This window comes from Diprion similis, chromosome 9, assembly GCF_021155765.1.
Source record: "Diprion similis isolate iyDipSimi1 chromosome 9, iyDipSimi1.1, whole genome shotgun sequence".
NCBI lineage: Eukaryota > Metazoa > Arthropoda > Insecta > Hymenoptera > Diprionidae > Diprion > Diprion similis.
The window spans coordinates 8,273,015-8,345,103 of NC_060113.1; the positions used below are offsets into that span (position 1 = coordinate 8,273,015).

Consider the following 72,089-nt stretch of genomic DNA (forward strand, 5'->3'; position numbering starts at 1 on the left):
TTTTGGTGGAAGTTAGGTTGGCATAGAAGAAAGACATGTCTTTAAAATAAATTTGAAACTTTATATTGATTTACAAGCAATTACGTCTGAAGATGACCTCTGATAGGTGGCAACTGATATCTTCCATATTTTCCGAGGAAACACTCAATAATGATTACGATATTTATTTTAATATATGTACAAAATCTTCTCAAAGTTTCAATAAAATATATAAATTCCTTTCTCGGCAAAAAAATTCATGAAAATCACTAAAAAACGTAATCCTAAACCTATTTCCCTCCTCCACGTGCCGTATCTTGTTCTATTCTAATGATGTAAGCGAAAGCCGACAATTTTCGAAAGAGACTTAATAGTTAGTTGATTATCGGCTAACAAAGAATTCATCAGACACATTACTCGTGCTCATAATACAAAACTCACGGGTATTGGTTGTTTTCTAACGAAAACTTATCTGTCGTCTAATTTGGAAAATACATAGTTCGATGTAAATAATTCTGAATTTTCAGAAAAAATCAAATTCGGGTAAAAGTCAGGTCCAAATGATGAAAAATGACTTTTTATACTCTGAAGTCAATTTTCCACGATTTCTCGACGTCGAACATTGAAAATAATATTGTTTTTTGAACCCCGAGTTTTTTTCATTAAAGGAAAATCACCACCCATAATTTTTTCACGAACGAAATCGAATTTGCTCTGATCCATTCATTTCCTTATTATTACAAAACGAAAAGTTTTATGTACTTACGAGTCTCATTACTGCTTTTAGAACGATTTTACGAACAAGAAATGCGTGGGGTTGTCAACGACCCCGCTCGTGCGTTAGAAGGTGGAAAAAAAGATGCACATATCTTAACGTTAATTCGCAAAAAGCGAAATCATTTTGGTTTATTTTCTTCTGCGTTTACCGCAGCGTTTTGGAAATCTTTTTGTTTTATCATTTTTCTACTGTGTATAGCCAATATTTACAAAATATATCAATTTTGTTTAATTTTGTTGAATTAGTGGGTCGTGTCGAGTGTCCCTTTCTCCCCTCAAATCACCCATCCCTCTGCAATACTGAGTAATTATTTGATTCGAAATCGGTGCAGCGATGCCCAACTAAAATAATTACGGTTCGAATATCTGGTCTGGGATCATCGCGGGTGCCAAATTATTCTAAATCTTGAATCGCGGTTGTCGGGTTCTCCGGAGTGGCAATCGCGTAGTAAAATCTAGGTTACAATATACACACCGGCGGGGAAGTCCGGGGTACGGTTGACCCCTCGGGCACGACTATACCCCAAAAAAGTTTGGTAAAAAAATTATTACTTTTTCAATATTGAGATATTATTGGAGGTTTGTTGAATATGTGTTGAATTGAAGTATGCAAAGTTTCTTTAAGATTTTTTACAACAATATTTTATATGAAGGCCATTTGCTTCGGAATATAATTTTTTTTTTGTTTGCCATATATATTGATAGATAACCAATGATTCATTCAATACAGGTAGAATAAAAGGATGCAGTTGGTTAAAAAAAAAAAAAAATTATAAAATTTTAGTGGTTGTCCGACGTGCCCTAGAAATTTGTTGAAAAAATAATTTGAAAAAAGATTTCTGATAATTTTTCGATTTATGCTAAAATAATGATGAATTTGTTCGAGTCATGAGGTCCGTCGTATCCGGTCTTCCCTATACACAAATAAATTAATTTTGTATGACGATGAAGAATAATTTTTTTATTGAAACTTGAAATTTTTTGTATAAAAATAAATAAGCATGACTCATGATTTTAAGATTTAAATTTTCAAAAAGTTATTGATAAAAAATTTAAAGTTACAAATTGAATTCAAAATTCTCACCATTTTTAAGAATCCCTTGGGTGAACTCCATGATATCTTTATGAATAGTTAGCATAGAACTGTCCATACCTATATGTATAACCTATGTCTATGGAAATCTTCATGTAGTATTATCATATTTAAGGTGACATTTTTGCCCAAGTCTTTTTATATTCGGTTGACATGGTCGATATGGGGGCCACCTCGTTGACTTCCAGAGATCATATCCAATGGTTCTTGGGAGTTCACAGAGATACACGTTGAGAGAGTTTCCGTATATTGCATACTTACACGTTGATAATAAGTGTGGATTCGCAGCCCTCGTTATAAATAGTCCGAATATGTTTTGATCCCATCAATAATTATTCCATTCGATAACGATAATTATTCTATACGAACAATTTACGGTGTAAAATTGGTGGATTCACGAATGAAAACAGCATTGGGTATTGGTTGAAATGAGTTGGAATTTGGAAGGATTTTTACAAAAAAAAAATTTCTTATCATTGAAGAAACTGCAGCTATGATTTTTGACATATAAAATCATTTATTCATATAAAAGGACACTTTATATACCAGCACGTGCCGCCCTAAACCTACCGTAGGCTCTTTCAATCGGTCTTCGTCTCCATGCCGCAATAATCTTATCACATACATAAACATGCAGTAACCGATAGGGACTCAATTAGAACCGTTATACGCTAGTTTTCGTTGAGTATAAAAATGTCCATTCCAAATCGCCGCTGCACTGGGGATAATCAGTCGCCGAAATATCGTAGCGTATTCATACATATTATTCAATTCGCACGAAGGTTTACATTGGTGTATAATTCAAATGGTATATATTTTGCGAAGTTTCAGCTGTTTTCTTTTCTTCTATCAAGTTTTTTTTTGTTTTTTTGTTTTGCCTTTATATAATTACACATATGTATACTGTACGTACCATTATATTATTGTTATAATTATAATTATAATCGTAATATCTAATATCAAATAATTTTAATTAATATTATTACTATCGCATAAATGGATATATAAAGATAAATTCCTTAGTTTGACTAATCTCTAGAGGTGGCGCTATGAGAATGACTCGATGTTGGGGGTAATTCTTTTTTATTTCTTGTATCCGCACATAAATGCTTAAGAAAAAATCTGATTGTGAGTGCGGAACACGTATTCGAAGGCATTCGGATTTTAACGCATGAAGGCCAACGATGATCCATTATTCGTATCCCGATTCGGAAATCACACCCTCACCTCGTGACGCCTAGTCATTTCCACAACGCAGGAAAGTTGTCTAGCTATGCGAAATATACACAGGGATTGCTAGTCCGAACGTTCAAGGGTTAGAAGCCATTCTTCACAATTAAACTATAATATATAATATCATGTATAAAAAATGTATACGGTAGTAAAAATGGCAAGCTTCTCTCGATCGAACGACCCGGATCGTAGCCGGACCGCACAGCTAGGCGGAATTCTGTGATATAATATAATATTGCATTTATATTGGTCACATACAAATATTAAAAAAGATTTCAAGATTTTTGAGGAAGGCCAAATTTTATCTTCGACTTCTAATATAAATACAGACATTAGATTTGTTAAGTCTCGTACGATAACATGGGCCTTTATTTGAATATTATAGAATATCACCTACATTCCTTTGTTCGATGGAGCTTCAAAGTGTGATGAAATCGCATGTTGACTAATTGTGCATTCAACTTCAATGACGAGGTAATTTAAAAAAATATGACCAAAACAATTCCTTTGCACGAAGTATTGTTACAAGAATTGACGTTTACTTGGTTAATAGTGGAGAAAAATTAATAAAAATAGAAAGATTATAAAGAAATTTTTCCATTTTTGCGACACTTTGAAGCTAGAGAACAAATAAGAATTTCATATACGGCTGTATTAATTTTAATTAATTATTATTGAGAGTATATTGTATAAGAATCATATAAATGTATTTTATATGATGCCAGCTCACCGGAGAAGCATTCTTGAATGAACTTTCGGTCCTCCGAGCGAGCTGCTGTTTGAGCTTTGAAGTTGTGTATACGTTTATCATATAACGAATGAGAGTTTAATGTTTCCTTTACTATTATTACTTTTAATCTTTTTAGCCACGATTTATAATAGCAATTACGGATAATTGGAGGTATGTATTTGAACATCGATTGCGAATGTCTTCGGTCGAGAGGTTCAGCAAAACCCCGAATCATGCGCACTCATTTTTTTAAATCTTTCAATTGATTTTTTCGAGTAGCTGTTATCTACCGTGGCTCAGCTATCTAATTTCTAACTATCTCATTTTATTCTGCCTCACCCATCCTCACTTTTTTCTCATTACTACATCCTTTCATAATCTCATTTTTACGCTCTCTTCTTATTATCATAATACGCCTAAGTTCATCTCGATGAAGTCGGTGACAGTGATATGGCTAAGTTGTTGTCGCTAAGCGAAAGCGCCAATTTTTTGGCACTGACGAAGGCACAGTCGTAAGTCTCGTTTGTTTCGCAGCTCCGATCGACATCGATGAAATATTTCGTACAGCACAATAGCAACATTACAATTAAGAATAGTTACTTATTATAATTGTTGGCGTTTACCTTAGTTTTTTTCATGCATCTTTTTTCTCTTACTTTGCTTTACATTTTGTCACCATGAATGTGCCTATTATGATTAGCTATTTTTCCCTTTGATATATGTATACTGTTACGCGCGTATATATGTATATGCATATGTCGGTACATACGTATATAGATATATAATATAAAAAGGTTACGTTTGGCTACTCAGTTCGTATTTGTCGAGCACATTATTGTCTGTGTTTCGCGCAATGGTTAGAATAATCTTAATTCACTTTTTTACAACACTGTTTTTAAAACTTCAGAGCTCATCTTCTCCTCTTGGCTGTTGCAGCGGCGATCATTTGCCTTAGCATAGGTTCTGGACTGCAGACTCGTGGTTCGCACTTCATATTACCGTCTCCGCCACATCTGTAAAGTAAACGAAATTTTTCAAATATCGATTGTTACCTTAAAGTTGAATATTCCCTTCCTTGTTGCGGAAAATAATGTTATTTTGTTACTTACGTGCACTCAAGGCAAGGACCTGACGCAGATGGAATGGATTCTCCAACTCGGTATGCCTGTCCGCGAATTTGGCAGCCACTTCTTCTCGCAGCGCCCTTATAAGCGTGTGACAAGAAGTGAGGCGGCAGAGTTGTCGTTGTCGTTGTGGTTGTGGTCGTCAAATTAAGCGAGGTTGCCATCGATACCGGACACTCGTACCTCGGGCAACAGAAGCCATTGATGGGCTCCTCGTGACAGCCGGGAATTGGTGGCGGGCAGCTTTGCTGAAGGCAGATAATATCGCTTCGGAAACAGAAGCAGAAGTCGCAAGGATCATCTCTCGGTATCTGTTGAGCAGACACGTAGACCTTTCCACCGTATCTGCAAGTGCCCGGTCCGTAAACGTCCAAATCATCTTCTTCGTAGTCATCGCTATCGCCAGTGTCGTCAGATTCTGGATTCAAATAAGTTCCGTTGTTTACTGGGAAGTGGCTGTTGTCTTCGCCGGAAACCGTTTGATCTGGATAGGCCAAGCTTCCTTGAGGAGCCAAGGTACTTGTGATTGGACGTCCGAAGTAACCAGGTTTCATCGCAGGTTTCGTTTCGTCAATCGAATCGTGCACTTGCGGTACCGGAGAATCTTGTGATCCAATAGTCAACTGTCCTTCCGTACTATCAACCGCAGGTTGTTCTGGGACTTCTTGCGTTTGATCTGGAGTTTGAACATGTTCTTGATCTTCATTAGTTGGTTCCGCGGGTGTTACAGGAGGTACGAATTCAACTGGAGCAGATATCTCAGTTACTTGATGTTCGGTGTCGTATTCTTTCTGCGGAACCTCCGGCTGCTCGTTCCTAGTTGGCTTTTGATCGTCTGGAATAGGAGAGCCTGCCGAGATTGGTTTCTCATTCTCACCTGCGGTGTTCTCAGCGTTACTTTCCATCGATTCGCCTTCAATCGGTGCCGGCTTTGTTGACTTAATTAGACTTTCTTCACCAACCGATGGTTTTTCTGTAGCAGGTTCATTGGAGACGTCTGTGGCAGGCTCATTACTTGGTTCAGAAGTCTTATTTGCTTCTTCTAGTTCAGGGGTAACTGGTTTTTCCTCTGGCTGCCCTTCGATCGGCGTAATGTCAACTGGCATTTGTTCCTGTTTTACTTGTTCGTCAATTGGTACTAACTCCGGTTTCACAGATTCGCTCATGGTCGACTGTGTTGGAACTTCTTCCGAGATAGATTGAGTAGTAGGTACTCCTTCTTTTGGATAAATAGTTGATTCTTCTGGAGTGAAACTGGTAGATGTACTTTGCTCAATGGATTTGGGCGGTTCAATGATCTTCTGTTCATCCGTAGCTGTGTCTTGATCTGGTTTCGTGCTAGGGATAGGTGTTTCAGCGTGTTCAAACAGTCCAGAATCCTCTGTGGGGTGTCCAGCAACCACAGCTTCCTCTTCGCTGACTTGAGACGGCCTTGTTTCTTTTACCGGAGTATTTTCATCAACCGAACTTTCTGTTGGCGCTGACGTTTCAATATGATCCTGATCAATCAGCCCAGCTGTGGATACCTCTGCGTTGCCATTTTCACCTTCTTCACTTGAAACAAACTCAGGTGTTTTGACGTGGTCAGTTGCAACAAGTTCGGTAGTGGGCGTCTCAGCTGTAACTGTTTGTTCAGGTGTGCCTGCTATTGGCGACTGTGGTTTAGTTTCGTCATGTGAGACAGCAGTTGGCACTTCTTGGTTATAGCTTGAATCTGGCTGAGGTGATTCAGTAGTAATTACTTTTTCATCTTCACTCGTATTTGGAACAGGTGTTTCAGCATCAGTGGAAATTGTCTCAGGAGTTTTTACTTCAATCTGTGTTGACGTTGGTGTTTCAGAGTTCTCTTCGGAGATCACTGGTCTAGCCGTTGAACCTATTTCTGGAGTAAGTTCATCATTTTCTTTTGTTGTTGGGGCAGAAGATTCCTCACTCTCGGCAGATGCAGTTGTAGTTGCTTCAACCGATACGCCATGGTCGTTAGGAGTTGCACTTGTGACAACCAGTTTGGTTTGAGCGTCAGATACAGGTATACTTATCGCTTCTCCTTCGACTGAAATACTCACAGCTTCCTCGGTGACAGTTGGCACAGGTGTCTCACCTTCGCTAGGTAAAGTGGGTTCTGAGGCTGTCTGGTCAGTAGGGATAATGTCTTTCTCTACGCCTCCTGTAGATGCGAGTTCCTCCGTATCTTCTTGTGATACTGACACGATTCCTGGTTGTGACGTAGGAACAGGTTCTTCAGGATGATCAGGTGAAGCAGGTTTGGACTCAAATTCATCAACTGAGATCACTTGCTCTTCAGCGTTTTCCGCGGGAATGGGACTTTTAGTATCAGGTGCCGAAGATTCAACCGCTGGGTGTTGTGCTGGGGTAGTTTCTTCTTCTCCACTTGCACCTGATGCAGCAGTTACGCCTTGATCAGGTGAAACAAATTCAGAATCTTCCATTGCAGGGGTCTGAACCTCGCTGCTAGAAGTCGATGGAGGTGTCTCAGCGCCAGATTGTGGAATTTCTTCTGCACTTGCGCCTTTAATTGTAACAGCTTCACTTTCTTCGCTCACAGATGATACCGTACTTACAGGACGAACTTCGGGTTCACCTATCCTCACATCTTGGTCTGGCAATGCTGTCTCAGATATTGGTTTCTTGTCTACATCAGGTTCACCCTCAGTATTTTCAGTTGCTTCAGAAGATTTGGCGGGTTTCTCAACATCAGATATAGTCTGGTCTTCTACGTTCGCGGTAGATGCAGGCTTCTCGGCATTTTCAATCAATACTGGGCTACTTGTGGAATGTTCTGCTGCTACAGTTTCATCTTCTTGGTTCATAGTTGGCGCAAGTGTTTCGGCTGTCTCAGGTGAACCCGGTTTAGTCGTGAACTCCAAAGTCGGTATTTTGTGGTCTTCACCGGTCATTTCGGGAAGAGTTGGCTTCGTACCCTCTTTGAATAAAGGTAGTCCAGTTGTTGGTATTTCTACACTAATACTCTCACCTTCAACACTAACTGGCGGTTCGGATGATTCACCTTGCTCGGCAATAACGCTTTCTTCAGATGTAGTTGTTTTAATGTCCCCTTCAGATGAAGTTGGTCGGGTTGTTGGTTCTTCTACACCGGTACGCTCAGTCTCAGTATTCGCTGTTGGTTCAGACGGTTGAGCACCTTGTGAATCAACGGGTTCACCGGTTTCTTTTACTTCAGTTACTTGGCCTTCAGTACTTTCAGTTGAAGCAGCAGGCTCGCCTACATCTTGTGATTCTGGCGCAGTATCCACTGATTCAGCACTTTCGATTACCGGTGTCGCTGGTGTTTCATGTGAAATTGGTTCAGCTTCGTTCTTGTCAACCGCAGTTATCTGTTCACCAGTGTTTCCGCTAGGTTCACTTGCCTTTGTGGTGACCGGTGGAGATGAAATGATTGAAGGCTCTGTTTCAACAATAACTTGGTCATGTTCCTCTACGGTGGAAATAGTTGTTTCAGAGTCAATCGTCAACTCTTGCCCAACCGTCGGTGGTGTTGTCGAGGCAGAAGCTTCTTGCGAAGCTTCTTGTGGATCAGATACGGGTGTCTGGGCTTCACCTTGCTTGCTGGCTTCAGTTGGCAAGATTTCATCTTCAGCGACTTCAGTACTTGAACTAAGAATAGGAAGTCCAACGTCAATATTTTTTATCGGAATTACTGTTGAACCTTCTATTTCATCTTCGACTTGACCAGTGGAAGTTGGTGTAGATGTTTCAGCGTTATTGGATAAATTAATTCCATCTGTAGGTACTAGAATCGAAACAGACTGATTTTCTGAGCTCTCAGTAGAAGCTGGTGCTCCAACCTCTGAATCACTTTCGATTGTTGAACTGTCAATAGGAACTTCTTGTTTCACGTTTTCAGGTTGCTGTTGCAAGTCTAATTGGTCTTTTGGGGGAGACGACTCATCGGTCGGCGTGCTCGGCTCAATTACCTGGCCATCGGATTCAGGTTGAGGTACATGTTCTTCTGGGTGCTGACTAATTAGAGTAGTGAGTTTATCTGTGCTCTCTACGATTGGCTGATCGGTTGGTGGCACAGGACTAGTTGCTGCAGATTCAGTGAGTCCAGGAGTCTGCTCATTAGCGCCTGTCACGGATGTTTCTGGATGTTCCGTGTTTTCAAAGTGCTCTTCAGATACACTTGTACTTGTATCCACGGGAACTACTGGTGCAGTGGGTTCCTTTTCAGTAGGCTGTGTAACGTCAACAACCTGCTCTCCTTCTTGTAATACCCCGACAGGTACTACAGTGTCGTTATCTATTGGTTTTTCAGAAGCTGCATGATGTTCTTCGGGTCCAGCATCTTCACCTGCAGGGACTGCTGATTGATCAGTCGCTGTTTCAATCTCTACCGCAGGTCTATGCTGCTTGGTAATATCGGTTGTTTGTTCTTCGCTTGAGGTGCCTGTTTCAACAGGGTGTGTCTCGCTGGTTGGAATTACTTCCGGGCTTTGTTCACTTACTGGAACGAGAGATACGAGTGGTGTGTCTTTATCGGATGTAGGCGTACCCTCGGATTGCTGATCGGCTGTTGTTTCACCTACAGTTGTGACGGGAATTATGTCTGGTTCGTTATTTGTTGTAACTGCTTCAACTGGGACTTCAGAGGGTGATTCTGGCTTCTGTTTTTCTTCACCAATCGGTTTTTGCTCTTCTGTCGGCATGATTGCTTCTTCAGTTTGTTGATCAACTACTTCCGGCTTAGGATTTTGTTCCGTTTGATCAATAATAGGCTGTTCGGGAATTTCATTCGTTTCAGAAACTCCAGATAGTTCTTGTACAGGGACGTTTGGCTCAGGAATTTCCTGTTCGATGGGTTCGACAATCTTTTGATCAAGGTCAGCTACTGATTCAATGCTTGGTGTGGTGTCTTCATGAACTGATACACTTGACTGCTCTTCGGAGCCTGGTGTTACTTCATCTGATGGCTCAGCTGGATATTTAATAATAGGTGTGCTTGATTCTTTAGAGTAATCATCTGTAGATGGAACATGGACACCTTCGTATCCAGGAGTGTGATTTTCAGCCATTTGACTGTCTGATTTCAAATCAACAGTCGGCGTAGAATCGCAGGAATAAATTGGGCAGCAGGAGTCCGTGTTGGTGTGGATGGGCATGCAGTTGGACAATTGGCTTGGTGGTGGTGAGCATTCAACAAGATCACAATGAACTATACTGCTAATGCAAAGACATCGAGTTTGACATAGATTTGCCGGTGGAATACGCGAATTATTGGCAAAAGATTGTCCATCTACAAGACAATTGCCTTCCCCGGGAATGCTCGAAGGGAAATTATCACCGAACACTTCCGGTCGTTCCTGTTCAATGGTAGTTTGATCTTCTTTCTCCATTTTACTTGGAATCTCAGAAGGTACTTGCTTGCTTGGTTCACTTGGCTGTTGTTGTTCGGGAGTAGCTGTAATTGCCGTCTGTTCTTCCACGGATGGTTTAATTGGCTGTTGTTCACCGATAGAGGGTTCAATTGGCTGTTGTTCCTCGACAGAGGGTTCAATTGGCTGCTGTTCTGCGATAGTCGGTTCAATTGGCTGTTTTTCTCCGACAGATGGTTCAATTGGCTGTTGTTCTCCGACAGACGGTTCAATTGGCTGTTGTTCTCCGACAGAGGGTTCAATTGGCTGTTTTTCCTCGACGGACGGTTCAATAGGCTGTTGTTCTCCGACAGATGGTTCAATTGGATGTTTTTCTCCGACAGACGGTTCAATTGGCTGTTGTTCTTCGACAGACGGTTCAATTGGCTGCTGTTCTTCGACAGACGGTTCAATTGGCTGCTGTTCTTCGACAGACGGTTCGATTGGCTGTTGTTCTTCGACAGATGGTTCGATTGGCTGTTGTTCTTCGACAGATGGTTCAATTGGCTGTTGTTCTTTGACAGACGGTTCAATTGTCTGTTTTTCTCCGACCGATGGTTCAATTGGCTGTTGTTCCTCGACAGACGGTTCAATTGGCTGTTTTTCTCCAACAGATGGTTCAATTGGCTGTCGTTCTTCTACAGGCGGTTCAATTGGTCGTTCTTCTCCGACAGAGGGTTCAATTGGCTGTTTTTCTCCAACAGACGGTTCAATTGGCTGTTGTTCCTCGACAGACGGTTCAATTGGCTGTTTTTCTCCAACAGACGGTTCAATTGGCTGTTGTTCCTCGACAGACGGTTCAATTGGCTGTTTTTCTCCAACGGGCGGTTCAATTGGCTGTTGTTCTTCGACAGACGGTTCAATTAGCTGTTTTTCTCCAACGGACGGTTCAGTTGGCTGTTGTTCTTCGACAGACGGTTCAATTAGCTGTTTTTCTCCAACGGACGGTTCAATTGGCTGTTGTTCTTCGACAGACGGTTCAATTGGCCGTTTTTCTCCAACGGACGGTTCAATTGGCTGTTGTTCTACGACAGACGGTTCAATTGGCTGTTGTTCTACGACAGACGGTTCAATTGGCTGTTTTTCTCCAACGGACGGCTCAATTGGTTGTTGTTCCTCGACAGACGGTTCAATTGGCTGTTTTTCTCCAACAGACGGTTCAATTGGCTGTTTTTCTCCAACGGACGGCTCAATTGGTTGTTGTTCCTCGACAGACGGTTCAATTGGCTGTTTTTCTCCAACAGACGGTTCAATTGGCTGTTGTTCTTCGACAGACGGTTCAATTGGCTGTTGTTCTCCGGCAGACGGTTCAATTGGCTGTTTATCTTCGACAGACGGTTCAATTGGCTGTTGTTCTCCGACAGACGGTTCAATTGGCTGTTGTTTTTCGACAGACGGTTCAATTGGCTGTTGTTTTTCGACAGACGGTTCAATTGGCTGTTGTTCTTCGACAGACGGTTCAATTGGCTGTTGTTCTCCGACAGACGGTTCAATTGGCTGTTGTTTTTCGACAGACGGTTCAATTGGCTGTTGTTCACCGACAGATGGTTCAATTGGCTGTTGTTCTTCGACAGACGGTTCAATTGGCTGTTGTTCACCGACAGACGGTTCAATTGGAAGTTTTTCCTTTTCTACCATCTTTGTTGGTTCTTCTGGGATGATGGACGTAACGGTCGGTTTTTCATCAGATGGAGGTTCTCCTGATGGACTTTCTTCGGAAGTAATAGGATTGACTGGTTTCTCTTCAACAATGGACGGCTTAGTTGATTCCTCTGTAACGATTCTGTTGTCAGACGGTTCTGTTGGATTTTCTTGTGATTCTGGAACTCCAGTAATCTCGCCTTTACCCATAGGAGTATCGGAATGTGCTGTGGGAGTTTTTTCAGAAGCAGAAGCTTCGATAGGTCCTTCTTCGGGTTTCGCGATCTCGGTTGGTTTAACCTCACTGAGCGGAACTTGCACTAGTTCGTCATCACTGGTAGAAACCTCGGTAGATTGGTCTTCGGGTACTGAAGACTGAGGAACGTTCTCAACAATTGGAGGTATTTGTGGAAGTTTGTTTTCAGATACCGAAGATATTGTCGACTTCTCATCAGCAATAGAAATTTTAGTAGGTTCTTTTTCTGGTATAGATGGTGCGGTTGGTTCTCCTGCGATATCAGTCGATTCTACCGGTCTTTCTTTGACAATTGAAGATTCCGTTAGGTTTTCCTCAATAATAGAATTTATCGTTGGCCTTTCTTCGGCTGTTGAAGATTCTGTTACTTCTCCTTCAGCAACAGTATTTTCAGCCGGATTTTCTGCTGCAATTGAGGGTTCTATTAGTTTTTCCTCACCAACAGAAGCTGGGGTAGAATTCTCTGCAATTACTGAAGGTTTAGGCAAATTTTCCTCACTTTTAGATGCCGTAGTTGGCCCTTCTTCGGCAGGTTCAGTTTCTTTTATGTTCGAAACTGGTGTATTAGTTGGTTGTTCTCCGGCTATAGAAGCATCACTAGGCTTTGTCTCGGTGACAGGTAGATCAGTTATTTTTTCGTCTGTAACTGAAATCTCTGTGGGCTTCTCTTCCATAAATACGGTACCAGTCGGTTTCTGTTCATTCGCTGTCGCGCCGGTGGGCTCTACTTCAATGATATTTTTATCGGTCACGGCCTCTTCTGAAACTGAAATATTTGTTTGCTCTTCTTCAACATTCGTTGCATCAGTTGGTTTATTTTCGCCTGCGAGGGCGTCCTGTTCTGTATCAGCTGGAGATTCTGAGAGGTGATTTTTACTGTCTGAACTCTTCGTGGGTCCTTCTTCAGGTATGATAGTTTCATCTTCTTTATTTGTAGGCGTCGATGACTCGATTGTTTTTTGATCGATGGTAGAAGTATCGACTGGTCCTTCCATGGAAACCAATGGGTTAACAGGTTCATTGTCTGCTGAAGTAGTTTCAACAGCTTTAGGTGTCGTAAGCTCAGTCTGGCTAACAGCGGTGCCAGAATCAGCTTCCGATTCCACTTCGGCAATGGGCGTGCCACTTGGTACACCTTCCTCAATGGAGCCACTAGTTGTTTCGTGTTCTGCAATAGGAGCTTCTGTTGGTTTTTCTTCAATGATGGAGCTATCGGTTACGCTTTGCTCCACTTCTGGAATCCCTGTCAAGTTTTCTGCTGTTACAGAGGCCACGGTATCTTGTCCTTCCTCATTCGAAATTGCTGTTACTTTTTCTTCACCAACAACGGCCACAGGTGTTTTCGTCTCAATGGCAGATTCTTCCGTGGGAATTTCACTGCCAGCAGGTACATTAGTTATTTTCTCTTCCTGGACAGTAGACTCCGTCGGTGTTGCCTGTGTAGCAGAGGTTTTGAATATCTTTTGTTCCGTTACAGGACTTTCTGTTAGTTCTTCAGTAACAGGGACGCTGGTTTCTTCTACGATGGTAACATCGGACTCTCCGGCGGAAGTGGATACACCTGTTATTTGTTGCTCCACAAATGAAGACTCTGTAGGGTTCTCATCAGTAACTAATGGAGGTTCTTGTTCAGATTTTGGAATGTCAGTTACAGTATTTTCCGTGATTGAAGCTTCGTTTGGTTTTTGACCAACATCCAAAGGCTCTTCTTCAGCAACAGACGTTTGTGTTGAAATTTCTCCAGTGATAGACGTCTCTGTTGGTTTTTCATTGGAAATAGATGTCACATTTGATTCGTCATCAACGATAGAGGTTTTCATTGGAGTTTCATCAGTGGCAGGAGTGTCAACTAGTTTCTCCTCGGTACTGGAAGGCTTAACTGGATTTTCTACATCGAAAGAAGCTTGTGTTGGCACTCTTTCAGAAGCGGGAGCTTCTGTCAGCTCCTGTTCCACAGCAGATTCTTCAGTTGGTTTTTGATCGATGATTGAGACTGTTGGCAGTTCTTCTTGAATGCTTGAGTCTTCTGTTGGCTTGTCTTCGGTAATACGTGTATCATCTGTCTTTTCTTGAGTATCGCTATTCACTTCGCTGGGTACTTCAGCATTGATGGGAGCTTCGGTTTCTTGTTCTTGGGAAATCGAAACTTCAGAAGGTTTGTCTTCAGCAGTAACACCAGCTTCAACGGGATTTTCGTTTGAAATAGGGCCTACAGTTTGTTGTTCTTGGGGAATGGTAGTTTCAGTTTGTTTTTCATCAGCTACGCCAGGTTCGGTTGGTCTTTCTTCTGTTATCGAAGGAGTCAAAGGTTCTTCTGCAGTAACAGGTGTGTTTGACTGTTCTTTTTCGGCAGTAGAAACTTCAGTAGGTTCACTTTCATTTTCAGAAGATTTAATTGGTTTCTCTTCCATAGCCGAACCCGTGACAGGCTTTTGTTCATCTCCGGAAGGCCCCGTGAGGTTTTCTTCGGGTAGCGAAACTTCAGGTGTCTCCTCATCATGAGTAGGAACCTCAAGTGGTTTTTCTTCAGCCACATTATCGGTTGGTAACTCGCCATTTAATACTGGTTTTTCCGTTTGTTGTTCCCCTTTAGCAATTTCATCCTCCGCAGGTACGTGGTGTTGTTTATTGTCAGCTGTCTTTTGGGGTTCAGTTGGCTTGGCATCCGGAAAACCTTCCAGTTCTACTCCTTGAACGTCTGTCGACACTTCAGGAGATTCTGAGGCGTTGACCTTGTTTTCCGTAGGCTCGTTGAAGATTTGCTTATCACCGTTTTCATCTTCGTGAGTACCGAGTTCCACAGGTAGTATTTCTGTATGAGTAGCTTCAGTTGGCAACTGACCGATTACCGTAGATTTTTCGTGTTCAAGTTCTTCCTGAGGAGTCGGTTTGTGTTCCTTTTCGGATGAAGGAGGAGTGACCGTTTCCTTAAAAATTTGTGGAGCTTGTTCCTCGTGTGGGACAATCTCCTGTACTACTCCAGTAGTAACCGGCTCCTGTCCTGGAGTGATTTCAGATTCAGCCGTTCCTCCAATTGGTGGGATGTAAGTTGCAGGAATTCCATCCTGCTTGTCAATTATCAAACTATCAGGAACATGAGTATGTTGAACTTCATCATATACTTCGGTAACATGCAGCTCATGAACGACACTCTCATCATCCGCTTTGACAACCGGAACTCGGTCAGAAATTGGAATGCCTGTTGGTCCTTGTTCAGGGATATCAATAGAGTCTTCCTGGTCGTGAGCCGCTGGTTGACTGGGATTTTCGACAGCAATTGGACCTTCAGGTTGTTTTTCTTCCGTAACCGTTGGCTCGATTGGATGCTCTTCATCAATCAACGTTTCTTCCGTCTGTGGTTTTGAACCTTCACCTTTACTTAGAACTTCCGATGTTACCTCATCCGGGCTAGGAACTTCGTTGGTTGGAACTTCGCTAGTAGGAACTTCGCCAGTTGGTAATTTGCTTATTGGAATTTCACCTGTTTGAATTTCACTGGTTGGAACTTCGTCAGTTGGAACTTCAGTGGCTGGAACTGCGCCTGCAATATTGGATTCATGTTGAGTTGGTTCTTTGGCCATACTAATGTCATCGATAGTATGCCCCTCGGTCGATCCAGATTTTTCTGTGGATTGGTCTTTAATAACTGATACTATCGTAGGTAATACAGTTGCAGAAACTGGAGTCTCCTCTGGTTCGTTCTGATGGCTTTCGGGAAATACGTTGCTTTCTTCAATAGAAGTAAGTGTCGTAGCTGTTTCCTTGATTGGTTGCTCAGGTGCTTCTAATTCAACTGTTTTTAAAGTAGAGGTCTCAGGGAAAATCGGTTCTTCTGAAGTTTCGGGTTTTGTAAGTTCAACTTCACCGGGGGAGATGGCAATATTGCTGTCTTCAGTTTTGGTACCCTCAATCGGCGTTAATTCGGTAACAAGTACTGCAGGCTCCTTCGTGACTTCTTCATCAGATTTTACTGCCTGGGTTGGCAGAGCGGTCGATTTTTCAACGGCAATCTCATCATTTCCAGGTAGAGGGTTGACTGGTTCTTGTGGTTCGCTGATAACTGGTACTTTGGACGAGTTTTGTTCTTCGGTGGTCACTTCTTCTGGCCCTTCTTGCTCGATTCCAGATTGCGTTGGTTCTTTTAAGACCTGCTCCTCTTCAGACCCTTCATTTGATTCATGCATATTACTCGTTACTTCAGTAGGTGTCGGACTTTCTGGTACGGTTTCTTCTGTTGGTAATTCATCGATGGCCTTGATTTCATCTTCAGAAACGATTCCGTGAGTCGGTAGATCTTCAGTTGTCTTGATTGCATCTTCGGAAACTGTTCGATCTGTAGATTCCACTGAGCTTATTGGTTTGCCTTCATCAATGTTCACTTCGGTTTGTGTTTCATCGGCAGTCGCGGTAGTTTGCACTGTATTATCGTGCTCAATTGAATCGTGGGGTGCATCTTTTTCTTCATCTGCAGTAGTTACTGGCTGTTCCGGTAAAACGACTTCAGTTGGATTCACATCTTCAGTTGATTTTATCGGTGTGTGTTCAGGCTCGACTACACTGGTACCGGTCGGATTCTCTGTCTTTACACCCTCTGGTAGCTCTATAGGCGTTTCCTCGAATGGTTTCACGGTCTCTTGTTGGATAGGACCTTCAGTCCCACTCTTATTTTCCCCAGATTTTTCGGGAATGGTATTGTCAGCACCAGGAAAAACGTCCACCATCTGCTGTGGTTGGTTGTTATCTTCATCCAGATATCCTAATCCCGGAATAGGTGATTCAGTAGCTTGCTCTTTATAGGGATGGTCGGGGATTGGAAGTTCGCCGCTTAACTGTGGCTCCTCCTCAACTTCTGTCGGACTACTTTCACCATCTGCAAAGGAAAAATATAATTTGGTATATACGGGATTGGATGAAATTTCTCATATCAAACAGTATATACTCATTACTCACCACATTGATAGGTAGTGGGACAACACTTGCCCTCTGGAGCAGGTTGAGGTGTGCAGTGCTTGCCGTGAATTTTCATTGGTATCTTGCAATCCTGAACGGCGCAAACAATGTCACCGCGGAAGCAGTAGCAGTGCTGGCATGCTCGTCCTGAGTCGATGAGTTCTCCGTCATTGTATGCATTTCCATCGCGGTAACACATCGGAGTGCTCTGCCCTGGAGCAACTGTTGTAGTCATGATGAGTCCAGGAGTGGTAGGACTAAGGGTAGTCGTTTGTTCTTCGTCATAATCTGAAATTACGATGCCCAAAATTGTAACACGAATATACAAAATCCAACCCAAATTACCTAGATTGCGATCAAGAAGGAAAGTGAGATATGAATTATAGAAACTTCAACTCACCACAATTATATTTGACTGGGCAGCAAACTCCGGGTAAATAGACGGGGTTGCAGCCTGCGACACGCAGGGTACATTCTTGCATAACACAAGTGGTTCTGTTTCTGATGCAGTAGCAAAGTTCGCAAGGATTTCTCGGGTCTACTGGAAGCTGAGCACCATCAGCGTAGAATTTCTCCTCAACTCGGCAGCCGTAGTTGTCATGTGCACCAATTTCGGTTGAGCCGATAATCGCTGGTGAATTTGGCGTAGAGGTCAGAAGTTGTACAGGGACTTCTGGGCAAGTGATGATCGGACAACATTGATCCGGTCGTTTTTCGACGGTGCAGTTTTGACCGATAGCTTTTGTAAATGGGCACACCCTGAGGTAGCACATCAACATTCGGTTGTGGCAAGTACAGTTTAAGCATGGTTCATTTGTTACTATTCTATCGCCTTCTTGATAGCGTTGGAAGTTGTAGTAGCAGCCAGATTCTACAAAAAAAACCAATGTAATAATTAGTTGATTCGTCGTCGATCGATTACAGAGTTATAATCTGAAGAACAGCCTTGAGAACTCACCTGTTTCATATTCTGCAATGTGAGTCGTATCGTGTTCACTTACAGGAGCTGCAATTATAAAAACACACACGTAATGCGAATGATATTTGTTTTAATTTCATATTGTAGAGGGAAAAAAATAATTCCTAACACGTAGCTTCATAGTGCTCGAATGATACCACGTAATTATAATCAACATCAACAAGGCTCTGAAATAGATTGCACTCAACCGATTACACAAAAACAGAAGAGAATTATGTGCGGAGTTGAAAAATGGAAGAAAGGTCCGCCTGTCATGCACGTTACCCTATACGTAGAAGGCATTCATCATCTGCTACTCCGAGGGGAGGCTGCGTTGGCCGGGAAGGCCGTTGAATGAGTCAACGCGTCAGATGTACCGCCGCGTGTGTGCGGGTGCAAATTCTCGTTACCAGCTAAAGCTTAGGGTCCTGAATGTTCCTCACCCTATTCCATTATTCTATGTCTTTCTAGCAACACTCCACGATAATTACTGGAGATTAAAGTGTCCGGAGCAGGGACTCGCAAGCAAAAACTTTGAGGGTGAAGCAATTTAAACCAACAGTATCAGGTAGGGGTTTTCACAGTTTTTCAATTCTTAGTTTTCTACGATAAATTTTTTCTAATTCTCCTTACATCATCGTTACAGTTCCGTTACCACGCTTTGCAAGTACCACTAGTTCTAATTTTTTTATTTATTGTCCTGCCCACGCGCATGCGAACAAGGGAATCAGCATTCCATACTGGACACGCGGACAATTTTTAATGAAATTATTTGTACCAAGAAGTTTGTCTCGGTAAATGACATCCGAGTGTATAAGAGGTTCGCTACAAAATACCTACACGTTATAAAATTGGGTACAACCTGATTTCAATACCTACTAGCACGTAAAGTTGGTTTAATCCGAAAGATTGTGGCGAATATGCCAGATTATGCATTTGTGAAAAAATCATTGAGGATTGACTGGTTTTGTAGTGCCGGAAGTCGAGCGTAGTAGTTCATGAATTTAGTAGTTGTCCAGGTACGTACAAGGACCTCTATTACTTGGCTAATCGATAGCCTGGTCCGAGAAATGAACAATTCAGTTTTTTTACGATATCAATACTTCTCAGAAGCCTTCGGAACTGTAAAAAATTTAATCTTTTTTTGGAATCAATAATGAGAGTCCTGACAACAATACTTGCAGTCGCTAACGGGTCACCATTGACAGCGAAGATTGAACCAGGCTAAAAAGTAGAATGCTTTCACTTTGTCAAGAGTGTGTAAAATCGCATGAAACGGCACTTTAGGACGACAGTTAAACAAGATTATCATTCTTGTTCGACTCTGTTGCAAGGTACAATAGGTGAAGACCGTACGACTACGATAGTCTGATGAAACCAATTTGGCAAAAGGATTCGTGACTGGACATACACGACCTCAGCCGGAAAAACTGTAATGAGTATCTTTGCCTTGAGGTGCCAACAGCACGTAACCATATCGTCTGAGGCCTAATACACTCAAGGCTAAGAAGACTCAGGTTGCAGAATACAAAGAGGCGTCATAATGATGGTGCACAAAAAATGGATATTAGATGTGCCAAAATGAATTTGACGGCGCTGTATAACTGAAGAGTGTTAACTAGCTGATTGGAGCTATTTAAAATAGTGACGGTCGTTCATCTGCGCTCACGATTAACACCGAAAACATCTGCGTTTGATTACGGAAGTAGGTTCACCTACGCCGATTCTCGGTGAGTAATAAATTACGTAAAACGTTGCGTGGGAAGTTGCGGCGTATCGAATATTTAGTTACAAGCAGCTTACGGTTTTCATTTCTACTACACGAAATATTTCTTCAGCGTAATAAAGTTGAAGTCGCCTGTGATAAACGCGCCCCTAATTGCCCACTCGCCATTTAATATCATAGCTTTTTGATGAATTACTATATCCTATCGGCTTATTCAAAATAATTCTATTTCACTAGTCACAAATTCATTACGTATTCCGAGTAAAAGCACCTATCCATAGTGCCAGAATGTGTTATCGTTGATTATCGGTCCTAGCCAAGAGTAATCGAAATTAGCCGGTGCGCAACACGCTAAAAATCAACTTGAAACGAGTTCTTTAGCAGCGCTAACCAGGTAGGTTTAGCCTCCTTCATTTTCGGAATATGTTACATAAGGTGTATAAGGTAATACCTTTTTCCGTCGGATGGATGATCTGCTTAACGCTGGTTGACGAGTGTGCAAAATGTATCTACGTAAGCTTGTACATACATATATGAGTAGGTGTAACTTGTACCTGCCTCAAGGTGATTTTGGCAATGTACATGTAAAACTTATGAAATCATACCGCGGCCTTGATGTGAAAGTTACCTTTGGAGCCGACCGGTCATGCGCGTGCACAGTTCAACGAGCAGATTCGTATAAAGCTGCCTCGGCGAGAATCGTCAACCACGATCTCGTAATGAACGTGAAACCCGCTGATTCGAAGTAGTGAATTATTTACGGCATACCATCAGAGAAAAAAAACCTGATTTAATAGCATGGTGATTACGAGTTTACGTCTATCGACGAGGCTTGTCGGTTCTCTCTGTGCTACTCCTATACCTTTACTGCGCCTCCTCAGCTCGCAGCAATGCCTATGCTGTAATAACTCGACAAGGTAACCGTTAAGAAGAATTTCTGTCCCTGAACCTCATGCGCAACTTGTGGATAGTAAAGTTTTTTCCGAAGATAGCCTGCTCGAAGTCGACTGGTAAGATTACTTAACCTCTGCGTTGCACTGACGCAGCACCCACACGTTCCGCTATGCCTTTCCCCGGATGGCCTCGGTTGACCTCTGCACGTTTCCGTTTTTCCCGTTTCTGCGCAGGACTGAGGCCTCTAGTCCCGTAGGAAAGATCTTTCCATTATGGAATGCCACGGAAAAAGATGCTCGTATCTCTTGTCTGAATGGTCATTGGACAATTCGTTATAACTGTTAAACTGTACCAACTACAGTATAACGCCTTGCATATGATTAATACGTCACCCTGTAATGCTCAAGGGTCGTAGCACGGGTTTAGGTAGTTATAATCACTGCTTTGTTGCCAGCGGTCAAGCTTTTTCTAAGAGACAGACTACAGGTTTGACTAGAACTCACAGCCTGAAAAATGTAGACAAACTGCTGTAATCCACTGTTTGCACTGTAGAAACGATGCTTTCATCTACAACTCTTTTCAAAATAGAAAAAAAATAATCACCCCAAAACTGAATAAGACTTAGTGAAATTTTGCGGTCGAATACGAACTTCTACGAAATACTACAACGATCGACAATTTTCCGCTACAAGCTGAAAATTTAATATATGCAGGCTGTAACGATGAATGTAAAATCTCGTGAACTCTTGGAGAATTGTACATATGAGTAAGAAAATCTCTAATTGAATAGGAACACTCATAGTTTTAAGTAGATAATTGTAATAAATTAGGAGTCCTCATAAGTGTTAATGAAATTTAGAACTTGGAAACGAAGAAATCGGTTTTCACTGAATTTTGCAGAAAAAAAACAAATATAGGTAAAAGGCTTTATAATGCGATTGCGAATCTCTACGAGATGGTATCAAATACTATTTGTGAATAGCTATCACTATAGTATGTTGCATCTCTTTCACAAGGAAAACTTAACGAAAACAAGCTAAATATTATGAAAGAAATTTTACATCTTGAGAATATAATCTCAATGAATTCAACGAATATGCCACATTACTTTCAATCAATCTTGTCTTATTTCTTTCGTGAAATGAACGTGAAAAAATCAAACGTTACTTGTTTTTCTAAAAAAGGAATTCTACGATATTCTACAAACAATTAAATCTATATCAACAATTAACGCTCGAATGACCATCGTGAAACGGCAAACCATTGTACAACTGTCTATGAAAAAATACGAAGTTCTGCGATAAAGTCTATTCAGAAACTGTGATCGCGTTCCGAGTTCCCCAAAAATCGTCAAGTTTTTTGTGGAGAATAATTGGAATTTTTTTCACTAGGGTAACCAACTTGTGTCAGCTGGATTCTATCATATCTCGGGAAAAGATTCAATACTAAAATATTCCGAACCCTTGATTTGTTTTCTATAGTCTGTACTCAGCGAAAGGATCAGTTGGTATGAACAAGATTTCTCAACCATGCAAAATAAATCTCTTTCTCATGCATGTTTAACGATTTTATTGATGGATTTTGTATCACATATGAAGAAGATATGACATTTTTGGAACATATATATTTCCATGACGAAGAGATTTCTTGATTGCATAACAATTTTAAGTTCTAGTTAAGAGACTCGAATGCACTTTTAGCATTTTTGCATTGTGAATAATTTGAAGAAACAAGAAAATGTGGTAGATACTGAAGATCATGATGGAGGATAAATCGAGATGAACTCAACACGTTCCAGATCGTCCTGAAGACCGTTATTTAGTCAATTACCGATAATTGAACAAGTTACTTTGTATGCGAGATGAGTAGAGCAAATGTACTAACAAGAAGTAACAAATACGTGAAGCTGTGTGACATATGAGTTCGCCATTCAACAGTATAACACTTTATTAAAATGATTAACGAGTAGTTTGTTTTATAATTTTTTCAGACCACATCGCTTGACAGAGCGAATGTAACACGAATGGTAATGTAGGAAGAATCAGTTTGACTTCCCAACATTAGATTTGGAAGTTTGAAAAATTGCGTACTAAGTAAACTTATAGAAGAAGAAAGAAACGAGATGACGGTGGCTAGACACCTGAAATATTTTTTATGGGGTTCTTGAACCAATCCTTCAGTTACCGCTGAACTTGACCTCGGCAATGAGTCTCGTTAGACCTGCACAGGGTGCGCGTTGTCTTGGTGAAAGTGGTCGTGCCGGTTTCCGAGGACGGTGAACGGTGTCCTCGCGGGTTAAGCTGCACGCGAGTAACTGATCCCGGAGACAAGTCGATATGACCGTCAATCTCAGATGTTTACCGACTGTCAATGAACTTCGCGTTACTGAGCTCAACGAGCTTGGCGACATACGTTGACTAGCGTGAACTGAAGGGGTCCTTAACCCTCGCTAAACCGGCTTCACTTGAACGGAAGTCGATCATCCAGTACCGCGAACTCGGTCTTCCAATGACATGGAAGATGTTGAAGCTCCGTCGGGAACGAATATGGTCGCGTACAATCTTTACGAGAGGCTTCCAGTTCTAAAAATTCTATTTAGTAAAAGTCCTATAGAGTGCGGTCCTACAATATACATTTAATTTGAACTAATAAATATAATCTTTTTTACAGAAAAATTATTCTACGTAAATTCAACATCGGATCGATTTGGCAAAGTGTAGTTCTAGAGAAATTTGTGGAAAGGGTATCGTTTCTACAGAGAAATGATTCTCCGTTGCCCTCTTATACTCTTGTACAAAGTTCTTCACAAGTTTCTACAGAAAGTGAAGCCCAACTTATACTAACTTTCTGGATGATACAGACACTCTCCGCGTTTTGTCGGGGAATAGGGTGTTGTGGTTTTAGACATGGTCTAATTAAAACTATTTTTCTGTAGAAATGGTTCTCTTAAGTAAATTTCTGTAAAACTGGACTGCGGTATGCATTCTGTACAAAACATGTTTATTATTTCAAGTAAAATGTTTTTTACCCTACTCTGTAGAATTTTCATTCTGTAGGATCGGACTCCGTCGGTCTTTCATTTTGCAGGATAAATTTCTGTAGAAAATATGAATTGCCGCTTCGGCAGTGATCGACTCTGACCCGCAAGCATTAGAGAAACTATCCGAAGTTCTGTGATGAACGAATGGGAAGAGGTAAAGCGGAAAATCCGGAAGCTGATTCTCTTTAGGAAATCGGGGATTCAGAGCTTACAGAATGTTGAAACGGTTTGATAAAAAAAGACACATCTAGAAAATGTAAAAACTTACCAGCGCGTGAACAACAGATTGCTAGAAAAGCGATAGCCAGGAACAGGATCATCTCCCCGGGTCGGCTCATCCCGGCACTCAACGCCGACATGTCGGCGGTTCTTTGTCTTCTGCAAGTTAATAAAAGAAATTCTGGTTATTCTCCAAGTGTGAAGAGGCGTGAGCTCGGACCTTCGTAAGGTCCGTAGCAAGTGTCTGTGAAGCGCAGTGTAAATACATTAACGTGGGAACTTTTTCGAGGGCTTGTTTCAAGTGCAGGTTATGAAAATTTACAGTGCGCAAACACTTTCAAATGCAAAAAGATCGGTGTAGATGTGTGAGAATCCGCTCACACGTCTCAATTTCATAAGCGCGGTGCTTTATGGCAAAAACAAAAAATCAAGACTCGCTTAGCCGACAAGAATTTTTAATTCTCACGACGTCCGAGAAAATTTACTCCCCACGTGTTTCTTTTTGTATCCCTCTTACAGCCGCGGCTTTATCGTAAGCGTAGAAAATCGCGACTTGCTTGCATCAGCGAACAAGAATTAACCGCCCGGAGGTTTCCATGAATGCTCCAAGTGCTGCGCGCTATTAGCCTCGGGATCGTTAACGCCAGTTCCGTTTTACACGGCATAAGTCATAAATTACACCTTAATAATTGCAATTACGAACACGTGAGATGATGTTCGATAGTCGAGAAATGGTATGAAATGCATAAAGTATCATCCTCATAGGTAGCTTGCACGATGCTTAACCCCAAGGTGAACGACGGAGGTTGGCGACGACGCTTACGTCATTCCGTATTCTCGTTACAACCCATTCGATGCGGAATTCGGTGAATGGTCAACGGCTACAGTAGCGTGTGCTCCGTCGACTTCCTTCCCCCCATATTTCTCCTCTTCGGGACGTCTTGGGTCTACGTCACTTGTTAGCACCACCTCGACACCTGGTGCATATCAATGCACTACCGCCATGTCCGTCCGTCCGGGTCCCTTTACTCCCTCGAACCACCGGACTGAGACTAATTCCACTTACGTTCTCGACAAGTTCTCTCGGTTCGTGTTTGTTACACCTAACTCTTCGCATGCCTATTTCTCGCCTCAAGGAACATTCGTAGTTCTCGGTATGCCGCCATAAATTCATTTCTTTTGTTTTCTTTAACATATCTTTTCTCACTCTTGATTCAGAATCGTCGTTCGTTGCAAGCCACTTGCGTAGTCGCCATGTTATTTTTTACAATTGGATACAGGCAAATACACGTCGATCAAGTGGCGTAATTTTGATTCAGCGAAGTAATAGTCCTCGTTACTTTCAAGTCTCTGTATCTGCATGCGTTTTACACTCTATAAGAAATTACCTTTATACGAGTATTTTATTTCATGACAAATTTGTGAATTCACGAGTATTTTCGAGGTGTGTAACCATAACTCTCAAAATCTGCAGTATTCTACTTCTGACTTATTTCATAATATTCAGCAATCTGAATTAACAGTTTCGCAAAATACTATTGACATCTATGTTTTATATTTCATCATGACGTATGATCAACAATCTGAGATCATTTTAATTGACGGTTTAAAATCATTGAAGTACACTTCAATTCAATATTCCCAAAATAGAAAAAACATTGACGTCAGATACAATCTTTTGATGTGGAATATTTCCACAGAATAAAGTTGAAGATTCATTAAATCCTCATACATAACATTCTACCAATTAATGATAATTGATTTCCTTTACACATAATTGATTTCTTATTATACCTGTTAGACAACTCTACGAAAGGAAACCATTCGTTTTCTAGTTATTTTAATATATTGTACGCATATCGAGTGACAAAAACCCCGCCTTTGATGAAATAAAATGAATGAAAAAAACATCATGTACATATGTAAGGAAGTTGACGAGGTAATTAAATACAAAATACAATCGATTACGCCGATTGGAGCTCGAGAACATACAACAAATCGCCACCACCAACAGCTGGGAGACTCGATCGAGTCACACGTGACCTCCCGAGCATCTGAAATCGAGTTTCACAACATCGAAACGTTGTAATTAACGGGCCGATCGATGAAGCTCTGATTGTGATTCGGCTTGGTGTTATGGGCGGAAGACAGGGCCGAGGATAACCGCCTCGATACCGCTGCACGGCTGCCATGGGGTGACGGCCAGGCCGCGCGAGCGATTCCGTTACTGCCGGAAGGCTCGAGAGGCTGGCTCCTCGGAGCCATTAGCATGGAACGCGGAATATGATTACAGCCTCCGCCTCTGCATTGACTCCCACCCCCGATGGTCCGTGAGGAGGATCACGTCACCCGGGCGGTCACTGTGCCCTCGTCTGCACCCGCCTCAGAGGGACCTCGTAACCTCCCCGTGAACTCCCTTCGGGTTCATTTTTTCTCTCCATTAGACGTCTCATTGATTTGTTGGGAGCCATAAACCCGCTTAATATCCCGTGACTAATGACGTTTCGCCGCATGCGGGCACTGCTCGAGAATATTCTGCACGTGTGAAGTGATCGTTGCCACGGAGATGCTGCTGCGAGTTGCCAGTCGTACCCCATCATCCTATTCAACGTCGTTGCCAGGATGACTACACGATTTCTTGCGCAATTAGCACGCTTAATTTTCTGCAATCGTATTATTTTCACCATCGGGTCCAGCCCTCCCATCCGACCTCCTGGTTGAAAAAATTAACACCATTCTTCTCGTTCTGCACGATCAGACGGCAGGTATTAAACCGACGAGGTTTACTGCAGACGATTCCACTTTAGAATATAACTGAAGCTGATCATCGTACAGAAGCGCCGTGCTGAATCGGGATGTCACGCTCCTACAGTGATATCGCCTTAACGAGCCCGCCGGAACGAGGAAAAAAAAATGCCATGGTACCTCGTGACCTCGGTTCATCCTTCTGGCTGTCAAGCAGAGCTCGAGTTAACAGCAATAATTGTTCGGAACTTGATCTCGAAGGATTATTCCTGCCTCTTTGAAGGTGACAGGAAGTCACGTTTTGGTTTGTTGATCATCGGTAATTACGATGATAATTAAATACGCACAAATAATTTACTAGATTATGTGTATCCGATTTCGTATTCAGAAGAGAAGCTTCTACCACACATTGTATTTATATAATTTTTAGGACATTGGTTCAATTTTGATAAGTAAAATTTGAAAAATACCGAAAGATCTTACAGCAGTGTCTAACGATAAGTTGCTTAGTTACTTTCGTATAGCTATCACGTCTTGTTGATACTAATTAACATTCTGAAACGAATTTTAAATATCTGAATGTCGATTCACCTCACTGACGTTTTGTAACCAATTTAATAATAATTCATGAAGTTTGAAGTGGCCGAACCGGAATATTTTTCCTGCTTGCCAAAATTATAAATGACGGATATCTGAATTAGCCAGCAGTTGTAACATCTCCTTACGGAAAAAATTTCAGAGAATTTTTCTTCAGGATTTCTGTTACACGGGTAACACGTAAACGAAGGGTAAACAACAAGGACCAAGGACCTACCTGCCGTTTTCAGCCCGAAAAATCACGGCTTACATGGGCAGTCGTTCACCCTTAAGGTGTAAGTATTATTCGAATTTATAATGAATATGCCGCGTTTCACGATGATCCCGAAAAAAAATAATTCCCCTAACGGTAATGGCAATTGGTCCTTTTTCACCGTCGCTGTAATACATGGCGCAAGGGTCACACGCGTTACTTTGCCCCGAGGCGCGATGGTCACCCCGAGGACGAGGACTTCCGCGTGCCACCGTCCACCGCAGCGAACAAGTTGATGGCGAGACTCGTTACGAGTTAAGATTTGATGCCAGGTAATGAAATGCCACCGCCGATTGCCAAGTTCGGCAAGAACCTGGCCATCCGGTTATGACTCGGTTGCTTGGACTTTGGCAGTCGGGGGATTATGCAGTCTGCCGTCGCGGATCGACTCGCACGGTGATTAACTCTAAAACGACCCTGGAGTGACTGGCGATCTTTTCTACAGCATGCAAATCGCAGCCTGGAGCCACGTGCACGTTGGGACATGCCCATTATCATGCCCTAGCGCGGTGAGTTATATGCTTATGGTTGGAGGTTTCACACAGTGACGATGTGCGAAGGGAAGGATACAGCGGTGGTAATTGATGGCTTTTAATGGACCAGAGATATTACGGTGTTACACCGGGTTTTAATTACCGAGATCACACGTTTCTTATATGCGGGCACCTATCTCGTTGTGATTTAAGACGGTACGATGTCAAGAGACTTTGGAATAAACGGAATAGGAGATGTGCAGGTAGATAGAGATAGCAATGGAGCTATGGAGCTAGGCGGATATAAGGGGGGAGGAGGGTAAAAGTGTAAATGTTATTCATAGCTTCTAGAGCTCAACTCCGCGTCGCCGTCCATTCAACGATGAATAACTGCGATTGCCTTCCGTGTAGTTTCTTTTGCTTGAAATTATTCAAGTAGACATAGGTGTACCCGGAGTTGTGGCTGTTTACATTTGCACACGGTTCTTCCATGCCCCCGCTTCCCGCCGCCCAGCTCTCGTGTGCAAGTGAAACGTGAGCAAATACACCTTCGGGTAGGTATTAGTGCGGCAGGTAGAGAGCAGCTTATCTAAATGACCGTTCACGCGCGGGTTGGAGAGCAACGATCTTTTTTGTAAAAAGAGCCGGCTGACTCACCTACGTCTATCCTCGCAGAGTCAGATAAACTCCATAACTTGAAACAATTTACAGCCGTGCTGCCGCCGGCCGCTCTCCTGACGCGTAACTTTGCACAACGATAGAAAGATAAGAGCCGGAAACAACAATCTCGACTTCCGCACCTTCGTTTCACTGCCCAGTCACATCTCATATCCCCGGACAAAGAGTAGCATTTTTAATTATTCTTCTTCCTTGATTAAACTGCAACAGCGATGACACGAGAAAAACGAATAAAGCATTGAATCAAATCTAATCGCAGATCCGAGTCAAACCTTTGCGCTGTAACGATTCAAATATGACCGCTCGAAACCATAAGAATGATCAAGTACAAGCTGACTTTAAGTACGAATTACGTAGGAGACTAACTCGCGCGCTCTCTCTCTCTCTCTGCCAAATTCTCTTCGGAGCACGATGTGCCGCATTTTCATTTTAAGAACTGTTTTTTCTATTTTTTTTTTCTTATTTTAACGAAGATTCTATTACGTAATAACAAAGTCGGTGTGAAGTGAAACATAAAACTCATTTCAGCTGTCTTCGAAAATGTAAAACCGTGGATCCACGCTTTCAATGAACGTGTCACCATTGTTAACAACATCAACAGAAGATCTTTGGTAATTGTCACGACAGGCTAAGTTATTATCAGGAAAACAATTTAAAATACTATAAATTCAAAATCTCAACATATAAAGATTGAAGAAAGAGACTATTTAAAAATAAATAAAGAAAGATCAGAGAAACAATTTTATCGAAAGAAAGATAATTCACATTTAAAATTTCAACGTTATGCACCTTTTGACAAATAATTTACGTTTTAAGTGAATGGATGAATGCATGAATATACCATGTATTTAACGGTTATTACTGTAATATTGAGGAAATAAAATAAAAGGAAATATCTATAAAATTCATATTATAATGTGAAATAAAACGTTTTCTAATTTATTTGAATTATACCTATGCTTAATTGTAAGCAATCTTTGTTTCAAACAATATTTGTGTTTTTATAGCTTTTTGATTTACAAAAATTACGTAAAAATATTTACAGCGCAGATGTAGAATACTAATCACCGACTAAACTGCGGACTCTGTCATTTCTACTCATACATATTCACGTGTACATTGCCGATATTTTATTCCAACTGACAATGAGTCATGTTTATTCGTCGATATATCTCTGATTCTTGTGAATCGGGATAATTTTCCAGCTGATCAAGTTGATTAATCGTTCAGTTGTCAAGGGTTTGTAGCTTTCTTTTCTCACATCGAATATTGAAATATACAGGACGTCCGATTTTGAACAAGACGTTAAGATATCTTGAAAACTAGGCATGTTATGTAAAAAAAAGTCTCGGGATGAGATTCGTTCATTTTCGAGCGGGGCAGCTATTAGGAAACTTAATGTGACTATAGAAGAAAATATAGATGCAGACAATATTTTCAGCGAGAACCGTTTCAACTACGTAAAGTTGACAGTTGATAACGAGGCACAGTAGAACGTTTTTAAAAGTCAATCGCGTGATTTTTCGCCAAGTTACAGCGTTTTGAATTTTTACAGTGGTTCCAGCATGCGTCGCATTTGCAATGTATTCAAGCATTTGAATAGAATCGGTGTAAGGGCTTGGCGTCACAAAATACACTTGTCATACTAACGATAAGCCGAGTAGTTCTTATCTTCAGTTGTCCACACACACACACACACACGCAAACAAACAAACACATGCATGCGCGTTTTCTTGGAATACGATGCAATTTTGAGCCACTACGAGAAATCACACGTACTTGTATATCTAGGTCAATGTCTACCTGCAATTAGGTTTCGTTTTGTCAAATACTAGAAGTTACAGTATAATCGTAAATATAAGCTTGCTGTTTTTTTCGATTTTGTTGTCTTCCATTTCGCTACGAGATCACGACGAGTGTAAGCACTTAATTCTCTTTCTATCCAGAAGATCATATTTGGATTTTTCTAGATATTTGCCAACTCTCGGTGTTTAGGTCAGGTCTACATAAATTTCTGCTCTACGTTTTTTAATTTTTTGCGAGGGTCTTTCTTTCTTACTTCTTTTTATCTTTTTTTTCTTTTAGTTTAACTTCGTAATTAGTATATACAAGCTAGATCACGTATTTTGTGTTAGACTCATTTTTTCTTCATTGTATCACAATATTTTCTAAGTATGAATAAAATCTATCATTTATCTCGTTCCTCAGTCGAAGTGAGATTTGCAAGAGAAGAGCGATTCGCAGTCGTGTCATGCCGGGGTTAATTGGGGTTATTACGAGCTGATGCTGCAGGGGAACGATTTAATCGCGAAATAACGTCCGATAAATGTCACGGCTAACAATAGGGTGTTCCTTAAAAAGGTCATTTTTGAATGTCGACCGGCTCACCCGCCAAATCGGTCCCAAATAATTCCTTTATTTTTTCAGATTTTTATCTCAACTCTAATCCGTGCCCGCAAAAGGGTAGATTTTCCCATTTAACCCCATTAGAGGGACATTAAATCTAACTCAGAATTTTTAAATTCAAATAGGTGGATCCAATATGATGAATCGTAATCCAAAAATTCACTTAATGTTGCCGCAATGGATCCGGCAATTTGAATTTTGTAATTTCAAGTTCAGATTCTAAATCAGTGACCTCGAAAACCCCGGGCTGCAAGTTTTATCGAAATGAAATGATTTTTTGGACATTGGACCGTCAAAAAAAATTAGCAAATTATTTTGAATCATTCGAAACAGATATCGGAAGTGAGCCGGTTGAAATTAAAAAATGACCTTTCAAGCACCATCCTAGATCAACAAGGATCGCGAGACGGGGTCCCCTGGGGCCTAGTGCCCTTGACTGTGAACCTCGATGTGCTCGTGCACGTGGTGGCCGTGCGACGACGAGGATGCTGATCACGATTAGCGCGATCTTCTCAAATGCGTGTGTCGATGCGAACGGAGCGTGAGCGGCTTCCTGAGCTCTGATTACCCGGCGCGCTCCTCGCGGCTCGAAATCGTACGTCGGAGGCCTCGGCGTTCACACGCGGAGAAGGCGGCGTGCAACAGGTCGGCAACACGCATGGTCTATTTATAGAACACCTGAGCTAGAGTTACGTGGGTCGGGGAATCTCCCGCTCCTCTGGCCGCGCGGTCAAACCCCGCCATCCCATCCCATCGCCTCGTATCCCGTCTCTTCGCGCGCTTCAAATCACCAGTCATCATCGACGATACTTACAAGCAACATTAGCAACGTCCCAACACGCTGCACGGAATCGTTGCGTGCATGCACGCCTCGGAACGCTAATATAGCTTCTGGATGAAAAAAGCAGCAGCGACCGACGGCCAGCGCCGCCGCACCGCGATTCTCGATACCAGAGTTTTTACAAACTCGATGCTTATGTCGACTGTTTGAATTCCTGCACACTTTGTCCGTTTTTGGAAAACTGTGGATAACTTTCTTCGCGCAAAACAGGAATCACTGAGAAATGTCATTATGCTGTATATCAATCGGACAAAATGAACTGTTTTCCACCGGTGAAGTAAAACTGTTTCAAATTGATAGTTAATTCAATTTATACGTTTGTTTCATTCGCGAAATTGATAACAGCAAATGCATGAATTTTTTATTATTTTTTACCGTATGGATGAAATATTTCAAATAAATCGGTTTCATTGTGCCAAAATTGTTTAGTACAGGCAATCATCAAACACGTTGCTGCGACAAAAAAATTCTCTTCAACTAGGTACGATTTATTGTCTATGCTTGTCGATTTTCTCAGTGTATCATTAATCTTCGTGTCATTCAAGTTACTTCAATATCTTATATTGAAATCAGCTAAAATACGCTGAGTGTGTCTTAAGAGCCCTGTGTGTTATAGTTCAATCGAACCATGTTACACGATTGAAAAACTTGGGAGTCGCTTACTTCGGAGAAAAGTGATTATTACTCAGGCTAGTGCATAATCTGCACATTGACCGAGACGGAATCTAATGTACAAAGGAGTCATACGCTGTTCGAATACTGAGATACCATAAAACCTGCCGAGTTGCGTACGGGGACAAAAATAGGAAATAAAAGAGTAGAGAAGGGAAAAGAGGAATGAGAAAAAATGCATACGTGTAATGTGTAAATGAAAAAAAGAAAATTGCGTTGACAGTTCGAGACAGAGTTCGACAATCATGCCAATAAATAAAAAGCAAAGGAGCCGAGGTTCCGCGATGATGAGGATGAGAATGAACAGAAGAAAGGCGAGACTTCTTGTTCAGCCCGCGCCCATAGTTATTGACCGTGCAGATCGAACTGATTCATTACTTCACGGTGATCGACCGTGCGAGTCTATGGCTCCGTGGCTCTGCGTGGTCTTTGGCTCGCGGAGCGATACACCGTGATTCTTTATCAACTTTAAGGTCGGATTCGTACCAAGTCCCGCTATATGACTGAACTTGGTCCTTGCCAAGAAATATCTGAAAGTGGATCACGTTGCTCGATGGACCGCGTCGACGAGGACGAAGTCGCTGACCGTTCGCGCACGGATTCGAGAGTAGCGGAAGTCGACCTTTCTACACTCGAACCGCAATAGCTGTGACCGTTGGTGGCTGTTAAGAATGCTCATGCGATTGGCCACGTGTTACGAAATATTATACAAAGCGTGATTGGAAGACAAGGGACGTGATCGTGCGATTGATAAACCTGTCCTGAGGTCACTGAGAGTCTCATCTCCTCGACAGAATTATGTATATATCCATGTAAGGTATAATGGTTCAAGCTCTGCTGCACCGGAATACATGACTCGAAATATTTCCCAGTTTCGTTGACTTGTTTACCCGCGTGGGATCGCTAAGTGGCAGGCAGTCCTGATGCCGCTGGCATATGCAGCGCGCTCGTCGCAAGGGATACCGCTCGCTAAAGTAAATCCAAAGTTCGGAGATTCCTTGTATTACGGCGGTCAAATATGCCGCTGAGGTTCGAGGGTGTTGTCAGGGCAAACATCCAGGTTAACGAGACGGCTGGCCCTTACCTGCCCCCCTCCCACGCACGTACGAATGAACGAACGAAATCCAACGAAGGGATATCTTTTTCCAGTGTTTCGATGTTGTCTTTGTCTACGTTGCGAGTAAATATTTGCAACTTGATTCGTTTTACTACGGCGATAAGTGAAATGGAAATGATAGACAAAGATGTACCGTTATAGAAGGAAAACATCCAAAAGTGCCTGATCTTTATGGACTCTAGTTTCGAAATGAAACGCTTGATCTTCATCCTTGACTGCTATCCATTCCGTTTTTAAAGTGTAGCTACCGAAAATCTGGTCAATAGTGATGTCGTACTAAATTTTGAAGGTTAAATATTCTGTTGTATGTGTGAAATAATGAAACTTGTCAGTTTTCTTATTGTAGGTCACGTTTAAGTAGGCCTAGTACTTTACTGCACTGAAATTACAACATTGAACTAGTTTTTCATTAGCACTGTGGCATACAATAGGTACGTTGAAAAGCTGATTCATTATTTTTGAAAATGTCAAAACGATTATCATGTTTGGTACAAAACCATATTTTTTCATTCAGTACTCTTTTATATCTATTTCCTCGATTACGAAAATCATTTGTCAAGCCATCGTGGCTGAAAAACCGTGTCTAAGGTAATTAATCCTGCCTGAAGCGAAGAAAGGCTGATCGGCGTATCGTGTATGCATCAAGTAAGTTAACAAAAGCGTTCAGCGGTTATCTGAACCTTGACGAGGTCCATCAGGCGTAGGGTTTCCAAGAAATAGCCGATCTTCTCGCAGTTTCTCGGTTGCAAATCCCTTATGCGAATCCGTCGCAAATCGACCGCTACGCCGCGCCCTTTTTTATCGACAAACTTCAGTGATCGGTGTCTGATCACAAATGTCGGATGCCGAAGGGCTTTAAAGCCCTGTTTGCCTGATACCGCGGCTGGGGTTAAGGATGAACAGTTTCCTTAACGCTACGCATGGCCAGTTACTGAAAAATGGCAATAGTTGGCAGTCCAAGCTCGTAGAATCGATTTGAGTCGGTTTTTGGCGCAAGCCAAGGTCGTGCGAATAGACAATGGCTGCTGTAGGTGGGCACATGCGTATAATGCAGCTGCGGAGAACGGCAGATTCTCGAGAAGTAAATCGCACGATGAGTCAACGGGAAACCCTGAGGCCTAAGGCGTGAGTCAAGCGTGTCTCCTTCCACGGGTTAATATTTCTCTGTGTGCATGTTGCGGTAACTGCTAGTTAGTTTTAATTTGCCTCTCGAAGAACTCGCACCTCCTTACACCAAGCCACGGAAGAATCAGTTCACCGACTTTGACTTGAACTCTACCGAAAGACGAGGTGAGAAACAGTTGGCAAAGCAACGAAAATACGTCCCTCGATACTATACTGTATGGAATGGCCGATGGAACTTATCGACCGGTATACCCGAACAGGTTCCTTAACGTGGCCTCTTCTCACGACGTGTCTTCAATGTTACGGACCAGATCCACATAGCTTGTTATATACCGTACGTACAGGACCCGACAGTCTCTGCGTTTTTACACTCTTGCAACTGCAGCGCCTCGAGCTTACCCTGGATGGTCGGTACTTGGGTGAAATGGGTGAGAGAAGAGGACCTTATTCGAGCATGGAGTAGACGATGGTACCGTGTCTGGTAGGAAGAGAGCTCTCTTTGCTGCCAGAAGAGCAAGACAAGGCAGACTGCACGGGGTAATACCTAACGTGTGGATGGTGAACCGGATGCAGGGGCCGCACGGAGCTCTATGCCTCCCCCGAAGGACGCGATACCATCTAACCGCGTCTCCTATACTCTTCAGGCATAGCATCTCGCGTGTCTCTTTCCCCCTTCCCCTGATCCCGGGTAGGAGTCGTCACACCTCAGAGGTCTCGTCGTCGGCGGTTAAACTTGACGATTAATCTTTTCGCGGGTGAGATAGTCACATCGGATGACCAGTTGCGTTGCTCTTTATTACGCAATCGTTTTGAAACTCGAATTGGTATCAGTAATTCCGTCCGCTTTCACCCGTATTGTACCGAAGGATTTTGAAATATAAATAAATGAATATTCCAGAGCACTTGAAATGGCATATTCCTCGCACGTAACATTTTACATTGTGATAAGATGTTGCAAAAGAAATTCTAAGAACCCAACGAGTACCTAAGTTTCACCGAGATTTTGAAATTCCAAAGCGATGAATATTTTTCGATATTTCCAACAAGTTGTGTACTGTACAAGTATTATCGCGAAGATTAATCCTGATGACGAGGTTTCATATTTCGTCCAGGGCATCGAAGACTCGTTCGACATAAATGACAGCGCTTGTCGGATGTTTAATTAGCCTGCAGCCGGAGGCGAAAATAAATTCGATGTAAGGTAGAAAGAAAAGAGAATGGCAAGAAGAAAAGTAAAAGGAAGGAAAGGAAGAACTGCCACCGCTACCACAGCGCACGTATCCACCTACCTACTCGCTTCGTTAACCAATCTGCATTTAAGTACTAATTATCCAGGATTTAGTACCCCTCGTTGCATATACACCGCCGCCTCGCGCGCACGTCGGTACTGCAACGCTGCTGCAATGTAAGTGATAGCGTTCTCTTCTCTTTGTCGCCATCTCCTCTTCTTTTCTTGCGCGTGTTACTCGACGCGATGGAAAATGTACCGTTAACTGGTTCGCAATGGAGATAAATCCCGAGGTCAAACCTTACATACATTTTTCTTTTTCACTATTTTTCCTTAATTCTCTACTTTTTCTCTCACATATGCATACATGCATCCCACCGGTGACGACACGAGAGCGAATTTAGCCGCCCACCGCAATGAGACGAAACCTCCCCCTCCCCCCCCCCCCCCCCCCCCCGCCCCAATGGCCGAGATCGAGTCGTGATTCACTATCACTGATTGGGCCTAGATGAGATAACTTAAAGTGTGACAAATCCAAGCCATAAGGATATGTTGTCAGAGTGGATTTGCTGAAATGTGTGTTACACACGGTGGAACAACCTGTTATCCGGGCTACAATTATTCTGTAAGTCGAGGTCGGGCCAGATCTGGTAAATCAGTGCTTTACGTTGAACTAGAATGGAACTGGAACCGAAGTGGAACTCGATGTGGGCCAAGCTTGCGGAAGGTTGACCAAACTAATGGAAGTACCTCCATACCGCCGGTGTATGTCATTTGTGTGGATGGGCATAATGCCTCTCGACGCGATGTGAGCAGCTGGCATTTTGCCATTATTTCCCGCGCCGATCGGTAGTAGAGGAATCGAGTTGGACATTCGGGTCGCGTTGCGTTCGTGCGTAGCGTCGACAAATCGTATTGCGGCAAGAGGAAGCTTACATAGGATTTAAAAAAAAGAACCGTCTTATGGAAATATGTAAGCGGTTGCCCGTTAAATTGCGGTTTACTTTTACAGGTTTCATCGGTTCTATATCATATACAGTTATATTGGACGGCTAATATGAAACGGCGCAATGTTGGCCTCGGGCGATCGGATTCAACCCGGAGGTGTCATGTTACGGTCGTTGCGTAATCGGGCGTGGCTTTCCATTAAATGATTCAGGAAAATTGGAACGCGTCTCGCTGAACCTGCGTTATCCGGTTCAATAGCGTGAAGTTCACTTGCTCGAACGAGGAAGAGAGTCAGCAAATCACTGTTAAATGGAATTCGACTTGGATGGTTCGTTGGATTAAATAGTTCGCAGCCAAAAAAATTGGCAAACTTGACAGCCATCCATGGTTTCTAAGGTCATGGTGGGTGTGAGTTTTCTCCGTGACCTCCAAACGATTGAGATCGGTAGTTATTTCAGTCGTGGTGATAAATTGTAGTGATGAAGGGAGAAATGGCGTTCAAGTATGGAATCTGATAATACTCGTGCTTGGAAATCTGCAGGCGGGAAATATGAATGAAAGTTTGATACTTTGGAAGCATGGAATATCCGGCGTAGGAGACGAAAATGACACAGGCGACGTGGAGTAAAATTTATCGCGTATTGTTATGCACATTTTTCAGACTGCAGTAGGCGAGCTGGAGCCGCAGCGGCAGTTGCGCCCAACAGTAACGCGACAAAGGCCGAATTCCATGAATTTATATTTGCTCTAGGATAGTTATATACCAGTTCTGTTTTCCCCTCCCGGTTGTTCCCGCAGGCTCACCATACTTCTCTCCCTCTCTCCTATCTTTCTCGCTCTCGTTTCGCGTCTATCAGACTTTTCGGGGGCGTCTATTATACACGCGATCTGTTCAATTGTAGACTGTTCTGCCCTCCACCGGGCACACAATACACGCAACAATGGTCCCACTGTGCTATCTCTGTATACGTAGCACCTTTGGTGTACCTACATTCACGACGACAACTCAGGACCAAATGTACGTGTGACGGGCAACCCGCCATCCATTCGACAATGCGACAGCGTCCATATCATCGAGCTAAGCTGCTGTAGCTGCTGCTGCTGCTGCACCTTTTCACAAATTTTATCTCATGCTCTAGTATGCATGCCACTCCACTATACTTTCAGTATTAATTCAATGCATCTCGATGATTGTCCCGAGTTTAATACTTTTTCAAATTATTTTTGTGGAGAATAAGACTCGTTCACGTGTTTGACTGATAACGAGCTAGTTGAACAGGGTTAATATTTTTTAATTAACCTCGAATAAGGCGGGCCTCTGTGCAATTCAATTTAAATGTCACATTATTGTAGAAAGGTAAGATATACGAAAACCTGTATAAAATTCCGTTGCAAAGTAAGAACGATTTCTTCAAATTTTCGTTTACTTCACGCGTTAAATGAGAGGATTGACGAAAGAGGAAATTAAATCAACGTGTGAACCGCTTTTTCGATATTAGGCTTGAAGTTCGTTTTCTCAATATTTTGACCAATTAGATCAAGTTATGACATATCAAAAACGGATTAAAATGACAAACAGTGTCGCCGAACTTATACAATTTAGAATATTTTTATGAGAGTAAAAAAAGTGAAACTCTCGTAAACGATAAATCAGATGAGTTATTATACATTTTTCTTCCGTTCTTTATAATACTTGAAGTATAACTATAAATTCTACAAATTGATTAATTCCACTTATGTGCATCGATATATCAGACGAAGAATGTAATTTCATTCTCAGGAAATTTATAAGTTGCCGGACAAAAAACGCGTTTTTCAATTATGACATATTTTATAAATATTTTCGCCAGACTCCGTCTTTATCAGAATTTTTTGATTACCTCAAAATCTCTGCTCTAAAGCAGCCAAGCATCAATTGCAGAATGGAGTGACCAAGTGAATAGCAAAAAAAAACTCCTTTTCATCATTTCTTTCGTGTTAGTCGCCGATCCATCGAATTAAATGCAGGATCGCGCGGGTTGGGTTCATTTATTGTCCAAGTCGCGATCGGACTTGCATACCTATCGGGTTCGGGTTTTGAATTATTTAGTGTGGATGTCGGGCGTCGTCGCCGCGCCGGGCATCTTGCGATGTCTCGCGTGAACTCTGTGAACCTGCACGTCGATCCTTAACCGATAAACGTAGGTGAGTTTTTCATCATTTCAAACTCGTCTTACTTTATATATATATATATACGTGTTCGGGGTAACGCGGTAGTCAATTTAAGTCTAATCATGCCACACCGGTTTTTCTTAAACATCTCAACTCTGTTTCGACACTTGGTTTTTTTCAGATTGGATCACGTTTTCTTTTCTGTTGTCTACTTTTTTTAAATTCACCTCTTCTTTTTTTTCAATATAATTTTGGTAATGAGTGGTTTCGTACAAGATGACTTTATATTCTTAGTCCGTGTAAAATTTTTGAAGAAAATCAAATAATAGGCGAATACTTTTTTTGCACAGGTTGTTTTCTCGAACTTATTATACCCATGTATATATAACCCTCAGCGTAACGGATAATTTCACGGTCGTAATTGATCCTACGCACTGTCGAGATACAATTCTATATCACATTTTCGCTAATAACTTCGCGATTGAGAAGTTGAGGAGTAAGCGATTTTTTTTTTCTTATCACACTCAGTGACTGAGACCTCAAGAAATTACGGTTTGGACAAAAATTTAAGCCGTCGTACGCGATCGAAAGAGATGAAGTCGGTCCTGATATAATCCGCAGATGTGTTTTGCACAGGTTTTGACATTTCGTTTTAGGCATGATAATACATATATACATATAATATATACATATTTGATTTTTTCCGGGGGAAATTTTCTTTCACTTATAGTATCCATATAAGAATTTTTATGAGAGTGCACTGCACAGTTCAATAACGAGCACTTTTGATTTTTTTCTTTTCCAATTTTCGTGTTCTTTTTTCAAATTTATGGTCATATATCCGTGGTTGGATTGATTATTGATAAGTCACTTGAAGCACTTGGCACCTGCACAATTTTATACGTTTCGCTTGTAACACTTGATAACGGAGCCAGCTTTGGTTTAATTTGTCGTACTTTGCGCACGATTGGGATGGCAATGTCTCTCGGCGCTGTCCCTTTTTCTCATTCTCGCCTCTTACAACGCGAGGTAGGTACGTGTTTCGCACGTTCATCTCAGCTCACTTACCTATGCGGAATCCGTAGCTTCTTGCGATGAGTCCGTCGTTCGGCAATGTTGATGCTCGTGATGTGCGTACGTATAAAATTTCCAACTTCGCGCGCGTCGGATTACAACCCCGTTTATTACTCGCGTCGATGAATTACATGTATTTAGGTATGAAAAATATATCCCCTTTCTTGAATTGACCTGAGAGTCTATATCGCGTACAGTATGTATATCAATTAATCAAAATACAAAAAAAAAAAAAAAAACGGTCAACCGATCTAATAAATATCTATTAATATATACGGCGTCGTACGCGGTTCCACGTGCGTGTGTGTGTGTATGTTATATTATACTTTTATAAAAAGACCTACTCGTACAAGAAGCACCCTTTAAAGCGGTGTGCGTACTCGACGCGCCACCGCACCAAACAGAAGTGAACTCATGCGCAGCTTCGGGCCTACACTTTAAATACCTTTGCGCGCCCGACCCCTACTCCGTCGCGACGCGCTGATTGGCGGGGGTCTGTATGCGATGGCCCGCGGCTACAGAAGAGACTCGGACCCGCGGACCAGCGTCGCCGCCGCCGCCGAGAAGAAGCACCCTCCACCGTCACCGCCGCCGCCGCCGCCGTCGCCACCGACGCCGACGCCGACGCCGAGCCGGCGCATTTCTGCCCCGGACGTTCAGTTGCCAACATTGGAAGCCCACTGTACGCTGGACCGCGGGATACGCAGCATCTTTCGCCTCCGCCGCCTCCCCGCCTCTCCGACTCCCTTGCCTGCCCCCCTCCCCCCTCCACTCAGGACTGCAACCGCTATTCATCAGCAATGTCACAACTATTGTTCGTTTTCGATTTCCTCAAAAAAATTCGACGACCTTTCGCTGAGAGCTCTTGTGGTACGATCAGTTTTCACGGTACGATCTAAACTAGACGCACGTAATCGAGAGTGCCGGTCTAATCATCACCGGTGAAAAGATATGGTTTTATTATATACCGATTATTATACTCGATGGTAATTTCTTCTCAACGTCTTTCGCGACTGAAATAATGTGACAGTGTTCGCGATGTATGTTAGGTGCAATGTTCGAGGTATCTTAATCACGATTATTGTGTTTCTTCTATCAGCACGTTCCGGATTCGTTGACGTTTTTCGATTTTCATAAAATCGTTTCTTTTCCGACAATTTTCCGAACTCCTGTAACGCTGTTCACATTCGCAGAGGATCCGATCAGGTCTTCCCGCACCGTACGGGTGCCGTTTACGCCACTGTTTGCCGTTTACTTGGAAGACGCTTCCCGCGCTGCGTCCTTTCGCTCGTAGCTTATAGGAGTCGAGCGTCGCGATGAGGTCTAGGCTGAGCCATTGCTTAGAGCCAGAGAATGTTGAGGCCGCTTGAGCAGGCTCTCCTGGTTCAAGTTCACCTTCTCGCATAGCTCGCACGCGCTATCCTCCACGATTATTTCTTTTTTTCTTTCTATATTTCTTTCTTTCTTTCTTTCATTTCCAGTTATACTCCAAGGCGTGGGTCTAGGTCGCACTTGACCACCGTGTGTCATATCGGCGCGTTGCGGCCGGTTTTACCGCAATATTAAACGTCTAAAAAAAGCAACGAAAGAAAATAAAACAAAAAAACCGCAAATTATCAGTATAATTATTGAATACGAGTAAAAAGGATAGAAGGATGAAAAAAATAACCGTTCGAAAGATGCTTAAGAGTCACACACACCGTCCGTATCTATGTGTGCATAAGCACACGAGTAGAGTTGATCACCGAGAGTGTGGGAGAGTTCAATGCTCGAGTAGGAGGCGATTTTATTCAGTTTTATGCAACACATCATACTTTATAGCTATGCATAACCTACTGGATACCTTTGGGTATACCTACTGTAAATCTGTCACGTATAATGATAATTGCCTACGTTTTCAGTAAGATACTGTTTTTTTTCTTCCTTTTCTCATTCATTAATGAAACGAATTATCTCTAAAAACTATAAGAATAAAACTCGGACAGTTATAATTTCGTTTTACTGCTTTCCAAAGGGCTGGGAAAAAAAAAAAAAAAAATGATCCTACGTGTACGTCCTTCTGCACATTTGCCTCTGGGAATTCGTGCGTAGCGGGTTTTTTCGTGATTCAACTTTTCTTTTTGACCTTTTTGTATCCCTGCACATTTTATTTTGCAACGTATATGCGTATATATGAATACATTCACGTTACACGTATATATATGCGCACATTACAGAGCGATTTCCAACGCCACTAGTCATAACTGTACGATCTCTAAGTATGTATGTATCATATATATATATATATATATATGTGATTTATTTTGCCGAACTATGAGTCGCGTTCAGCGGTGATCACCCGCAGTATTGACGTCACGATCGGGCACCGATTTCATCAAACGGTAATTACCGAATTCACAATTTCCGTACATACCTACTCGTACTCGACGAATTAAGTAACGATCATTACTAACATCACTTACAAGCCTCTGAAATTTTTGGTGAAGGAAATCTAATCGATTTTCTGTTAAAGTAGAAATTTCTTCAGTCCTGATTCTTGTACCTTCGTAAATTCGTTTTCGTTTGCTGGGTAATGAAGTTTTCAGTAAAAATCCGTTCAAAGAAAGTAAACAAAAAAATTGGAGGTTGACAAAAAAAAAAAAAAAGAGAGAGAGCGAAAAAAGAAAAAAATTGGGAAAAAGGAGCAATCACCGTAACGTATACCTGTAGCGACGTACGTGCCGTGCTGCAGCACTTGACCTGAAGTAAACTTGAACGAAACGAAGTGGAGCGCAACTTTCGAGTCGCACCCATTACCTTGGATCGCGTAGGTATTATGCAACGTACCTTCGGCAAAGATCGAAAGAGTTCGTTGAAATTCGTTTCAATTTAAACCTGTCGTGTGAAAAACGTGATAGCTTATCGATACTCGTACAAGAATATTTTCGATTAATTTTTCTTGAAAAGAAGTTTGTAGGTACCTACCTACCACGATTTCTTAGATATCACGTATTACACACATTATCATTAACACGAGGATCTTCGTATGTTCACTGCAAACCCAAACGTGTTATGAAGCGTGTTATTTTAACACATATTTGCGTGTAGTAAGAGTATAATATGTTGAAAGAACTCACTTCAATCGTGTCGTGTTTTCGTTTAAGGGGCTGCCCTGGTGGACTTTAACGTTGTCGTACCTATCTTCAGATATCAAAGTCCACGTAATTTGAACACAACAAAGGGCTTAACAGCTCTATTCTATACACGATTCTGAACAAAAAGACTTCAATACATTTTTATTTCGTGCAACAATAAAGAAATGGCACGAAAACTACGAATCCACTGTTTCGATTTCCTATTTTTCGTGCCATTTCTTTGTTGTTGCATTAAATAAGAATGCGTTGGAGTTTTTTTGTTCAGAATTGTGTATAGAATGGGGCTGTTGAATCCTTTTCGCGTAACCGGTTTAGGAGGCCAAAATTTTGGTGTTTTTTGTGAATTTTTTTAACAGGGAAGAGATAATCATAATTTGTTGGAGCTTGGAGGATATCTTATTCATGTTTTCAAGTACACTTTGTAATTTTTTCAATTCATTTCCGCCGGAAATAGTGGAGCTGGAAGCTGCTGTCCATGGACGATCGCCATCCGAGTTTTTGCTGGTGAGCATTCCTGAAATCACAATTTTTATCTGTAATCATTACAATTTTTTTTTTCTCGTTAACAACATATTTCCTAAGAATATGAACCTAATTGTGATAAAAAAAGTTAAAAATTGCATGTTTTTGAGGTGTTTGAACACAATGTCATGTTTTTGTACCATGTTTTTTGACCTTTTTTGCATTAAAAAAAATATTTTTAATAATAATATCATCCCAAAAAAAAAAAAAAAAAAAAAATTGCAATGTTTACCGATAAAAATTATGACTTCAAGAATGACAAGAATGCCTGCCAGCTAAAATCTCGGATGCCGATTGTCCGTGGACAGCAGCTTCCATTTCCGGCGGAAATAAATTGAAAAAATGACAAAGTGAACATGAAAACATGAATACAATATCCTCCAAGTTTAAACAAATTCTGATTATTTTTTCCCTGTTGAAAAAAAAAATCACGAAAAACAGCAAAATTTCGGCCTCCTTAACTGGTTTCCCTCCTTAAATGAACCTCAACTTTACCGGCGTAGCGTGTGCGATTAGGCCTCGTTATAATATCCTCTGCTCAGGGCACACGTATCATCATCCTGAGAATCTGAATTTTTATATTTCCTGAATATCATCGGAAGTTTTATAACTGTCCGAGGAACGGTATATTCGACGGCATTTCAAAATTTCCCACCACTCAATTTCTAAAGCAATATAAACACCGTTGACGAGCTTTAATTACTTCGGTCTTCGATTTACCGGTTTCATCATACGAATATATTAGTCAGCATATGTCACGGTGTACTCTCAAATCGAGTTCGACTAGATGCCTGAGGTATATCCGAGTGGTAACTGCTCTCTGTCATTCATCTTTGATAATCATTTGTTGAGCAAGTAACATTGTTGCAGAATTAAGTCTATGATTCAAGGATCTATGAAGATGAAAAAAATTGATGGTAAAAAAAAACGTTAATTGGGTTACATCTTACTACAAACGCATAAGACTGTTTCGTCCGCAGTTGCAACTTAACAACTAGATTAAAATTGTTTCGATAGAAATTGTGCATATTGATCAACTGACATTGATTTCAGATGTAAAATTATTTACTGTAATCAATTACATCAGTTTGTAGTGTACCTGTTATAATTGAAATTTTGTAAATTAACGTCTTGCAGTTAATTATTCGCGGCCAAATACCTGTAGCAAATTTGGGTTTTATACAATGCATTTCCAGCGAAAGAAAACATTGCTGCATTTGTTATTAATTTAACATTGTTTGATAATCACATCGATAAGCATTGTATTGCTGCGAAACAGAAGCATCTGTTGCGGATAATCATTGATGTACGAGATCTCGATTAAACAATTATCTTTTGAACACATTCGAAAACTCGAACAACTAAAACTTATGTGTATGTTTTAATGTTTTTTTCTGTCCGGAGAGACCTCAACTAATCTGCGTGTCTGGTGGTTTACTACGGAACCTATTTAAATAGTTTTACCGTTGTGGTGATGTAACTCCAACATTATTTTTGTTTCCGTACACAAATCGTTGGCAAAATTGAAGGCATTGAAAAAAAAGAAAGAAAAAAAAATACTAACGTTGCAGGAAACAGCAACGCGGTATAATTTCGATATTACTGAAAAATTTTACATCCATCGCAATGAATTTGTCGCCAAGAATCATAAACGAGGCGAGATGAAGATCTGACGGAGGCAGACTGGAAAATGTCGGAAAGAGCACGTGGCCAATGACATTTTTGGCATCGTCATTGAAACAATGGCGGCACTGTATTGCTGAGCATCGGTTACGCCGTCAATCAGGCTCGGAATAGCATGAACGATAATTACGACAAGGAAACGGTGTCTCGGGCTCGAAGGCAGCTCGTGGCTTTTGCTATTACGCAACTCGAGTCCTAGTGAACTTGGCCCGAATGCTTACGAGAGAGAAAGAGTCGTGCGGGCTTGGAGAAAGGTGAAAGCACCCGTCAACGTGTAACCGAAGTGAGGTAGGCTTCGAAATGATGTAAGACGAGGCGAGGTTTCAGATGTTGTACTCTGTATTGGGCAGCTACCGCATCTTGAAAGAAATTAAAAGTGAATCGGTCAGGAGAAATTACTTTTCCTTTCTCCGTTACTCGTCTCATTTTTTATTTCTCCTTTTCTTGTAACAGTATCCCTGCAGCATTTCTCTTTCTCTTATTTCACGCCTCGGTTACTCTTGCTGGACTGAATTTTTCCAGAACTTTGCACACTCCCGTTATCTTCATAATTGCCGTTGAATCTCTGTTTCATTATGCATATTTCTTTGAATTATCTAACCTTAGACAAAACCGCTCGCATACTGGAATCAAGGAAGTAAAGAACAATGTAAAGGATCGGCTGCGATCTTACCTTGGATCATCCATCGTTTTTACCCGTAACTCGATAGATTAGGAATAGAAATACTTTCAAGGTCTGCTGTTTCCAGGGTACAAGGAAAAGACAAATCTCGCCGAGAGCGTGCTGGTTGAGAGCATTTCCAATCAGCTTAGTTGGAGGTGTTATTTTGCTTGTTCTTTTCGGAGAAGCGTTAAACTGCGGTGGTTATATGCAAAAGCATTGCTCCACCCTGGGTGCATTCTTGTGGGTTTGTATCGTGCGATGCACTTGTGGTACTTATATTCACGTGTAACCGCGTACGTAACATCGTTCCACAAATGCGGTGCAACTGCACTCACACATGCATATCTGTGCTCTCATGTAGAGACTCGCTATGTGCCGTACAGTTTCGTATTACCGAGTTCGTGTGTACGTACAACGCTGCCTACGACCCTCAAGAGAGCTTGTTTCTTCGAATTGGAATATGTATCAGGCCTAGTTTCCTTCATTCCTTACTGTTCCATGTGCTCGTTGAAACCTTTTATCGCGTCGTAATTTGAAGTTTATGATAAATAAAAAGTCTTGAGCTATTACAGGCTAAGTTGAAAGCAATCCATTAGATTTACAAATTTTCATATAAGCTTGTCCCATTCCAGTTCAGCAATCTCTGTTGTATATACAGTGGTAGTTACTGAAAATGTGTAAAATACGACATTTTTCGAATGGAATATTGAAATGATTACTTCGTCCGATGCAGTTATCTGACTGAACAAGTGACTGAATTTTCATACACGTACCATGGCTCTATGGACAAGTCATTTTACTGGACACAAAGGCGGTAATATCATATAATCGCAACTGTACAGCACAGTAAGTCTAATATACTTCGTAATATTACTAATAGTACTAAAAATATAGCAGTTTTTGTAGATTCTATCAGTGGTAGTGCAGTCGATACTCCCAAACGTCTGAACAGTTCCATTTTGTTTTTCAATGTATTACCGCATGTCTTTGTTAACATATATGGGAACTATAGATAGAAAACTTCACTATCAACCCAAACGAAAGTACTGATTCTATGCGTCTAAATCACTGTGAACATGCGAGTTGAAAGTGACCTTTAATTTTGCTCGACGATTGCGATACGCAAGTACGGGTGGCCTTCGATCCATACAGTGGCGCCCTCTCAGCAAGTGCGTCTTGTGTACAATCGCAGGAGCTGTGAGGTATCGGAGGCTGCGTGCAGGGTCTCTCAGTGGAAGGTAGGTACAAGTCGCGTATAGCTGACTAATGCAAGGTGACGTCACCTGCAAGCTTTTCCTCTTCGCGGAGTCACGTTGCTGGGCTGATAAACCAGCTTTCAGGATAGCGCACGATCTCTGATTAACGAGGTACTAAGTCTCGACAGTGGGATACCTCAATTACCCATTATTTCTTCGTTTAACTAAGTTATCGCGCACCCGTCAACTCGGTACCTGCGTCCACTTGTCGGCTGATTGAGGTCCCAGCCGGAAGGGGAACACTAGCTACATATGCATGTGCATTCCTTCCAGTCAACCAGGCTGCATCAGGCTTATTATGCACATTCTGACGACAATGTAACCGAACGTTACATTAAGAAGTGAACACGTTGTATTAGGAAATGTGAAAGAATCAAACTCGTTCGTTGGGATACTGCACTGCACTGGTGAAACCATGGTGAATGGTTCTTCTCCCTCAATCAAAACTCCAGAGCTTGATTCTGTTGTTACAAAAATAGAACAGATCTAATTAAGACGATACGTGCGATGACCACCCTAGGCCGGAATGCAATTTCGGGTACCCATGCGATGTTTGCTTGTTATTCTCTGGATACAGTCACCTACGTGCATTCCGGTGCAGACGATAGTTCTCGCATGGGGCGAGAGGAAATCAATAGCGTTGCTAGGCTGGGTCCAGAGGATGGGACGCATGGTGTCAAGTCTACGGCATGGCACGGACAGAAGCTGGGTGTGTGTGTAGGTGTGTACTAAACGCGTAAAACCGAGGAGAAGTCGGGGCAAGTCGTTCCTGAAACTGGAAGATATCTTCATACGATTTGCTAAAGTGAAATTTGAGACAACCCTTAATTCTTCTAATACTTCCTCGTTTCCATAATCTGAGGAAGAGTTACGCCTTGATGTTCACTTATTTCCTCTTCGGTGAATCATTGATCCGCATAGTTCCACTGGTTTATTTAGTACCGTATTCCGGAGGCTTGCACTTTATGAATTCTTCTCTTCTCTTGCCTTGCCAACCGTATAACACACGATAAAAGAGAATCATCGATTTGCGTAACTGCAACGTTTCGCATGAAATTTGCGATCCCGTGCGATTCTTTATAGTTTGTCGCATGGTTTACGGTGCTGACACCTTGACTTATTTCAGTTATGTCATATGCTATCACCGTGCTAGAAATTAGGCAACTTGCCTGATCCTCGGTTTTGCGAATCCATCATTTATCTACTCTTTGTCATATATCTAGATATTTAAGCTGGTAACTGGATCCCCCATATCCCAGAGATTGGGCATCCCCTTATATCTAATACCCTTATTTCTGGATGCAGATCGTCAAAACACCCCAACCTTTTACTGATCCCTACAGCTGATCCATATTAATCGACAAGTGATCTTAATACGCGGTACGTATTTCATTCCCAAATTGTATTCAGCTCAACAATGGCTCGGGCATATTATATTCATAACGCACGTCTTGATGAATTTACTGAAAATGATGAAGAATAATTTGGGGACCCAGCTTATACGTAAACTGGAAAATTGAGACCATTTTTTATTATTTGACAGCCGTGATTTATTGATAATTCAAACATCAATTTTATGTTTGAATACGGTGGACATATTTGTTCCTTTTCCACCTTTCCTAATAACTGATTTTTTGCACGAGTTCTTAGACATCTATAAAACGGTTTGTGTTATTCGAATATTTGAAGATGTGGATTCTTTACCTTTTATAGTGGCGAAAAATAAAAAAGTACAAGCATAAGATAATTCTGTTCTTAGATTCTAGTGACGACGTCATCAGGCTTTCACTATAAAACAATAATCAAAATATGTGCATTTTGAAAATGGTGAAGTTGCAGTCGGACCGGAAATTCGTCTACAGTCCTGAACATCGAACATCGATGTACCCGTATAAGACTGTATCACAGAAGATGTGTTTATGATTGTCCGATGTTAATAGGCCCGCAGCATTGGATGACAGAAGCGACAGATGAAGCTGATCGTGAATATACTTTATGTCGAATACTTTACACCTGCTTGTTCTTAAAGGAACAAACATTTGCGTAAGCGGCCGTGAAGGATATGATAGGAATTTTGGCTCACGGCTGTATACAAACATTGAATTAAGGCGTCTTGCCAAGCCTTGGCCGTTATTTGGAGGCCAAACACAAGCCAAAGGATTCATGAAAAAAACAAAACTCATCAAACAGAAAACAATCGACACGTACTTTTGGTGAATAGTTATTTTGGAAACGTTATCATGCACACGTGAAGAATCAGAAAAATGCGATCGGCCTGAGAACATATCAATTCGTATCATCTGCCGTCGATGCAGCATCCAATGGGGAACAAAGACCCCTTAGAACAACTCAGGGTCGAAATCCTTAGCTCTGACCCCTGACCCGGTCGCCTGTTCACCCTGAACTGTCCTCGCAGTTGATTGATTTCCATGAATCCACATTGGAAGCTTACAATGATAACGTGTGGTATTCGACTGCATGGAAGGCGAGGGTGAGCTGAGAGGGAGCTGGTGGTGCACATGTGTCCGGTGACGTCATATGCCAACGCTTTCAATGTCAGGGGAAGCTGGTCGGATGGATGAGCAATTCGTCAGCCGCCTTGTCGCAAATGTTTGCAACGCACGTGCACGTCCTCATTATAGGTGTACTCGCATCACGTATTTGGACCTACGTTTATTACGAGTATTATGGACGCAAAGGAACAGTGTCGGAAAAACTTAGGTTTTACTGGGTGAAAATTCCATGAGTTAGTCGAACAGGTTGGCTAGGAACAAATCGATGATTTTTATTAATTCTATTACAAGATAGCCGTGCGGTTAGTATTCGTTAATTTGTTATACTCTTAAACATTTTAACAGCTATAAAATATATGAAAATTGAGAATACTGGATATGCAAAAAAAAATTTAGACACCGAGGGGTTAGTCTAAATTGCTTTGAAATGATTTAGAATCTATTAAATTCGTGCCATTTCATTGTACTATGGCTTGTTTTACTTAGCTTAGGAATATTTTTTATAAATTCATTGGAACACTTTTTTATGACGTTGGCAGTGTTGAATATTTAATTTTACTATATTGTACGAATATTGATAATAATAAATAAATGGCCATATCGAATTGACTAATATAAACAAAAAAGTCTGCTCTGGTGACTTTGTAGAAGATCGTCTTCTGAACGAGATGAGACATCGTAGAGGGAAATCGAATGAATTTACTTAATTTTCGACGCTTTTTTGGCGTTACGGAGCGAAGTATCGATATCTGAGTTTTTCTTCAGAATTCCTATATCTTAATATATTGTTATATTTCCGAAGAAATCTTCGTAATTAATTCATTGAAACGCTTCGTTGTCGAAAATTCTAATTCTTGATACACACGAAGCAGATGACAATTGCTTGAGCGAAACCACTAGACGTTGGCAGTTCAATTTCTCGGAAGTGAAGGACTTCGCCGGATGAGTGGTTGCAGTAAAATACGAAAGACTTGAGTAATTTTGTCCTTGCAGGCTGGAATAACCTGTCTGTGGAGGAAGCTGAAGCTGAGTCCTGGTAGGGTCCTTGAGAAATTGATTTGTCTTTGTAAGCGACAAGATGCGTTGTGCCAGGATGATGGGTCCGTGAAAAGAGAAATATATAGAGAGAGAGCGAGGCGGGAGTTGGAGGGAACAGATTGTTATAAAGCCCTTTGACAGTGAGTGCTGCGTCAAGGGTCCGGGGCACCATCGAGCTCTAGGCACTCCCGTAGTTCATATTTGATGGAATTTTTACCCTCGGCCTGCACTTCACGTACACAACTTCATGTGCAGCTTTCTATTTTTCAAATACTCCAGCTCCAGGGTTTAAGTCTGTGAGAAATTGAATCGGACGACGAGGGTTTATCGATTCGAGATGCTGTCGTTACTCCCCAGTCTGAGTACAGCTAATATTTTGATCAAACAGTAAGTTGTCAAACAGTTCGTCATTATTACCTTTATTATGTAAGTACTGAGAAAATTTTCATTCTTATAATAAACTAAAAAATTCTGGTAAAATGAGGATCGTTAGAAGAACATTTTGAATATTGTTGAAGTTACAAAAAAATGTGGTACAAGTAACTGGTTAGTTTGGTTTATCGGTTAAGTACGTATTTTCGATTGACTAATGCCTTCAAATCATTTTATCGCTACACCACTAGTGCGAAAAAAATATATGCGATTTATATACATTAAATTTGAGTAAATTATATGTTTCACTGATGTATATATTTTACAGCACATATATATGTCATATTTGTGACAATATATTTTCCCTTATAGATATTTGACATATACATTTTTTCGACCAGGCAATATCAAATTATCATTACTGAAGTTACAAAAAATTGAATATTATAAGTGATCATAATCAGAAGGACTAGTAGCATGTATTAGATTTTCTAACTTATTTTCATTTTGTACCCGGAGCTATATATATTTTGATTTTGGTAAAAAATGAAAATAAGTAAGGAGTGTGTACCAGCCACTACTAAAAATTTCTCTCTGTGCGGTTTTTGGATCGTTTTTTTATGTCCTTGTCTTGAGAAAAATTGTGCGAGGTAATGAGCATTGCCATTATCAATGTTGTACATATGAGTACTTTTTCTTTCTATCGAAGGTGAAATGGTATTCCAAGAATAAGAAAACTGACTTATACCATATGTATAATCGAGTGCACACTGTGGTTTCAAAATTCAACCGACCAGATGGCAACAACTTTAAACTTTTTCAGCAGTAAATCAGTTAAGTAAACCATACAGTATTGAAACGAAACAACTAAGAAGTATTGCTTAAAATATCAGACGTGTAATATAACTGGCATTGTAATTCACATTGTTGATGAGAAATAAGATTGAACTAATTACATTTTGTCGGACTAGATTAATTGACCAAACTAAATGTGAAAATTTAAGATATCATTTCACAGCCAAAATAACATAGAATTTCATGAAACTGGACTGAAATATAAATTGCATAAAGAATAATTGAACCAAACCATGTGACCAAAGATAAATAAGTTTGAATACTGAATTGAATCTTATTAAATGTAATCCACTAAGCTACAGTAGTTGCGATTATACGATTTCAAATAAAGTCTGCTGAAATATGTGATTCACTAACTTAATATCCACAAAAAAATGCCTGCGAAAGTCTAACTGAAATTGGTCATCGATGTGGAATGTTAATTCTAACTCAAAATAAATTGAATATCGAACAAGAATGTCATGCGTACATCAAAACTAAACCATGAACTAGATTGAATGAAAAACAGGACTGATCTTGATTAAAGTGAACTGAACAAAACATTAAAGTAAACTAAAACCCAACAGAACTGAATTAAAGTAAACTAAAACCAACGTGAATCGTAGTCTTGACTAGCGATGGACATGTAGCTGAAGAATCAGTAAAAACTGATCGATTGATCGATTATTTCGTATTCTTTTGCAATGGTCCATACGGAAAAAATTTTTTTGTAAATTTGAGTATATGTAATAATAGCGAAAAAGTTTTTTGATAATTTATAGTTTCATTTAAAATATTTTCTAATTTCAATAATGATATTAATTGTTACTTTAATCACATTAATTAACATTATTTCGCATCGTTCATGGGAGTAGAAAACAAAAACCGATTGTGAGGGGAAACAATCGAATACACTCGATTAATCAGGAACAAATAATCAATTTAATGGAAAAGTGATTATTTTTGGCCCGACTGTCAAAATTTTGGCACCGATTTACCGCGGAATTTCACGATCGTATCACACAATGCATGAGCAACGGTTCGATTTAGCCAGCTCTAAATCTTTGATGCTTCTGAACCTCAGGGTCAACGTTGATCCAACGAAGTTTGAGCTGCCGCAAATCTGAAAGAGCGTTCCTCAGTATTATGTAGAACAAATATTGGCAGTCAGTACATCGAATGATGCGCAAACTATTCATGATTGTCGTCAATCCGTATGATTTTCCAATCGGTCTGTTGATTGACTAACAATAAGTTACGATGGTTGATCCTTGGGCTGGTAACGATGAGCGCTGCTTACTTCGCACCGGGTGAAGTGATAACAAGTAAAAAAGAGTTGTCGTATAGAATGCAAAATGTGTATTGACACTGTATAGTCTTTATCAGAACTAATGAATCCTTTATACTCAGTTTTTTGTTACACTTTTTTACAGTGTTCACAAGATACTCTACTTTGTATTATGTTGATTACTGATTTTTCGTTGCATTAAAATTTGTAAAAAGAAATTTGAAACTGTGGTAAAAACCAAAAACACACTGACAGTTTTCTCATCATTCTCATTGAGCATCAAAAATTTATCGATGCGAGTTTACTTGGTACATGATTAAACAAAATCAGATTACTTAATCAAGCAGGTGTATTTCAGAATTGCAAAATTGATGAAACCTGAAAAATTTGAGATCCGAAAACTGAGCAAATTTTAATGTTTGTTTACGAATGTACTCACGTAGAGTCAAATATTTGAATTCTCTGTTATAGACATACGTAATCAATAATTTTCGGTTATTAGAGAGTTTGCTTGGTGCACGATCAAACAAAATCAGATTACTTAATCAAGCAGGTCTATTTCAGAATTGCAAAATTGACGAAGTCTGAAAAATTTGAGATGCGAAAACCAAGCAAATTTTAATGTTTGTTTACGAATGTACTCTCGTAGATTCAAATATTTGAATTCCCTGTCACAGACATACGTAATCAATTATTCTCGACTATTGAAGAATACTCGGATTCGTTTTGTGCACAAGTGCATAACGTGACACAAACTTTCCATTGGCAAATTCAGAATCGGTATATAGAAGCCCCCGAAAAATGTCTACGAAACGGCCCAATGATCGGAACATAACCATTCCAAAAATCGTGAAAATTAAATTCCACCCCAATTTCTAGCTCTCCTGGGTGTCTGCTCTCAAAATCAATACCAAGTGCGTAGCGTTCGCCCTCTACGTGTTGGGGTAGGTCTCTAACCTGCGCATCTCTCTGGATTGGGCAGCAATTTGGGCATGAATTCATCCGCAAGTGTCATCTGTTCCTACTTTACAACATTCTGTGCCTCGGCTAATTATTCAGTTTGGGATAAGCAGGATAATCGGACGTGGCTCCTGCGGTAGGATATACTTACATCTACATACAAGTACGGGAAAATAAAAGGCCAGCTAAATTGGATCGAAAACGGCGTCACGCTGCCGGTATTGCGTGATGTATTCAACTGCCGATTCGGATTTAATTAGACTTTTTTTCTGCGTCCGCCAGAGAATGAGGCAGTTAGACGGTAATATTTTCACGCCTTGGTAGCCGCGTCCTTCGCGTCCTCATCGCCACCGTCTCTTGGTGCTAGAACTACGTCGTCAGCAACCGTCTTGAGTCGACGCGTCCTCGCTTTAGACAGAGCGAAAGTGAATTTCTCTCAGGTGTCTTCAGTCTTTGCGACTCTAACTTAGAGGTATAAAATTCTTGTAGATTAAACTTTTGTCAATTACTGTCTTGGAATTTGTTTGAAATGTGTGACTTAAAATTGGATCGATGTCCGGGCTATGCAGTGTTTTAACTTTTGGACTTTCTCAACATTCTTCATGGACCTTTGCAGTACATGGATTGTCATAAAAGAGGACTACATTTAAACGGCTAACATCTCTATGTCGTAAACAAAATTTCAGATCAACAATGAATGCGAGTTTCACAAATTCTGACTCATGTGCATACGTTATTGTAGCATGCGAGGTAAATCGCATGCAGTAGATTAAATTACGGTTAATTTTATTTGTGTTGCTGTAATTGTTCTTGCGCATTCGACTAATGGTATGTTCACCTTACTGTGGTTGGGAACTTAAGACAATCGTTGCAACTTTTAAATTAAATTCTTTACAACTGAAGGGAAATAAAATCATAATTTCAGAAACACCCTCCAGTTCTTCGAGGAACACGCAATCTTATTGTTTTCATTCCGTGATTGAATCCACCCGGATCCAAATTACATTGGATAATGTGAAAAGTTTCGAAGAAAAGTCGAGGCAGCGGGTCCGGATATAAGGCCAGGAAAAAAATCAAAAGCTAGTACTAATTAAGTACGAATCCGAAAACTTGATCTAAGCGTATATCGATGACGCTGGACCGAATCGTGCTAATAATCTTGCAATCAACCCCCGAGATCATTATAAAAACGGGTTAGACCGCTTAATCCGGAATCTAATAACTCTATCAACAATAAAAGAACATAAAAAAAATATTCTATCTTCATCTTCGTATCTTCAAAAATATGGGAGAAAAAGGTGAATGGAAATTTATTTTTAAATAAAGGTTCTGTTCAGTTGAAGCACCACTGCGAAGGTAGGGACGCAAGATATATCTGTCTCATATATCCAAATTTAATTTCTTTTTTATAATTTGAAACTTTGAGGTTATCGCCCCCCGCCCTTCTCCGTTTAAATGGTTTTTCTTTTTTTTTCTCCATTATTTTTAAAGATACGAAGATGAACAAAGGACACAACAACAACGTAACAAACGTCTTTTTTTTGTTTTATCCACAACAACTTTTCTTTGCCATATTCTTTGATAAGGTTCTTAGCTTTCCAATAAAACGATTGAAACCTTTTTTTTATAATTATCTCAGGGGTTGATTGCAAAATTATCATCATCATTCCATTCAACGTCGTCGAATTACCCTTAGATCAAGTTGCGGATTCATATAAAAAAGTTGAACCACTTTTTTACCAAACGTTCTACTACTTTTCATGCTTATTCACTGGTCTATGAGGCTAAGCGAAATACCAAATCCAGGGTATTGATACCGAGACTCAATCTCAGACCCAGCTGCTGAAGAGTTATGAAACTCTGTAGGTAAAGGTGGCTCGGGATCGAAGGGAGTGATTTAACTCGACTTTTTTTCTCAGCTGTAACTAATCAAATTCTGAATGAGCCAGGAGACATTTTCAGAAGCCTGGTTGAAGCAAGTCACAATGGACCTGATCTAGCAGCGTCTTGCGCAAGAGGCGCAACTGCCTACACCGAGAAGCAGCACCTTTTCCCAAGTTCCTCGATCTCTCTTCCTCCTCCGATGCCACCTATCATGCAATAAGGCCTTCACGTATTTATTATCTCGCACAAGTTTCGATCATCATGGAAGTCCGTCTGTAATCGCAACAATAACGCCTTGTTAGTGGGGAAAGTTCAGTCATCTGGGCTTTTTCAGTTCAGTGCTGTTACTGTCGTGCTGCAAGCACAACGGTCACGCCATAATCGACGAGTTGTGCAAGCCCTTCGTTGCATCGGATGACGTCATGGATACCCAGATAGTCGGGTGAGCACCAAGGCTGACAGAGTTAGACAGAAAGTCCTTTTTCCGGCAGCTGAGATCGAGGGCTTAGCTCATGTACTTTACTTCACAGTTGAATTTCGTTACGCGCAATTGGATCCTGACGCAGCAAGACGAGCAGCCGATTTCTCAGCCACCAAGAGGAGGGCGGCTTCTCAAGTTAATGCTCCGAGAGCAGACATGTGTTCGCCAGGCTTTGCTTCTTCCTCGGAAACACCTCGTGCCAACTTTTAACTGGTCCTCCCCTTTCACTCCAGCCGCACTTCTCAACGCTTGAAATTTATTTGCTCGCTTCTGCACCGGAGTAATTAATACTACTGATCCCCTATCGATGAATCTCTCCGTCTTTGTTTACCGAGAGAACGTGCAATTATGCTAGTTTAAACTAATTGCCGATTCATGACGCGTCCAGCGACGCTGGAGGCAGCCGAGTATCTCGGTTGAATCCAAGGCACATCTGCACTGTTGTTCGTGCTTTGTTGGAGGCTATACTTCAGGGGTAACGTCACTGCAAAAATCTGAAAAACATCCTTTTTTGACAGCTTTTTTTTTTTTTGGATGGAAGAATAGGTAAAATAATAGTATTCAAGGAAGTTATCAGGCATATATTTAAGTATAATACAATAAATTATTATCAACAATTATTTAAAAAATGGATACACTGTTTATAGGTAGTGAAAATGTCTTCAAAGATATCGAATTTTTGTGTGATAAGCGGGTATCTAAATTAAAGACGTTCAATTTTCGACAAAAAACGGCAATCATTTATCAATTAATAATGTTCAAATTAACTTATCGAAATTCTTCTATGTATTTCACTAACTATAAACATACAGATGAGGCAGTTTGTCTGTTTTTTCAGATTCAAATTCACCAAATTTGTACCAATTACAATGCGTTCCGCAGAATTCAACATGTCTAGCAAGAATGGCTCCAGTGTCGCCATTTTTTAATATTTGTTAATAGTAATTTTTCCACTTAGACATAAATGAATGCCTAATAACTTCCTTAAACATTAATATTTTAATACCTTTCCTTCCATCAAAAAAAAAAAAAAAATGGTCAAAAGAGAGCATTTTTTTTAGGTTTTCGCAATCTTGTTACCCCTCAAGTTCGGTACTGTATAATGACTCGATTCATCAGTTGCAGATGTTGCACCATCAGAAAGATCATATTCTTCCGTTTGTTTATTTTCCATTCGTTTTTCGGAGTTTCTCCTTCTTTCTCTTGCCTGCGTATCTGTATCACTTCGTTATGTTGTAATGGCCGGAAGTGCAGGCGCATAAAAATGAAGAAAGAAAAAAAAATGTCTGCTTACTGTCTAAACTCCAGGAGATATATTATTTTATTCATGGTAGGGATGCGGTGCAGCAGGTCTTTGAAGAAAAGCAATTCACCGCAAATGTTCAACGCTATAAAAGATAACGCCATGCAAGGGTTCATGGGACCAAATCTTAGTCGAGATATTTCAATCCTCTTTTCACGATCTCAACGCTCCTTACAACCGGTTCACTTTCATTCTTTCATATATTTTTCCTGACACTCTTTTTGTTTTATGAACGAGTCTCTTTCCTTTCAAAAATTTGTTACGTCCGTCTCGGTAAGCACGAGTATCTATGTAGATGAGATCTGTATTTTACATGGCTGCTGGAAATGATCCATGTTTAAATATTTTTTTAAGCTACATCTACGAATGTCAATATAAAATTCAACCGGAAAAATATATCGATATTTGCAAAAAGATGAAAAATTTCGATGTATAAAAATGAAATTACGAGTACTTCAGAGAAATTTCAGGGCGAAGGAATAAAATTATGGAATCTCGATACAAATTTATCAATAGCTTTGGTGTAGTGATCGCTGATTACGAATTATACAACTGATACGTGTAATTAGTTTGAAAAAGCGGATGAAAACTTGAATAATTGCAAATAATCATATTATGCCGTCTCAAATTAGAAAATTTGAGCTCACGCCGAATACAGAAGACTAGTGAACTTAAAAATGTTTCATGTCAAATTTTCGTAATGATTTAAGTAGTTTCAACAAATCTGAAGCCCGATGTTTGTCTGCAAAAAATTACAATTTTACAAATGTTTAATATTTTAGTTTGAAAATACTCACGCCAAGTTTTTTGTTGATTAAACGTCAGAATCGAAATATCTCTACTGTTTCGTCGAAAACTTGGTTCGTTTCTAACACACCACGTTTCCCACACTACCCATTTCTACGGTGTTTTTACCTCCAGCCCCAAGGAAGCAATGTCATCGCGTAGATTACTTCTATCCCAAGTTAATATCTACCCACGTCTTATCCCGGAGAGAAATTGTTATTGTGTGATAAGAAAAAAGGGGGGAAAAAAATGAGAAAATGGAATTGCTTTTGTCAAGAATCCACTTTCACCTTCACCTCCTCTTCCTCATCTTCAGGAGTACGACAATTTTACTTGGATTACATTCCGCGGGGAAACCTTTGGTGTTTTATTTCCAGTCGAAAGAACCCTTGACGATATGGATCTGAAGTGTTTTGCTCGAAGGCTAAATCAGGAAATTTCTACTCCGCATCTAATAAACCCTGAACAAAACTGTGCCAGTTGTGGGCAGGCGCGGGGGCAAGACAATGGCCAGACAATAGCTGAGGGCGACGATCTAGGATTGGCCAACTTTCGTTAGTCACCAATCTATAAAGAGGCAAAGACTAATCCCGTCCGAATATTGTCGCCTTGGAACGGAATCTACCAATCACTTTCATTGGTTTAAGTTATGCTAATCGTAAGCGCCACACAATCAAGCATGGCATCCTATTGTTTCCCTTCGATACTTGACAATTAGTTACACGTTTCATTGCTTTATTATCGGTTTTGATCTGAAACGTGGTTCGTTCAAGCTTTTCGTTTATGCGTAGAGAGTATAACAATCTGTCCACCGAGTTTAGATCACTGAAATTCAAAGTTTGACAAAGTTCAAAAAAGTTTCAAAAATTGTTAGTATTAATATTGAGAGCTTAAATTTTAACAGGCTTATTTTTATACCTAAACGAAACTTTTAAGCCTGCTCGCGCGAGAAAAATGATTTTTTTTTCTTCTTGAATCACCCTAAATTGAAGAGATATTTAATTTCAAAGCTAGAAATTGAGTCACGGTGCGTGAATTGTTCATAATTTTGTGAAAAAAGAGAGATGCAAGATCCGAAGCAGTAAAATAATTTATGAACAAATCTTCTAAAGCCAGTAACTAAATTAATAAGAGTCATTTGTGTCTTTTATCTTTAAAAATATATCAGTTCTTATATCTGCGCCCTTATACCATGGCACCCACCAAATTCGCACTTCCGTCATGGCCAACTTAAGGTTGTTACCATTGCGATTCAAGTATGTTCTCAGAACCTCCAATCATTTCCCCTAAGAAACACCATTGGGAGCACTATATTCACCGATACCTTTATCAATGATTGGGGGTATTCGTTCAGTCTGATCAGTAAACAATTCCCTCCTTGATTTGACAATATAGTTTGGCAAGTACTTTAAGCCTACGGTAAATAATTTTACACGTAAGAAATGGAGAGTTGACAACAGTTGCAGTCTTGCAGACGTTAAAGGGATAGCATATTATACGTTGTAAGGCACAATGAAATTCATTGACTCAGAATATCAGTTGGCATGACATAGACAGGAATTCAGAGAATGTTTGCTCGAAATGTCATCTCAGAATGGATCTAATTGTTACACGTAAGGTCCATTCATTCCAGATTCTCTGTCGAACACGCAACGCCCATGATGTGGTCGTCCGAGGTGACTTATTGTTAGTCCATTAGCCGTGAAGACTGTCGATCGGTGTACTTTGTGACCACGCAATATTCACGTCTCATCTTATGCCGACACATCTGTAGGTACACTTTGCCCGGGTTCATTCGTCTGCACCAAAAGTTCCTCATTAAACACGTCCAAATGCCAAACGAGAAGCCATTACTAGACGCTTTCATCATTCTCAATTTACAAATATTATTATGGCTGCTACATATTTTCCAGCGAAAAACTCAATTTGTCAATCAGTGAATCCGAAATTATATCTACACTGACTAGTCATCATTGCCTGAAGATGGTCGGGCGAATGGTTTCGGAAAAATTTCAGATTACTTGTGCGTTCAACTCAAATCAGCTAACAATAAGTATGTATTTACATTACTTTGAACACAGTAGTGGTAAATACTGAAAACAAATTTCCGCAATAGAAGAAAACTGCATATAAAAACAGATGGTTCTATTAGAAATTTTGTAACTTCTTGTGATGGATTCCGCAAACCCTTTTCTATCGAACATTTTTCTTTCTTTTTTTTAATTTCTTCGTTGAAATAGCATTCACGATATTGTTTCGAACTCACGTGATACGAACTCAATTTGCAAAATAGTTGGTTGTGTTCGATTTTTCAGAGTCGAATATTATTCGCCGATAATCATTCATAGTTTGAAAGTAAAGAAAAAATAATACCGAAATACGTTTTTTGATTTCAGAATATTGCATTTTTGAAGGAAAGTTATAAGAACCAAAATAAAAAAAGGAAAGAATCAGTCTTGCATCCAAACGTTTAAACCGATGATTTTATTTCTTTACAGCAAAAAAAGTCTCACAATCAGATTTCCTTCGGGCATAGTTTTTTGATTTCGATCTGATCTACACCTTGAACTTGTTGATTGTCCAAACTTTACATGTTCATATAGATGGACTGATACGAGCGGCACATGGCTTGCGTCTTGCATATTTTCGACACGCATGGTCGATCGCAGCTATGGCTTCATGGCGCCAACGCCAACGCTGAGTGGCAGGATGCAAAGCCACGTGATTATAGCCATCCGATGCCGTTCTGGGTAAGTGACACAATAATATGTTTCGTGATATATGGGGGCCAGCTTCCTTTTCCCATAATTTATAACCCGCTGCCAGCTGCAGGGGTTCATTCGGAGACGCCAACTTTGAACGCAATTTATGGCTCGATCTTCGCGACGTGACTCTCCATCCCCGTCTTCGCAAACGTAGAAATACGAGCCATCTAAATACTCAATTTGACTTTAACTACTGAGCAGCTTCGTGTAATGAGTTTGGGAGTTTTTTTAACTATACATATCTTTTCATCAAACACGTGGACACTCACAAACCCGTTTTATCAGCAGATGTAGTAAGTGAAAGTGGCAAATTTATTGTAAGAGGGAACATTAAAGATTCAGTAAAATCGATATTCACTACGTACTCAAGATCTTCAGTCATCAAGAGAAAAGAAATCAACGATATTCTTGGTCTAAATAATTAATAGAATGAGAACGAAAACTGTCCAATTTTTCGGTGACCTCTGACCTCTGAAATCAGAGAACCCCGAAATACTGCAGAATTGGTACTTTTGAAACATCAGAAAATTTCCAAAATTGATATTATTTTGATTCTTTTTTGAAACAACTCGTTTTTCAAGAATCGCACTGACAGTCCAAAAATTGAAACTTTTTTAAGTAAGTTGAGAATATTTAAAATGAATTATAATAATAACCACCGAAGTTCTCGTGATTTCTCAGTGTTGATGAATCTTGTAGTATCATTAAACCTTACCAAAATTCATTTTCCGAAAAAAAAAAAAATTTGAAGTGGATTTGAGTAAATTTCGAAACGGCAACAATTCAATCTGCCTCTTAGGAAATATCATTGAGATCAGAGCAGAAGGGCTGGTCCACTTTGTTGAATAGATATGTTCGAAAGAGTAATTGTCTGTACAGTTCAATTTACCATTTATTTGCAATTTACATTACTGTCATTTATCACCACATTCGTACACATCATTATATAGAGTTTAACGTGGCCCTGGCATGTTTTACCGTAGTCAAACACTGTAGCCCGTGTAATTGAGGCCTATCAGTATATCAGTTCAAGAGACGCAACATACTGGATGTTGGTAGTTGAGTACGAGCGAGAAAAATATGTAGCATATAAAACTCGAACTGATTTCCTCCCCGGTATCGTAACACGTATTTATGCTGTGCCATATAGTAATACATAATACTTTATACATTACTTCTTAATGGTTTTTTAAGGTTGCAAAATTGAGAATGATGACGGAACAAGACGAAGATGCAAATGCCGCTGGCAACGAGCACAAACGTAACTAAGTAACTGATTTTGGTGAAGGACCCTGAAGAGGTATTTTACAGACGAATCACGTTTAATTCCTCAGTAAAATTGGCCGTTAAGTCGACCACCCTCGGATATGCGGTAGGTACGTCGTAAAGCTACACCGAGAATTCAATTTCAGTAGTCGCAGCCACGTCGTTTAAGATACCCGCGTAATGCGTAAGCTGAAATAAAAAACGACACTTTGCAACCACGTGACGCTCGAATAATTATGGAAACGAAGAATATAATGAACCCATGTAACGACGTTACACAGTTGTATTCGAATGCATTCTATTTCCTCCAGTTTCAGTTATTCAACACTAATTTGTAAAAAATACAACTGACACGCAAAAAGCTCTGCTTTCGATTTAACCCTTATGTGCACACCCAACTTCTCCTACGTTAACGCACACCCGGGATATCCGGGTACCCGCCTCCAATTTTAATTACTTTTTGAGTTTAGATCTAAAAAGAATCATTACAAATCGATTTATTAACCAATATTACATCGGCAGAACATTTATCAAATTGTGACAACATATGGCATAACATTAACATTGATGTACAGATGAATATATCAAATTCTCTAGTGGGTACCCGGGTACCCTGGGTGCTCCCTGGGACTAACCGTACTTCAATTTAATTTTCTTATCACAAAAAAAAAATCTCTTCGTGAAGAGTTAAACTTCCTAGATCCGAAGGCTCAGATCGAAAAAAAAAATTTTTTCAAAAAATTACAAGCACAAAATGTGACGAGGTACCCGGGTGTGCACATCAGGGTTAACAAGACAATTTTTTAAAAACTTTTTCTATTACTCTTCACACACAACCTAAATTAAATTACAGGTGACTGATATTAATCAAATATTGGTTTTATCATTAATAATAGGTATAAGTTGAAGTGACGTAACACTTTTTCTAACAAGGAAGAGTGAGGCACATTTGGACATTGCGATTTCTCGAATTCACATGGTGTGTATGCCGGTAATGCATGCTTGTAGTGTCAGTAAAAAACTACCGGCATGCGTGAACGGTTATGGTAATAAATGTCGCTAAAATGATATTTTGGTGTTCTTCGTAATCGAAAACCAGATCAGCTGCCATTTCGTCGTTTCACCATCAAATCTCATGGGACTAGGCTCAAAAGATGTGTTTCATCACCGCCGAGTGGCATCATACTGGAGAGTTCGATCCATTCAGTGCAACTGTGAAAATTTGGCCCATTTCTGTGGGTGGTAACAATCTGTAAATTTTTTTTCCAAATTTTGAAAAAGTAAAAAGACGCTCCACTTTTTGCCAAAATCAGGCATGAATTGCCCAAGTTTCACTCTGATCGCTTGAGCGGTATAGGAGTTTTGCATCCCCGCGTTTTCGAGGTGTACAACGCGTCTTTATAAGCACCTCAAGTCCTAAGAGTCAGAAGTGGTCTTTCCTGTACTCCGCGCATGCGTGCGTCGTGCCAAAATGATCTGACATTACGCGACCCTACCTCAATTTAACATATTCTTGTTATAGAAAAAATCTCGTGCAACAAGAAGGTAACTCTATTTTCGCATCGCGTATTTGCAGTTTCGTCTTCGGCACACCTACCACTCATATTGCAAATTTACGTTTGGCCTGAAAAGACCGGGTTTGCCTTCTTGTTACACAATATACTATTAATCTATGCTAGAGGGAAAGCTCTCTGTTCATATTGCTGCTGTGACTCATCTCATTTATCTACCCATTGGACGTTTCTAGTTCAAATCTTCGTTTTTATTGTATTAAATGAATATTGTATTGTATTATTTTAACAAATGGATAAAAACGACACAGTAAACTGAAGTGAATATAAGTGAGCGTTGCCTTATGATTAGGGCTCGAATAAATATGTATTCAAAATTACAAAATATATACATACTATAATCTAGACTTATGGAAAAAATATGTAGTAAAAAATAATAACTATTGTCGAGTATTATAACAAAATAAAGTTTGTTCTACTCGACAATAGTTGTTACTTTTTCTTACATATTTTAGTTTTTCCAGTCTATATTATATGTACATATTTTGTAATGTTGAATGCATATTTATCCGGGCAGTACTTAATACGTAAATGATTTTATCTTACTTTCACTAGATCAAAATTCCCGCCGTCCTAATAATGACCGAGATGAATATCGTTTAATAAAATTCGTTCAATCAGATATTGAACTCTTCATAACTGGAATATTTTCAAAGTCAGGAAAATGATATGGTCAAATGTGACCTACTGCAGGGAATATTCAAAGAAATGCAACATATTGGAAAAATGCGGAACGCATTGTTGCAATAGTAAGAATGCCATTGAACACTGTTCAAGTTACTACGTAGCGAAAGGAACTACTCATCTATTCCAAAATCATACTGTTATAAACGGTTCTTAAGGATGATAATTGGTTGCAAAAACACTGTCCGAATGTTCGAGAAGAGTGACTGTATTTGAAGATTTCTTTTCCGGTAACAGCTTTATTTCGTTGTTTTTATTCGCAATTTTTTTTCTCGCCTTGGTGATCTTGGAACTGTTCTGTCTTGGCTTGAATTTAAAGCTTCCATTCTAAATTCCGTCCGTGTTCGAAATAAAATTTCGGTGGATTGTCTTGCTGGTGGGTGTTTGGTTTTATTCAATACCTTTATCCGTCGCATTGTCTTGAGCATACATTAACCACTCTCACTTTGTTACCCAATAACGGAGAATTGCAACAGTATAGTGGGGTACACATACGTTACATTATTGAGTGGGCTCAATTCTTATTTCATGACAAATTTCCTTTCGCAACAACATAAAACAATCGATGCGTACAAGTCACTAAGTATTTTTTCTTTTACATCACAAGTCCAAATTGCTTCAGCAATTGTGAGTATCTGTAGAGTTTTTTTGTTTTGCAACAACATAAAACAATCGATGCTTGAAAGTCACTAGAGTTTTGTTTTCTTTTACATCAATAGTCCAAATTGCTTCAGCAATTTTGAATATTTATAGATTTTTTTGTACTCAATGGCAACGCTTTAACTAATTACACTAGTTGGAATAAGTATGAAGCATATATTTGCTTGTTCTATACCTCAGGTACACTTGGTATCATGACTTTTCAAAGTTGTGGTTCACGTAACGAAATTTTTTAGCACCATTTTCTGCGGTCACTAAAATGTGGCAATTATATCGGATGAATTAGTTACCTGTCCAGGTATAGCGCTTAAATAAAATCCCCAATGAAAAATTGCGTGATTTAAAAGTGATAAAACGATATTTCATAGTAGGATTAGGAATAACAATATTCCCAACGAAATGAGTCATCGCCAAGTGAAATCAAATGCATAGCAATACCGGATTTTTACCATATTATCACAATTATGCATTTTCTTTTCTGGCAATTTTAAATAAAAACATCTCAGCTTACAAATGCATTGATTTTATGAATAATCCACGTGTGCTTATCATCTGATAATATTTATGAAAATTTATATATTAACCTCTCATAAACTTCCTGTAAAAATTTCTCCTCTTTCAAGTGAGTGAAAAATTCATTAATTTCGTGGAACGTTGATTTATGGTGAATTATTTCGCGCGTTTTTAGCGCAGCTTACGTGTAAATAAGTGCCGTCCATTAGGCGGACGAAAATATTGATCACACCGATCAATAATTTCGTATGATTTACGAATGAAAACACGTTCACTGGCCGTCTCATAATTTGAAGTACAAGTATACACGTAGAGACTTTTGGTATCAATGTTGGCTTTATTGGTCACTCCCAAAATTGGCTCGCTGTCAGCAAAATTCCGACTATAATATTGAAATTTTCCATGCCAATAAATTTTTGGTGAAAATTCCACGTATAAATTTTTTAGTTATGGAAGTTTTATTTATTTATTTCTATTTTTTACGTTATTTACAACTGTGATATAAAACAAATATCAAAAATTTACAAAAACAGTGAATTCTTTTGTAGATCAATTTTGTTTGCGTGAATGGTTCCTCTCTACCTCTGCAAATATAGAGAAATTACCAGACGCTGTTTCTAAATAGTCGAACTCAAAATTTCCAAAAACGTCACGGAAATTCTCAAGTAATATTAAGATTTGGTTGACTATCTGAAGTATCAGAATAATGCAAGTTTTTACGTACATAGGTTGTGCGCATATTTTTTTCACCCGTATATGGGGCATTCCAAGTGAAATTGAGGAGTCAACGCCTCAGGTCATCAGGTCCTTGCATAAATTTTTTTTCTCGCATTGATTCCACTTCTAAAAAAGCCTCATTTTTCTGAAGAATTTTCTTGGTATTCTTTCAGGCGGCACGGCGATATTTTTTACGTAAAAAAGGGATAACAGAAAAAACACCATTTTTTAAATTCTGCAATTTTTTCTACAGATTCTGGGTCGTGAATAAGTAAGATCTATCATGATTATAAAGTGAGCGAGAAAAATCTTTTTAAAACCCTTAACCTTATTTTGGCGTACAATCAATGCGAAAAAAAAAATGTATGCAAAGATCTGATGACCCGAGGGAAATGACTTCTCGATTTCGCTTGGAATGCCCCATACGTATATGGTATTACTGCACACTTAGAGGTACAAGTCAATCTCATGAACCCACATCAATGTACATAAAAGCTGTTTCTTTCACAAGCCTACAGTTTATTACTCGGCCTAGCGAAAAAGTTGCTTTAACTCATCTTTGTAGTGCCTTAGGTGTATAGGTACGTTTAAAGCAGAGCTTTTTCGCACGGATGCTTTGCGTCAAAGTACATAGACGCGATATATTTACACCTGTCGTTAGCGCAGCTCGTCAACGACTACAGACAGTACGTGCTGTATGCTATAGGTACATTATATATTTTCGAATGTATTTCATTTTTCTGAGCAAATTTTTCTCAGCAAACGAATAATAAATAATAATAATGAAAATGAATTGAAATAAACACAGCTAGAGAATGAATAAAAAGTAGCGTGGCATGTAATCTCTGCCGAAACATATATCTCATATATATAATTCGAGTTCCGTAAGGAAATAATTTTTTTATTTCTTCAACTTCTCGTTTCGTGCCAAGTTCACACTTGCTCGTCAAACCACGCTGCAATCTTAATATTTTTTGCACGTAAGGCCCAAATTTTGTCACTGTTTGGGTCAGGCATATAGTTGTCATTAATATTGTCATTGTGTTGGTACTATCGTTGTTATTATAATTTGTACCAGTTCCATAGCTTTTACATTATATGCAAGGAAACATCTACTCTTGAATTGACTATGTAGAATTATAAAAGTTCGTTAGAACGGTAGTTGAGAGTTGTAAAGGCGTGAATCGATACGTTACGTCCGTGTCTTACATACGTGCGATGACGAGTCGCAATAAATTGCTGAAGAATTCGGTGGCACGGCCGAGTTCAATTATCAGATCCATAAACAGCAGTATACATGTAACATCGATTATCACGTTGTGTTTATCATTTTTCATCGTCTCGTTATAAGTACCTGATGTAACAATATCCAAAGTTTATTATATCACGTAACGACACGTCTATAGCGTATGTCGATTAGCTCGATCTGCGAACAGTTACGTTGATGATAGATGGAATGCGGTACTATTCATACTTGAATACGGATGAACTGGTGATTTTTATTTTGAAAAATAGAACCAAATATGTGGAAAATTGCTAATTAAAGCCAAAACCGGTGAAATATATTTCACGTTTCAACTAATTTCTTTTCAAGAGATGAACAAGATTCATTTCCTGATTGAGAAAATGAGTTCTTAATTATTCAAATTCTTTTTACCATATTTACTGAATCCTATACAAAACGACACTAGACAAACCTCTTTGGTACCGGTTAAAATTCTCAAATCATATATATTCCGGGTAGACTTACTCATGTTACGATTTTACTGTACGTCAGTTTTAAATAAATTTTTCAACGTGATAGCAGTAATCAGTGAGCAAGTCAAGTCCTTTCATTTGAAGTAATTATTATTAATTCATATCGAAGCCTGCAAGCTTAGACAGCCCGAGTCTTACAAAAAATATCCACATCCATTATTGCAGATCGAAAAGAAACTGAAACTTTTATTTATCATTCCGTTTTCATTTTCTTGGAACATTTATCTCAAAGGCTTTCTTTTCTTTTTTTTTCTCATCTATACTTCAACGCTTTCCGAGTGGTTACATCTTGGAAGTACCATCGGCTATATAACAAAATTGTTTGGATACTTATTTCTCCGGAGTGACCGCAGACCACCACAATAGTGTGTGCGAGTGAATTTATGCACGAAGGCAGTCCATACCTATTAGAGTTAAAATACGTGCGTACGTATGTATGTAAGCGACGGTGTCTGGTACGGTTGGAAGTCGGCTTACGCTAATTCGGGGATTCGACGCCTGGCACGAAACGTAGCATGTCTGTCCGGCTGTTGCATTTGCTCTGAAGAAAACACAAAACAAAATAAAATTCGAGACAAGAATAAAAAGGATCAAGTTGCAACAGGAAAAAAGTAAACAGGCGTCTCTACGTGAGATAATCCGATGAATGTTTTTGTGGGAGTCGAACGTTCCATGTAATAACTGAGGTTTTTTTGGCTATACCGTTACTCGCAGGGCGCAAAGGATAGACGCATCGCCGAAGAAGAACAGAACGGCCCACTCCGTGTCTGAGAAACATCTCGTAGTGGAGTAGACATCGATACATGGAATCACATATTGCCAAGATTTATCTCGAATGTTCAGTAAAAGGACTGAATTAAGAGAGAGAGTGAATTTATCAAGAATATCAGTAAACCGTTAACAATCATGAAATGGTCATGGCACCCGTAGCCAGATGCTAACCAAGCATAGACATTCGTTTGAGCCGTAACATGTTCCTTGAATTTCATGTGTAACAAGCAAAGTATTCAGCATCCTCAGGATGTAGTGTTTTATAGAGGTTCGTGGTAATTTTATGTACACATGTTTTCAGGATGCCCTGTACTAAGTCCACGTGTTCGATACTGATCGTCCTCGTCGTTTCTTGGCCGTTTTAAGGTCGTGCTCTAATCTCACACGAGGAAGAACGAAGAATGAACAACAATGAGAGGAAAACAGAGGTGGTTGCGAATCGGGAGGAAGCAAGAGGTAAATGGAACCGATCCTTTTATCACGTACACCATTCTTTTAGCAAGACTTATGAACGACAAAAAGTTTGGTTACGGCACATACGGTAAACTCGTTCTGTTAGGTCTGATCTCTCGAGATCGCCTGTTGCATAATGGAGTAGGATTCTGATTCTTTTAAGAATCTGTGTGAACACTTGACAAAAGTGTCAATGCAAGTACTATCGGAGTGTTCGAGAAGCGTGCCGATCCTTATAAGTAGTTAAATTTCGAACGATTTTCCATGGCTTGGAATCCAACAAAGGATGTGAATCGATATAATTTGCAATCGTAATATGCACTGTTCAAGGTATGTGTTTTATTTTGTAACCGGACTGTACGTGCGTAGAAGTCATCCAGTTGGGGCGGGGTTGGAGTTCCGAATTTGAAAGGTTTCGAAAGCAGCTAATTCCGAATTATTTGGCGGACAGCGTAGTTTACTAGGGGTGGGAGTGAAAACTCATGAAAACCGAAAATCAGAATGATCAGGATTTCGAATACAAAGATATAAAAAATCGAAAACAAAGAAAGACCAAAGTGGTGAAATTTTACCAAGCCAGAAATTCACAGAACTGAAAATATTTGATATTTCGGAATTTGGATGTTTCGAGTTTCAAAGTTTTTTCATTTCCGCACTTTCGGAACTTTGAATCGTCGGAGTTACACCCTTTTGGTATTTTGTCCTTTCGTAATTTTGCCCTGTCAAAATTTTGTATTTTCGGAATTTTGAGCGTCGGGGTTCGGACCATTCGAAAATTTGATGTTTCGCCAAAGTTTGATTTCTTTAAGTTTCACTACGAAAAAATTGGTATTTGGCTTTGGGTATTATGTTAAGCATGGTTTGAGCTTAACAGGTCGCATATCACGGAAGGTAATGACAGATTTCTTTACACCATTTCCGCAAGCTTAATTTTTTTTGTATGAGTTATCCGTGTAACATATAATAATAATACGAACGCACTCCAATTGCGGGGGGTTTCAGGAGGGTTACGATTATAGCAAAAAATTAACAAAACAAATTCATAGCTTACTTATCGTGAGCATTATTTGAATCGTAAGAAGTTTAGAAAATATCGTCTTCAACCAAAATTCCATTGCAAATCTCATCTTCCACCCACATAAGTCAGCGGAAAAAATTTTGTAAATTTATTTCCACCATCATGAAACGGGTCACTATGTTTCTTTTTGTAGTAACAAAGATAAAAATAATAATCTTCCACCTATAGCGACACGATTACGATGCTGCATTTTTACCTGCCTGAAAGACAAACGTTGTTGTTCTAAATTGTTGAGAAACTATCATGAAGTTGTTTCTCTCAATGTTATACATTTGCTCAGTGAATTATTGTACAGTGAATATTCAGAAATAGATCTTTTACCGTGGAAATCGAGACCTGAATATATTGATGAAATTCGATGAATTGCGTTAGAATAAAAAAAAAGTAAGCAATAATATTACTGTATTACAATGACATTAAAAGATAATTTCGAGGAAATTCACATTGATATCCGAAAAATTCATAACCGAGGTAATATTGCGATGCCTTTTCTCGAAATTTCAGTGTATTCTTTTATTAAAATAATCATAATTTAAGGTAAAAAAATCATGTCTACTTATTATGTACGTTATAACGTTGTTTTAAGTGACAAAAACAAATGGTATGGAAAATGGAAAGCCCAAGTTTGCATTCGCACATTGTGTAGTGGATTCCTGTGAAACATGCGTTAGATCCCGGATCTGAATCCATTGGATTTTTATTTCTGGGGCAGAATAAAGAATACATATTGTGTACCCCAAAACGATTGACCTGTAGCCACGGAGATGGACTTGGTGGCAAAAGTTACCGTGGCCGTCGAGGACGTCGCTCGAGA

At 40.1% G+C, this 72,089-nt stretch overlaps 1 protein-coding gene across 1 annotated transcript; it reads right to left on the reverse strand.

The window, feature by feature from the left end:
* Positions 1-2,345: 2,345 nt before the first annotated feature.
* Positions 2,346-40,490, reverse strand: LOC124410644 (mucin-17). The gene is made up of 9 exons (XM_046889163.1): positions 40,316-40,490; positions 24,063-24,172; positions 18,135-18,182; positions 17,577-18,047; positions 17,177-17,464; positions 12,585-17,096; positions 11,782-12,524; positions 4,922-10,596; positions 2,346-4,825 (listed from the first exon to the last, which is right to left on the reverse strand). The coding sequence occupies exons 2-9, from the start codon at positions 24,151-24,153 to the stop codon at positions 4,723-4,725; spliced, it is 11,931 nt and encodes a 3,976-aa protein (XP_046745119.1). The 5' UTR covers positions 24,154-24,172; positions 40,316-40,490; the 3' UTR covers positions 2,346-4,722.
* Positions 40,491-72,089: the final 31,599 nt, after the last annotated feature.

What these genes read in the sequence shown, in the direction of transcription:
- LOC124410644 (XM_046889163.1), bottom strand. Translation starts at nt 24,153, where the DNA reads ATGTCGGCGTTGAGTGCCGGGATGAGCCGACCCGGGGAGATGATCCTG. An exon ending in CCCAGTCAAATATAATTGTG is followed by an intron (nt 17,465 to 17,576) that starts GTGAGTTGAAGT and finishes TCGTAATTTCAG; the next exon opens with ATTATGACGAAGAACAAACG. An exon ending in TCCCACTACCTATCAATGTG is followed by an intron (nt 17,097 to 17,176) that starts GTGAGTAATGAG and finishes TTTCCTTTGCAG; the next exon opens with ATGGTGAAAGTAGTCCGACA.